General features: G+C 33.1%; 2 protein-coding genes across 2 annotated transcripts; both read left to right on the forward strand.

Moving 5' to 3' along the window:
- Window positions 1-19,306: 19,306 nt before the first annotated feature.
- Window positions 19,307-19,729, forward strand: LOC139494500 (uncharacterized). The gene has a single exon (XM_071282659.1). The coding sequence runs from the start codon at window positions 19,307-19,309 to the stop codon at window positions 19,727-19,729; it is 423 nt and encodes a 140-aa protein (XP_071138760.1).
- Window positions 19,730-25,311: 5,582 nt separating this feature from the next.
- Window positions 25,312-57,109, forward strand: LOC139494501 (GTPase IMAP family member 9-like). The gene is made up of 2 exons (XM_071282660.1): window positions 25,312-25,488; window positions 56,222-57,109. The coding sequence occupies exons 1-2, from the start codon at window positions 25,312-25,314 to the stop codon at window positions 57,107-57,109; spliced, it is 1,065 nt and encodes a 354-aa protein (XP_071138761.1).
- Window positions 57,110-72,089: the final 14,980 nt, after the last annotated feature.

Raw genomic sequence — 72,089 nt, forward strand, 5'->3', positions numbered from 1 at the left:
TTTGCTATGTTTGACTGTTTAAAACGATTTTACGGCAAATTTATTTCGATAAGGCTTCACGAAATATCAAAGTCAAAGATCTGAAAAGTGTGGTATCTGATCATTTAATCGTTATAAAATTTATCTCCATTCACGAAACAAATTAGAAAGAAATTGCACTTTTGCAAGATATACCTTTCTGTAACTGTTGTGCAGTTTTCAATTTTTCATTATGAAATAAATGTCATATTATGCATTTTTGTGTTCTTATCGTTAATTTATAGATATTTCTAAAATGGATAGCTAGACATTTTTACGTAGCTAGTCATACGTTTTGATTAGTCAGGATACCAATACAAACTAGTGCAGCGGCCTAATCTGAAAAGACACTTAGTTTAATGCACCAAAAAAAAAAAAAAAAAAAAACACACCGTGATTTTCTTTAAATGAAAGAATACATGTTAAACTTATATTCTAAACTTGCCATAAGAAAATCGTATGGTCGTAGATATTGTTTTTTAGAGCGTTATGTAGTGTATACAAAAAATTCACTGATTCACTAAAATGTTTATTATCATTACGAATCACAATACTACGGCTACTTTCTAATATGAAAATGTAAGAATATATCACTGACGATAAAAATAGACAATATTTGTTTTTGTAATATTTACCATCAACATTTTAAAAACTATTTTACATCAGTAGTTGTGGTTAACACGATTTTGCACCTGTTTCCGTTAATAACAGGATAATTATAAAACGCTTCATTTGTATTTTTTTTTTCTTCTTATAAATATACACTTCGATATTTATTTTATACAAAACAACTTTCATTTGTAACATTTCTAAGTCGATTTTCAAGAAATTTTTAATTTGAATTAGACACAACAATCTATATAATTCCGGAATTACAGTACGTCCCAATTTTGGGACGTTTATTATCATTGAATCCTCACTCCGTTCAGTTCTATCACTGTACAAGCCAAATATCGATTGAAATTGTTAAATAAAAACACTTTTAGGGTTTAAATTTGTCTCGACACTAGTTTTATATTTGCTTTGTTGTTGATTTCATTGTTGTTTTTTTTGTTATTTTGAATACCAAGAGTGGTAATATATATTGTTTTTTTTTATCATTGTTTGCATTGTGTAAAATAATCGCTTCAAAATTATTCCGGATCAGTTGTGAAAATTTCCGGATAATGTCACAGTTCGATAGTCTTTTAAAACTTACCCCAACAAGTGCCAAGAGAGGGAAATCTTCCTTAGATTGGCAAGAATGCATTATTTGTCAGATTAAAAGCCCAGAAAAAATATACATTTTCACTAACAAGAACAAAGTTAGTTTATTGAAGCTACTAAACTACGGAACGATGAGATATATTTGAAGATTGTAGAAGAGTTGTCTTCTATAAATCATATTTTTCCAAAAATGTTGATGTTAAATATCATAGATCTTGTTGTAATCTTAAACCAATAAGCAGAATCTATCTTGTTATAAACAAGAATTTATGGAAACTGAGGGGAACATAGTTGATGCTTGCATTATGTCACCTTATGCAAGCACATCTAGAATCACAACTCGATCAGAGTAGTATTCCTGTATTTTTTTTGTAAGAACAAAACCTACAAAAAAGATGCTAAATTGCACAAAGTGGAATCAGAAGACAGAATTGAGAATATATACTAGAGGCAGCTAGAAATAATTCGGATCATGAAATTGAGTCAACGGTTTTACATGAAAATTTTACTGAAAATGCCCCGTTTATTATTCGGACTGTATAACTACATATCTACTGTAAACATCCCAAAAATTAAAGCAGAATCTTCTGACCACGATACTGCATTTGTGAAGTTGGTATCAGAAATTAATTCAGACCTGATGGTAAAGCATAAGGCTTTTATGATGTCAACCTTACTTGAGAATTTTGTTTCTTGCTTCCACAGGACTATGCCGACAAATACACAACATACAGGCCAGGGTAAATCAAATATCATGTTTAGCAGCTCTATATCTTTCGTGACGCCATCAAAGCTACAAGTCAGCATAAATCTGAACTCAGAATAGCACAGTTCGATTTGGAAATTGGAAGTTCCAAAAATATACGTACAACAAGTGAAGAACAGATTTTACACACCGTTCTCGGTCATTTCGGTTAAAAAATACGTGATAGAGCTGGTTTGTCCATAGAGAGTGACTTTTTTCACGAGGAAATGAAAAAAGAAGCAATGACACGAAATAACCAACAGGTTAGTGATTTGATAGATCATATCATCAACAAAATGTCAGATCCTTTTGATGTTACCTTACATCCAGTTCCTCTCATGAACATTTCAACTGGGTCGCACGCATCTTAAGAAGTTCAAGATTCTTTATTGAATTCTGTTGACGAGGGCACACAAAGGGTTAAAACCTTTGATTATGGTTCTTTTTAGAATAGACAGTCACGAAGTTTCTATAACCCGACAGCAAGATCTAAACTAAAGTCTTCGAAGATATGACGAAAAAATCTACTATAAAGTGTCGTTCTGGTGACACAGTTAATGTGCATATTAACCCAGAGTTAGTTTTTAGGCGTGCCTTTGCTTTAGCAAATTTTCGAGAGCATGTAACAGTTGACAAAGTTCTTTCCTATCCAATTGGCTCAATCCCAGCATCCATGTTCAATGACGATAGTACAATGCGGAAGACTTGCAAGGCAGATTTAGCTCACATACTGGATACAGGATGTAGTAGTCTGTCGAATCCTGCAAATATTCGATATATCCCGAACTTTGCTACGAGGCGTGAATACAACCCATATAAGAGATGGCATGGCACTGTTGCAATCTGTCAATGCAAACAGGTTTACAACCTTTGGTGAATTGGCTTTAGATTTTGTCCGCAATCAGGTTGCTTGCTTTCAATGTGCTTCAGTGGTTGCTGACATTTTTTTTTATCGTTATGACATTCAAAATTCCATTAAAAGCTCTGAACGGGAACGTCGATCAAAGTCTTTTTTCAATCCAATTGTGTTTTAAGTAATCAAAGGAAGAACATTTCCAGACTGGAACAAAATTCTTAGTTCAAGTGAAAACAACCAGTCACTTATAAGGTTTCTTGGTTAATTCACTTTGCAATATATGAAAGAAAATAGATGGACAAAAACTGTAACTTGCTGGATCATTTTCCAATCCAGAAATAGGCAAAAATAATAAGTCCCAAAGGTATATCAGATGCAGTGAATTGTCAAGTACACAAGAAGAAGCAGATACACGTATTATTCTTCATGCCTTGAATACTGATAAACTGTACATGGAAAACGATGTAAACGGTCGCATTATTGTAAAGTCTCAGTATACGGACATGCTAGTACTTTTTAAACATTATTTCCAACAGATGACTCATATATCTGATTTGTGGTTTCAATAGGATTGATCACTAGCATTATAGATTGTCGGCGTTACATTCCTGTTAATGAGCAGTGTGGTCGTTAAATTCAGCTTTGTGTAAAATCCTACCAGCTGCACATTCTATTACAGGATGTGATACTACATCGTCTTTATTTGGCATAGGCAAACATACATGCTAAAGGCACTAAACGAACCGCCTGTGCATTCCAATGACTTGTCCCAGATATCTTTATTAGATATAGAAGATTCGGTAGCCGTTTCTTTTTCTGAGGAGTGACGATGATGGAAGTTATCTGACATATAACTTTAAATGTTTCTTTTGTATCGTTTGTCTCTTTCTTTACTGTAGCATAACTCAAATTGGACCAAGGAGTACCGACTTGAACGGACTAAAGATACAACATATAAGGACAACGCGTGTTAGATGAAAGGAAACGTCGACAAAGTTGTCGTTTGGAAGGATAATTTCTATAAAAGACTCTTAAATTCGTTCTTTTTCTAGTATGGTTTCAAGTCAGAATGCTTATATTTTAACGTCACAGTGAGAAGTAATTGATTAGTGACGTCATCCTTTAAAAGCAACATTAGAGCAATGTACATTTAAAACAAGGCCTGTATAGAAAAATGCTTATCCTAGATTTCTTTTGTAAGAACTATTGATCCAACTACGATTCATAGTGGAAGAGATGAACTCATCTTAGTTGAAGTATATTCGTCATTTGAGAACCTGAAATGGACCCCAGTTTTTGGTGGGATTCATGTTGTTATTGTACCCCTATTTGTGACTCTCTGTTCACGCATCTTTGTCAATATAACGGAATATGATGCGACTGTGGTATAAGTGAGAGGTAAAGCGCTATAAAACCAGGTTCAATCCACCATTAACAACATGTGTAAATGCCTGTACCAAGTCAGGAATATTACAGTTGTTGTCCATTCGTTTGAAGTGTTTTATCATTCGATTTTGCCATTTGATTATGGACTTAACGTTTTGATTTTTTCCGGGAATTCAGTATTTTTGGGGTTTAACATTTTTTTGAACATATTAGTTGGACATAATTTTTCAACTTTTCAAAGCAGTTCAGTTTCATTTTATAGGCGACATTTCTGTAAATATTAACACTGCAATTTCCCAAAGGAACTCCTTTTATGACTAAAACTGTAATACTTTTACTATGAAAAATATCCTTGATGGAAAGTTCATATGCACTACTATTTTTTCTACTAGTTTTTGGTGGGGTTTGTGTTGCTAATTCTTCAGTTGTCTATGTTGTGTCATGTGTTCTATTGTGTGTCTGTCTATCTTCTCTCATTTTTTGCCTTGCGTTGTCAGTTTATTTTCGATTTATGAGTTTGACTGTCCCTCTGGTATCTTTCGTCCTACTTTTAAGGTTATATAAAGTATCCATTCTTCTGTCTTCAGTCCACATCTTACTGAAAACCTATTTGTCGACGAAAATTCACAATTTCTGGTTCAAATGGTCAGTTTAAAAATGGTGTCACAACAATATCATCTATAACCATATATCGAACATAATTTACCTAATATATGAACTAAAAGTATTGAAGCAACGCTATATTTGCAAAAGTTGTATCTATGAATATACCAGTTTGATGAATGAATTCACTAAAAGTTTTATAGAAATAACTGCTAACTGTACATCTGTGTTTGCATATCATACAGGCATTGTAATTGTTTTCTATATAAATGACCTTCACAAAACAATCATAGTATTACTGTTTACACCACTGCGTTGATGCCACTGCTGGTGGATGTTTCTTCCCCGAGGGTAAAACCAGCCAAGTAGTCAATATTTCAGTGTTGATATGGTGTCAATAATTACAAATTTCCTGTTTACAAAACTTTGAATTTTTCGCAAAACTAAGAATTTTCTTATCCCAGGGATAAATTACCTTAGCCGTTTTTGGCATTACTTTTCGGAAAATTTGGACCCTCAATGCTGTTCAAATTTGAACTTGTTTGGCTTTATAAATATTGTGATATGAGCGTAACTGATGGGTCTTATGAAGACGAAACGCGCGTCTGGCGTATTAAATTATAATCCTGGTACCTTCGATAACTATTTACAAGTTTAATTACTTCTTATATGATCCAGGGTAGGCATTGTGTCTGTTTTTACCCCTGAGGCATCAAATTTTATAATTGTTTCTTCTATTTTTAGCAATATGGAATATTTAGTACATATTTTGGATAGAACACACTATTGTCAGTACAATTGGGGTATTTTTGTACTTTTAGCTTGAATGTTTTTATACCACTGATATCAATAGGAACATTTAGGTGTACAGGCATATTTGTATGGTTATCAACAGGACAAAATCACCCCACCAATAGTATTCAGGAAGGATCTATGAGTGTCAATGACTGCGAAGAGCAAATATAAACCCTTCTTAACAATTAAGATTACAATATGCATATAATAGGATTTTTTTTAGTATTCAAGTAAACTATACATACTGTAAACTGTAAATGCATGATGAATCGTCATTTTTTTTCTTAATCTTCATGAAATATTTATAAAACTTCATATTTGAGTTTGATTTCATTTAAATCTCTGAGATAAACCAGAATTGGTAAAATACTATTTGTAATCTTGTTCACCCTACATGTATATAAGTTGCATTTCTGTAAATATTGACAATGCAATTTCCCATATTAACTACTTTTACAAATGTTCGACTAAAACTGAACCAGTTTTTCTATTAAGCACTTTTACTATGAAGTTTAAAAAAAAAAAAAAAAATCCTCGAATTGAAAATTCAAAGGTCAAAATATAGGGCTGTGTAGAATATTTTCAACGTGTTTATGCCCATAACTTCTGAGAGTTGAAACTTACACTAACATTCTGTAAAACACCTACCTAGACTAGGTTTTTTACAGATTTCAATTTGACCGATATGCATTTATATACACATGGAAAAAAGTATTGCAACACCAAATTGAAATTGAAATTAAAAAAACACTCTTTATTTTTTTGTGATATAATTTGGTAAAATAGAACTAGTTAAACATTATTTAAGTATCACCTGAGTTTAATCAATAAATATCGACTCGATCAGTTTTTATCTGCACATACAGCTACTGTACCCGTAAACAGCAAAACAGATGTTTTTACCCTCATTGTTTTCAACACTTTAAATAACCAAGTTTTTAAAGTCATGTGATTGACACCTTGTAATGGGTCCTTGACAACTCTTAACTGCAGCAAGATGGCAGATTATTAGCGTAAGAGAAGCAGGGATGTCGCTGCTACAACTGCACGTATAGTTGGTCATCATCAGTCCACTATAAGTCGTTTTGAGAATAAAATTCAGGCAATAAACGCTGTTAAAGACCTTCCGAGACAATGAAGACCCCCTATACCATTTGCTAGAGAAAATAAAGCATAATGAAGGTTGTCAGAAGGAAACCCATTGCATACAAGACAATCCTAAAAAGAGAGTGGTGGCCATACAGGAGTCTTTTAACAAGAACTGTTCGAGATCAACTCATCGCTACTGGTTATCGTGCGATAAGACCATTTCGGAGACCTTTGCTAACGAACAGACACACAGTTTTCCGTATCTAATGTAGTGCAGAGCTCGCCAAAGTTGGAAATTAGCATCGTGGAGGAAGATTCAATGTTCAAATGGAATTTGGTTCATCTTCCTTGGCCCGATCGTAGCCCGACTTGAAACCATATCGAGCATATATGGGACACGATTGGGCGGAAAGGGCGCGAAAGGACACCCCAGTTCAAACTCATCATGAAATAAACAATGCCCTTCATCAGAAATGGTTGCTGCTACCTTAGGAACAAATTAGTCGATTTATGGCAGGAATCAGAAGACGTTAAGATGCGGTTATCCGTTTGAATGGAGGCTGCGCACAAAGTATTAATTCTTTGGCATATAACGATCAACCATGAAGTGAACAGTCATCTGAAGATTAATTTTGAAATGTCTGACATTGTAAAGTTCGACTACAGTAAAAGTTGTAAAATGCATTTTTTTGTACAAAAAACACTTCATTTTGTTATTAAAATTGTGGTTATATAAATCATTTTTTTTTCAAACATTTTTTGTTCGTTTCAATGCCAATGTTATCATACACTATGTTTCAATAATATTATACACATATTTTATGATATTTCATCCAAAAAAGAGGCTGATTTTTCAAGTTTTAACAAATCAAGGTGTTGCAATACTTTTTTCCATGTGTATATATTTACTGGTTATATTCCTAAGGTATGTCTGGGATAAAGTACGATGAATCATCTATGAATATTATATATATCCACAAAAGAGGCGTGGTTTTTAGAAACTGCTGTATTAACTAAGTGTTATCAATATTTAATAAATCGTTAATTTGTCATTTACCATGATGTTAAAATTCTTCTCTAAACAAGTCAATCAATGTTTTCTCATTATTGAAGGTCGTACGTTTGCATATGATTGCTTACATTCACATCATTTTAACTTTGGTGGATATTTGCCTTTGACACGTTTACCTAATCTTATAATGCTGTAGAATACTATAATCAGCGTGAACTCGAAACTATACGTAAATAAGAAATTAAAGTAAGAATGAAATATAGTCTGCGCTATCCATAATGGGTGACTTACGAAGCACGAATCAACATAAAATATTGTGTCACGGACAGACGGATTGAGCATTTTTCCAATTTTAAGCTCTTTATAATTTGATTAAAAATTAACTTTAAGAATTATTCAAATATTCGATAAACGATTTAAAGTCAATTCGAAAAATACTCATTATGAATGATGTAAAGTCCAAATGATGTCCCACATAACCTCTGATATTGTCGTCTGTTTACAGTTGAAACTACTTCCTCTGTACATGCTTAAACCGGTGATGCAAGGCAGTCTATTTTAAAATAGCATTGATGAATGCATGTAATGTCCACGACAGCTCCAAACTATGATTGTAGATATTTTGTTCATGTTATTATGACTGTAAGGTCCACTCCTTAATACTGTGGCATATTTTAAAATAGTCTGGTACAGACTAGAATCTCAGAATTGATGTACTATGTACCAAAAAAAACAGCAGTTGGTTAAATCGAAATATCAAAATATAAATGATCAGATGGGTGTGGCATCTATATACATCAAAACCTCGGGCAGACATAAATCTTCCTGTAAATATGTTTAAAAATGTCCGTAGAACTCGGCTGACCACTATTTGAAAAATAGCCGACAAGTATATATTAAAGTAATGCCTAATCAGCGTGCACTTTAACACAGCTGACCCAAACTCAGGCCAAACGTACATGTTGAGTAAAATATATGACTGATAAAAGTGTATTACAAAACTATATGTATAATAGAAAGTATGACAATGGCGTTTCGCGCAAAGACCGCAGTCGACCAATAGCTAGTAAATGATGATAAAATATTATACATATATTCTGTGTCTGAAATATGTTGTTCAAGTTCTTGATTTACTTATGTCGGAAAGCTCACTAATAAAGCTTGATAGTTTAGTTCAAACATATTTATTTATAGTGGATTGGGAAACAAGTTTTGCAACTTATATTAATCCCTTTTCACTTTGCCTTGTAGCGGCATTATCCTGCTTTTTTTCGAATTCTACCAGGGTGTCTTTAACAGGCAAGAGATATGGCTCTCTCTTAACACTGGTCAGCCATTGATCCTCCTCTTCTGACGGACTATCATCGTTTCCTCAAGACCATACTCGCAAAGCTTTGATAGCCATTGATATCATAAATTCATATAGACGCCCGGGATAAATGGTGATCTTATTCATGTTAAAAAGGCCTAAATAATATTTTTTTTTAATGATTTGATGGCTTATGTTAGTTTTATAAAACAAAAATACATTTACGTTTACTTAGTACTTTATAAATATGCAATACATCCGTGTTTTATCCTTCATACAAAAGATGTGCAATAAACCATCATTTAAATTTTTTTTTTAAGTATAGTGTTTCCGTGCTATTACAAATACAACAACTAATGCTTCATTTCTTGATATCAATAATCAAATGTATGCAAGCCTTATCCCTAACGTGTTTTAGTTCGATTCTCTGCCTGTATTTCTGTTTGTTGTTGACTGGTCTTGCATGAAGCCTTTGGTAATAAAAAAAACTCTTCCAAATGTTCAAGTGTTATAATAATGCTTCAAGTAATATTTCGTTTACTATACTTCTATTTTAGACAAACGAAATAATACATGCCGCGGAAATAAGGATCATAATAGTTGGAAAAACAGGTGTAGGCAAAAGTGCAACTGGAAACACAATATTAGGTAAGGATTTTTTTGAATCGGATATTAGTGGAAGTTCAGTGACACAGAAAGGAAGAATGGGAGAGATGGAATGGGATGAAAAGATGATTCATGTTGTTGATACACCAGGTATTTTTGATACCGAGACAACTGAAGAAAAAGTTATATCAGAAATTATAAGGGGGTGTAGCATGATCTCTCCAGGACCTCACGTTTTTCTTTATGTCTTGACAACGAGAAACAGATTTACAAATGAAGAAAAACGCGCGGTTGATGAACTTATCAATCTATTTGAAGATGATGCCTACAAATATATGATAATATGTTTTACGGAAAAGGACGCCTTAGACCGTAAAGGTAAGACCACTGATGAGTATTTACGAGATGTGCCAGAATCATTGCGGAACATCATTCAGAAGTGCGGAAATAGAACTGTCTTTTTTGACAATGTCTGTAAAGAAAAAGAGTGTCAGTGGATCCAATTATACTCTGTGATAACAAAGTTGCTTAAATCAAACGGTGAATCGTACTACTCCAATGTCATTCTTAAAGCAGTTAATATGGCACTAAAGCAGAAAATAAAAGAACAAAACGATCCGGTAAAAGAACAAAGATTGTTCTACGAACTTAAGAGGTTGATTGAAAACGATAACAGTACTCTTAATTATGTTAAAAGAGTCGTGATGGGTTCTACAGCTGGTGGGTTCGTAGCGGGATTGGGAACATTTTTAGCACTCTTGATAGCGGGAAAAGAAATTGCCGTTGTGATTGCTGCATCACATATAGCATCAGTAACAGGATGTATCGTTGGTGGAGCTTTAAGTCTGGTTAAAAACCAGTTCTCCTAGAAATTACTACATTTTTTCACATATCTCTTAATGAAGTTTTAATAACTAGATTTTGATAGAAACACAAAAAGTAATATCAGTGGGTACACATGACATATTACAGAATTTTATCAAATCCTGCAAATTTTTAGATTTTGCAGCGCCATCAACTGGACAACGCATATTTTCCAAATGTTTCTAGGAAAATGTCACATTTCTATATAACTGAATATGCTGGTTATAACTATGTTAAGCTCATATGTAGCATGAACATTATTTGTCATTCGAAACTAGACCATACATGTATGTTATAGTTTGACTATTCCAATACTTTTTTAACATTGTATTATGCCTGTTCAAAGTCATGAATTTGGCAATTGTTTTTCATTAGTTCCTGTGATCGATAGCGTTTGATCTTTTGAGGTTTAAAGGACTTGCCTTATTTAATAGCATACTAGTAATAGTTTTGTTTTTATAATTTTTGATTTGCTTGTCTTTTTTATACTTTGTTAATGCATGTACAAATAAGGTCGTGATGTTGCAGTTATCATTTAATTTTCTGAACCTGTCTTCATTTATATGTATATATATATATATGCTTTCATCTTTAATCGACTGTTAAAAGATTATTCTTTAGTTAACTTTAGTTAACATGTTGTTATTGTTTTAATATTGTATATAGTTGTTTCTTTGTCATTCATTTGCATTAAATAAAAAGAAACATAAAATTATAAACCATCGAACTTTGAATATTCTGAATTATCCACAAGAAAGCATGCGCATAGCTACGTTTACGTCAAAACGCCCGGGCGTACACTTGAATTTGGTAAAACAAAATATTTTTATTTAGATACATGTCTTATTAAAAGAATTGGTTAACAGTACATCTAAGTCTTTCTTCAATCGCTTGTAATTTAGAATAAAAGTGACAAAATTGGTGTCATATCTATATGTTTGTTCATTTTCTGTCAGTCTAAATCTACCGTGATTTCTATACTCGCTTTCCTTTTTTAAAGCAATTCCTTAAGTACTTAGATTCGAAATGTAGTTTGCATTTTTTTTTTCATTATAACTGTGTAGATGTATGTTTAGTAATATATCAATAACTTTGTCAAACAATCGTATGATTTTACGATAACTGGACACAAACTGTTCATGGTCAAAAGAGTATCCAGCGCATCATGACGAAATTATATATGGTGAATTTTCCCGTAATTTATGGATTTTTAAAAGGAATTTCTTGAATTTGTAAAACCGTGGTCAAAGTTATGAAACTTTCTTGGCGGAAAACGCGTATAGCGCAAGAAGAAATTTTCCATTCTGGTATCTATGATGACGAGTTAATTTACATGATAAATTTATAAACCTCCATATTTTGTCATGAAACTTGTGGAGAAATTAAATGAAAGTATTTGATTTGTTTAAATCTGTAATGGACTGATAAATGAATAAACTTTGCGCGGGGAGAAATTTCAGGCGAGAACCAAGGTTCTTTTTACACATTTTAATATTGCACCTGAACAACTCAGAAAATTAATAATTTCGTGTTATTTACGATTCTAAATAAACAATGAATAGATTAAACATAAAAAATAACCATTTTGAAACTAAAGAATGTTCTTATTGATATGAGTTTTCAATGACAGGAATGGTATGCCATTCTCGATAACTTTAAAACTTCCGGTAGTTTAGCACCCGCTCATCTACTACCAGCTGGTTCATTGGCCTGGATCCAATAGGGCATTTAGGCCCTGACAGAGGTTCGGGCGTACACTTGAAAATGACCTAGCTACGCCACTGGAAAGAAATATATATCAACTGAAAAACTTAAAAAGTACGTGTACAATCAAATTAACAAAGCAGAATTGACATACATGTATAGTCTTCAAATTCAAACCATCATAGATTTAAGAAATTATTCTTTCTTGCTATACTCTATGCTCATTATAACATGGACAGGCATTACATTTATCAATATCGTTTGGGGAGCGTTTGCGAAAGAGTTCCAAAAGGTGAAGTGGAAATCATGCCTTTGTTAATTTTACGGACGTCATCAACAGTTTAAAGGAGTTAAGAAAGGTTATCAAAGACGCATATATATCCTGCTATAGAATTATTATTATAAGAAATGTTTGAATGATGTATATAATCGAGTATTACAATTAGAAACTATTTTGACAGCAACATTAAACGAACATTTTAAAATAGGATACGAAACAAACTTTCAGTACTTGCAAAACTTTTTGTGTTCGTTAATACTCATTTTATAATGATATTCATCACCATATAGTGCCATGTGATCCACAGAGGTTCACATTATTGACTATCATATTATTACATGATTAGCTGTTGGTCGGGTACTTATTCATTTTATTCGTTGAGTGTTCTAAGAAGTCCAACTACTGGATCACCATCCTGTCAAGCAATTGGCAAATCAGCATTGACTGTCGTAGGTCGGTAGTTCACCCCGCTCACTCCGGCTTCCTCCAATAATAAAAACTGACTGCCAGGAAATAGCTTAATAGTGCTAAAATTGACGCTAAACGTTGATCAGCCTTAGGTCTCTTCTGATCGTTTCATTTTGCCTACTGCATGTTTCCATTCCCGTCAAATATCGTTCAATATCGGTTTGTATTAAATGATTATATCTTATCTGAAAGGACTATATTTAATGGGAGTTTTAACAACTAATTAGATGTATTAGGTTCATTCTTATATACATTATATGCTCATTTCAGTCGACAGTTGTGACTTTAAACTCAGTAACATTTCCGCACATATTGTCTTATGAAACGTCCCAGTATTGATTTTTTTACTGTTAGTCATTAATTAATCCTCTATTCTGTGATGTAAAAGTAAATATGAGAGAAGAACTGGAAAGGTGAAGCAATGATAATGGTGGTACATCTGCTCATGAATAGCATGTATATCGTGTAAGTATTCCTATGGGCACGAAATATGCTCTTCAATACCAAAGGGGAAGGTCCGGTAAGGCTTAATTTCGGCCTAAAATGTTGACATGTTTTAAACACTTAAGTATCTTCTTCATTCGATTCAAATTGTTATTGTAAACGATTTTGAAAACGATAAAATTCAAAAATAAAAATATTTATCAAATATGCCATTTAACGTCACTTTTCAAATGATTTTTGTCTAAAATTGAAGTGGACGCATTCGTGTTCACTCTCAGCATTAATATATTGAGTGTGTTTTCATAAAATACAACATATATTTAAATATAAAGATTGAACACAAGTGCTGCCACTTCAGTTTTAAACAAAAAATTACCAAACATGTTTAAATTGCAAAGATATCAGTATTTTGCATGCCCATTGTATTATCAAAAACAGTCTGTAACAGAAGCATCCTACTTTTTAAAAAAATAACTAAAAGTGAACATTTTAACTATTTTGTAAAAACGCTATAATGTGCAGCAATAAAGGTCTCTTACCTACTTCTTGTTTCCCCTTTTCTTATAATTATCATGATTAATGGTTAAAATCTGTAAAGATATATCTTAATTACATTCAAAAACAAAGAAGAAAAAAAGATAATGTTTAATGTAACGATGTTATTTGGAAATTTTGTGATGACATTATTTTATAATGTTTATCCATCATAACATTTTTTAAATAGCAAGACTCATCACCTTGTCACAATAGTGAGTATATATATTTGTGAATAATAAAATCATGTATAAAAACGCACATGAAAATACACTATACCTAAGAACATCGGGAAAGAGGTTATCTTTCAATCATCTGTTGATATCAGGTATCAAGATTTATTGTCTGGCAACACGATTACTAATGAGTCTAATATTTTTTTAGTTGCGATCAACAGTAACTGATATAACTTCTGGGGGAAAGTAAGAATGAGTACCAAGGCAAGAAAAATATGTATTTAAATCTGACACCAGCAACAGAGACAGCTAATTATGGTCAATTCAGCTGCATACAAGTGAAAACGTTTTTTTTTTCTCTCAAACGTCTGTTTATAGGAGTTAAGACATTTTAGCAGTTCATTTATTTTTATGTTTCCTATACATTAATTAAAGACTGACGTACTGAACATCGGATGGCCGCAAGTGTGTGAGGATGGTCAAAAGCACTTGTCACAGCAAAAAAACACAGCTATATACCTGAAACTATGGTTAATGTACAGATATTTTTTTTCTGAGACAAGTTCGTGAGTAAATGATGAATAAATGACAGGAAAATCATGTTCGTCGTAATAACTCTTTAGTTATTGTAGTGATATACTACACTGGTTTGATGTTATATATTGTATTAATATAACAGTTACATGTACATTGAAGGTCACTTCTAACCTCTCATTAAATCTGCCAGAATCTGTCGGGAGAACGGTTCTAGAACAGTTTACAGAACTGTCAGCATACCACCTTTAAGACAGTTCTAGCTAGAACAGTTCTAACCTAGAACTGATTTGGTCATTTCTACCTAGAACTGATTTAGACAGTCCTACCTAGAACTGATTTGGACAGTTCTACCTAGAACTGATCCTGACAGTTCTACCCTAGAACATTTTTAGACAGTTCTACATAGAACTGACCAAACATTTTGTCAGTTCTACTTCTAGAACAGTTCTACGGTTAGAGTTGGTATATAAATTCTACGGCTTTTGAGGTTAAAAGGACTTGCCTAATTTAATATGACTTGTGGAATACTAGTAGTAGTTTTGTTTTTATAATTTTTGATTTGCTTGTCTTTATTATTCTTTGTTAATACATTAAATTTTTCAATATCGTTATAACGAGCGTTCGCGAAAGAGTTCCAAATGGTGAAGTTGAAATCATCCCTTTGTAAATTTTACGGACGCTGTCACGAATTCGTTGACTGTTATGGAATAACCGTTTCACAGATGATATATGATCCTTACGTCGTAACTATTATCCCCTTCCCGTTTCATGAATGTGACCTACCGAATTAGACTATTTACCGGGTTTGTAATAATTTGAACAACACGACGGGTGCCACATGTGCAGGATCTGCTTACTATACCGGAGCAGCTGATACTTCTAGTTCTACTTCTAGAACAGTTCTATGGTTAGAATTGATTTATAAATTATATGGCTAGAATTGATTTACTAACTATGATTCTACGGCTAGAACGGATTTATAAATTTTACGGCTAGAATTGATTTAAGAACTCTTCGTATTAAATATATTCAGCCTTCGGCAAAATAGCGATTTATAGAGAGTTTTGCTATTTTGCCGGTCTTATTTCAGATTTTTAATCGATAAATGTGTGTGCCCGTTCCAAGTCAGGAGCCTGTAATTCACTGATTTTCTTTTGTTGAAGTGTTACATAAATTAAGTTTTTCGTTCATTTTTTGTACTTAAATATTTCGTTAGTTTATCATTTGAATTATTTTACTTTTGTCATTCCGGGAGTCGGGATAACTCGTATAGCAAAATTATTTGACCTCATAAAGCAAACGTAATAACTTGTTTCCCAATCCACTATAATGAATAAATATGTTTTTAAATTATACTTAAAATGACCATATTTGCTCTTCATCATGTAAATCTATAAACATGTAGCTGCACACTGCAGTAATACAGTTATTTTTTTTAGGAAAGGATGGATTGTACAAATGACGTATTTATATATGTATTGGAAAACAATGACTTCAAATTTTTTTTTGCATCAATTTATATTCCCAGCATGTCTTCATTTTATTCAAAATATTGAATCGTAAACAAATACATGTACTTGTAGTTTTCATACCTCAGATTGACTCGTGTAATAAAATCTTTTGAACGCATCAACCCAAAACGGACCATATTTACTATTTTTGTTATGTAAATCTATATAGCTGCACAGTAATTCAGTTATAAGTTTAGGTCAAGAGGGACTGTAGTATTTAGATAACCGCAATATTGGATACTATGACCACAATTTTTTTTCGCATCAATTGAGAATGCCAGCATGTCCTCATTTTAATCAAAGTATTGTTCGTAAACACATATCAGTAGTTTTCATACCTCAGACTGACTCGTGTTATAAAATTTTTTGTACGCAATAACCAAAACTGACCATATTTGCTTCTTTTTTTTTCTTTTTTTTTTCAAAGTAAATCTGTTTAGCTGCACAGTAATTCAGTTATAGTTTTAGGTCAAGAGGGACTGTCGTATACAAATATCAGTTATATTGGAAATAAATGACCACAAATTTTTTTCGCATCAATTGAGAGTGCCAACATTTCCTCTTTTTATTCAAAATATTGAATCGTAAACAAATATCCGTAGTTTTCATACCTCAGGCTGCCTCGTGTGATAAAATCTTTTACCCACATCAACCCAAACTGACCATATTTGCTTTTTTTTAAATGTAAATCTATATAGCTGCACAGTAATTCAGTTATAATTTTCAGTCAAGAGGGACTGTAATATAAAGTTACAGCAATATTGGAAAACAATGCCCACAAATTTTTGTTCGCATCAATTGAGAGTGCCAGCGTTTCCTTATTTTATTAAAAATATTGAATCGTAAACAAATATTAGTAGTTTTGATACCTCAGACTGACTCCTGTAAATCTTTTGAACGCATCAACCCAAACTGACCATATTTGCTGTTTTTATGTAAATCTATATAGCTGCATCAATTGAGAGTGCCAGCAATTCCTCTTTTCATTCAAAATATTGCATCAGAAACGAATTTCAGCAGTTTTCATACCTCAGACTGACCATGCCGACTGGTATAACAAAATTATTTGTCCGTATCAACCAAAACTGACCATATTATGTAAATATTAATAGTCGCAAAGTAAATAACTTATATTTCATATCAGGATGGATTGTATAATTCAAATGATAGCAATATTTGAAAACAATGACAACAAAATTATGCTTGCATCAGTTTATAGTGCCAGCATGTCCTCTTTTTATTCAAATTCTTTAATCATAAATTAATTTCAGTAGTTTTGATATCTCAGACTGACTCATATTACAATGTTATTTGTCCACATTAACAAAAACTTACCACATTTGACAGCATCAACCAAAACTGACCCTATGTTTACAGCATCAACCAAAAATTACCATAGTAAATCACTTACATTGTAAAGTAACATATCACGATGGATTGTATTATTCAATTGACAGCAATATTGAAACACACTGACTACAACTAAAATATCAACATCAATTTAGAGTACCAGCATGTCCTCTTTATATTCAAAATATTGAATCGTAAACAAATTTCAGTAGTTTCGACATATCAGACTGAGTCATATTAGTACAATGTATACTGTTAATATATTTCTGTATCTGTATCTGTATTTCCCACTTCTGTAATACGTGTGGGCACGTCACAGATTCCTTTCGGCTATTGTGTGACGGGTTGGTCTGTGCATAAATTAGTCGCGCTTGTTGATGAGTATTGATTTAAACTCTTTGGTTGTAGTGACGCACACTACAGAGTCCTCTAGAAGATTCCAATCTACTGCAGTGCGCACACATATGGAGTTTTTTTTAAATGGTCGGTCTTACTATTAGAAACTGCATGTATGACCGCACGTTTGTTGTTATGGACTTGTTGGTCTATAATGTTCTTAGTTACAAAATTGTTATATGTTGTACCTCTTATATGTCGTTTGGGTTTTTTGAAGAAGCAAAGAAGAATGATTGATTTTGTTTGTAGCCTAATGTCCAGGGGCAAATGTTTCCTTCATATTCTGATTGAGTATATTTTTCTGACGTCCCAGACTCCCAGATATCATTATAATTGTTATGGATGAGTCTGTCTAAAATGTCGAGATTGTGCAAATGTACATAGTTTTTTTTACTTCAGTTACAAAACACGTATTTCATTAATATCCCATAATTCATCCACTGTACAATTTTCGTTTGAACATGTTATGACAGAATCTTAAATCATGAATGTAATCCAAGGCAAACAAGGTAAATTACGATTAAAATTCCATGAATTAAATGCAGAGTTATATTTTAGGAAGAGACTGTTACAATCGGGAAACGAAGCAATGTATATAGCTATTCTATTGCTAACACAATGTGACTATCCTGTAACGAATCCAGGTCCCCGGGCTCCAAAATACCCATGTGGACTCTGTCAAAAATCAGTCAAAACTATAGACCAAGCTGTCATGTGTGATACGTGTGACACATGGTTCCACATTAACTGCGAAAACATAAGCGAAGACATCTATAACCGCTTAATTAATTCAAATTGCTCCAGGTATTGTACAAATTGTGGACTACCCCGTTTTGCCACCAGCTTATTTGAATCAATGTTAATACCTGAAAATTTAAATTCATAAAACACATTAGATGAATGTAACGAGTCATTGAACTATAGTAATCCAGGTTCACCTCAAATGACATCTTCACCAAAATCAATCATTACTAAGAAAACAACAAAACACAAAAAAGACCACTACCATCTGACACAGAAAAAAAAATAGAATTGATAATAACTGTCAATCATTGAGAAGGAGAAAACGACATCTTCCTGACAGCTGTAGGAAAAATACAACCACATATAATAATAGGTATTTAATCATGGCTTGCCCCATCAATTAAAAATGGAGACATATTCCCTGATGGATTCAAAATGAATGTATACAGAAAGGATAGACAATCCGGTAAAAACGGCGGAGTCTTTGTAGCCATCACATTCTTGAGTGAAGAAGCAGTAGAACTTCAGAGTAATGCTGAAACAAAGATTACATTGCACTCGGGTAATAAAATCTTTGTAAGATATACCATCCACACACAACAGACATAAACTCAACATCGTTGCACCAGATGATAAACCAAATCCAAAGACATTTTTCTCTTTTTTGAAATGCATGAGGAAAGAAACAGCTGGAGTCCCACCATTGCAACATGAAGGACAAACACCAAACGACACAGTTGACAAAGCAAACATATTAAACTACCAATTACAATCAGTGTTTACTGAAGACAACAAAACTGAAATACCAAATATGGGAAATAAAAAATTCAACAGAATGAATGACATCAACATCACAATAAATGGAGTAGAAAAGCTGCTGAAAGAACTCAACCCTAACAATGCAAGTGGGTCAGACCATCTCACCCCAAAAATACTGAAAGAACTCCATCACGAATTAGCTGCAACAGTCACTTTCTTGTTCAATGAATCAATGTTTCTAGGAAAAACACCAACAGACTGGAAACCCGCATTTGTTTGTCCAATCTACAAGAAAGGGCCACGCCATGAAACAGCAAACGACAGGCCTGTCTCATAAACCTGCATCCTTTGCAAGTTAATGGAGCATATCGTAGTATCCAATGTCTAGAAACTAATAAAATACTATCCGAATTTTAACACGGCTTAAGAAGTAAGAGATCGTGTGAGACACAACTCATAGGCCTGATACATGATCTCACATGTACGATGGACTTAAAGACACAAACAGATATGATAGTCATGGACTTTGCAAAAGGCATTTGATACATGTAAAGTCAGCCATCCACGCCTGCTATACAAGCTCAGACACTATGGGATAAGAGGTAAAAATCACAAATGGATCTCAGCATTTTTAGACAACAGAACACAGGCAGTTGTACTGGAAAATAAGTATTCAGACAAAGTTGGAGTAACATCTGGAGTACCCCAAGACAGTGTACTTGGACCGGTCATTTTCCTTATCTTCATCAATGACATCACTGATGATATACAGTAAATAATCCGTCTGTTTGCTGATGATTGCACCATCTATCGGCCAATTAGAACAAACAAAGAGCAAGCCATCCTTCAAAAAGATCTGACTACCCTGACGGAATGGGAACAGAAATGGAAAATGTATTTTATGTCAGCAAATGCAACGTAATGCACCTAACAAGATCTAAAAACCTAATAAACCAAATAACATGCATGGTAAACAACTAGAAGCAGTCACAGACACGAACTACTTGGGACTCACCATCAATGATGACTTTAGCTGGAACCTACACATACACAACGTTGTAGCCAGTGCAAACCAAGCACAAGGAATGCTTAGCAGAAACATCAAAAAGCTCCACAACAAACAAAAACCAATTCTGTCAACGCACTTATAAGACCAAGAGTGGAATATAGAGCAGCCATATGGACTTCCTATACGCATGAAAATATTTACAAAAAGAGCGGGTACAAAGAAGAGCAGCTCGCTATATTTTCAACGACTACAGTAACGAATCGAGTGTCACAAGCATGATAAGCAAGCTTAACTAGATACATTTACCTCTCTACCAACGAAGAGTGAACATCAGATTATGCCTATTTTACAAAATTGTAAATGGACTAGTAGCAATACCAACAGATACTTACCTCATCCTACTTAATAGAACATCAAGACACTACAATACCATGGCATACACCATCTTCAGCCCAAGACAGACTCACTACAAATTCTCATTTTTTCCAAAACAGTGATAGTCCGAATTACAGGAATTGACAGTGAAAGCTCCCACTATCGAAGCTTTCAAGACACTGGTTACCTAGATGATGGAATGTGTTTATCCTGCACCAACTGTACAGCATGCACCATATTTTTTAATCTTTGATCTTTTATATTAAATAGACATTACCCAGCAGAAGTTTAATTTTTAATTATACGTCAGTTACATCAGACGTGAATATAGATAGTAATACTCCCTCAACTTGAAACTGTGAATCGTCGAAGTTTAGATATGTTTCCTATGGCCATGTTATTACAGGGGACCTCAATATCGTCCAGGACAGAGAGGTTAAAAACTTTTTGAAAAATAGACCAAAATATCGTCCTCCATCTAAAATAGATTGGAAAGAGTGTCGTCAAGTCACCAAAGATGCTCTTTCTTCATTTTGTAAAAAATGGTGTAAACGGGAAAAATCGGATAAGAAATATCTTGATTCTTATTTAAATAAATGTATGAATGTGGTAGATAAGAGAATATCACATTTTGAAAATAATTTAGAAGTAAAAAATAGAGTACATAATACACCTATTTCCAGAATAAGAAATAAACTTCAAATACTTTCAATTTGAAAGCGGTTTGTGTTTGTACCGGCCGACAAAGCAGCCAACATTGTGGTGGTGGTATGCCGTAAATACTACACGGACGTTCTTAAGAATGAAATTTTAAATTCATCTACATTCAAATCCATCCGCTCCACAGAGAGTCATATAGTAAACAAGCATATCACAACCACATCAAAGCTTAGGGCTTCCTCTGAACATTTGAAGGTCCCTACTATGTATTGGCTGCACAAAAACCCATTTAAATATCGTTTCATCTCGGCCTCTAGTAAGTGTTCTACAACTAATCTTTCAGTGCTCTTAACAAGTTCGTTAACTACTATTAAAGAGCTTATCATAAACTATTGTAATAAAATATATGAACATAGTGGTATAAATCATTTTTGGAGTGTAAAAAATTCTTTGGATGTTTTAGATAAATTACGTGCTTTTGATGGTCCTTTTGATTCTGTTAATAGTTTCTTTACACTGCACTTCCACACTATCTTATTAAACAAAAGTTTTCCTATTTAATTAAATGGCCGTTTGGTAAAGCTGAATGTAGATATATTTGCTGCAACTCACTCAAAACCTTCTTTTCAAATGAAAAAGGTAAATATGCTAGATATACTTACTGGAGGTGTGATGAAATGATTGAAGCTGCTAATTTTCTCCTTGATAATATTATGTACGTCTCGGCAACAAAGTTTATCGACAGGTTGTAAGTATCCCCATGGGAACTAATTGTGCCCCTTTAATAGCAGACTTGTTTTTGTAATGTTACGAATCACAGTTTATGACTAAACTCCGTAAAGACCCATCGAAATTGCATTTAATTGATTAATTCAACAACACTTACCGTTATCTTGATGATATTTTTTCGTTAAATAATCAAGAATTTTTTAAATATACTGCTGAAAATTTACCCCAAAGGAACTTACTTTAAAAAAAATCACATTTATTCGGTAATAACTGTCCTTTCCTAGATTTTGATATTTCGGTTTTAAACAGGAAACTCCACACTAAAATTTACGACAAAAGAGACGATTTTTCGTTCCCTATTGTTAATTTTCCATTTTTTAATGGTGATGTTCCTTTGGCACCATCTTACGGTGTTTATATTTCACAACTTGTTCGCTATGCCCGTGTCTGTTGTGACGTTTTTAATTTTAACGAACGCAACCTATGTATTACTGGTAAATTATTAAACCAGGGATATCGTTCCCATAAATTACTTAAAACCTTTACTAAATTTTTCCATAGATATAAAGATTTGGTTTGAAGTTTGGTTGTACCTGTAGAAAACTTATTTCAAACGGGATAGCACATCCTCATTTTTACGGAAATGTTGTTAACTGTGCCAAGAAATTTAGAAATGATCCATGTAAACTTGTCGCTCCTTTAAATAAACTTATTCGAAAAGGTTACCTATTCAACACTGTAGTAAGATCATTGAATATTGTTTTTATTGGTATACATATTGATTTTGTTATCAGTAAATTAAAAGCTAACTAAATATTACTTGTATGTTATATACATAAACAAATATTCATGGATCTACAATATGTCGATACCTGTAACTTTGCATTGCACAAGGTCGTGTTTTTCTCTGGCTGTTTATGACGTCTTTACACTTAATCCATTGGATGTTGGGTGTGTACGGATTGATAGTTTAGTCTACCCGGCCACGTCTACTTGTATTTTTGTCCATCTGATGAGTTAAGCCTTTTTCAACTGATTTTTATAGTTCGTTCGTATGTTGTACTGTTACACCACTGTCCCAGGTTAGGGGAGGGTTGGGATCCCGCTAACATGTTTAACCCCGCCACATCATTTATGTATGTGCCTGTCCCAAGTCAGGAGCCTGTAACTCAGTGGTTGTCGTTTGCTTATGTGTTACATATTTGTTTTTCGTTCATTTTTTTTACATAAATAAGGCCGTTAGATTTCTCGTTTGAATTGTTTAACATTGTCTTATCGGGGCCTATTATAGCTGACTATGCGGTATGGGCTTTGCTCATTGTTAAAGGCCGTACGGTGACCAATAATTGTTAATGTCTGTGTCATTTTGGTCTTTTGTGGATAATTGTCTCATTGGTAATCATACCACATCTTTTTTTTTATATTACCAACAACTACGTAACGCACCAGTATTGAGTACTCATTATTGAGTTTAACTACTATATCTAAGAAGAAGAAGAAGAACGTAAACCACGTTGTTTAAGTGCAATCATATACAAATATTTCTCCGATGAGTTGGATAACCTCTCTATCCGCTTTGATATTTGTACATGTAACGTTTGATCAGTAGAAATATAGAACATCTGCTAATATACAGTAAAGTAATTGAAACTGATTTTTTTTCTAAATTCTAAGATGCCCTTTCTGTAGTGACGTCATTTATTTGGAACTGTTCTATAGTCCTGACTGATTTAGTCAGTTCTGCTGACAGTTCTACGGTTAGAATTGATTTGGACAGTTCTACCCTAGAACCACAGGCACTTGTCTCAGAAATAAATTTCATATATACCTTAATATAACACAAGGTACTTAACTAAATTTTTTGAAAAATGACACCCAGTCCCGAATTCCCGTTATTTTTCGATTTCTCGGTTGTCAAACCTACTTAAACTTAATATGCCGTAAATCTTAATTGATTTATCTACACAATGGTATATGACACGACTATCATTGTTGTCGGTCATCGGGATTTTTTTTTTTTTTTGCATACGTCTTTTAAAGCTTTGGCAACACCCAGTTCGCATGCAATTTTATACAGGTTTCTCATTGTGTCAATCGTCTGGCTAAAAATAAATGTGGGAAATTTTGTTCAATTTATAACTCTACATTAGTGTCGTTTTGTACACGTGTGTTTCATAACAAAATGAATGTCAAACAGCTTATAGCATTGAATGAGGTAAAAAATGGTCATAACCTTTTGCTTCTGGGGCAAAGTGGAACGGGGAAGAGCCATTTGGTCTGTACTATAGAACAAGAACTAAAAAAAGGGGAAAGACGCGCAGTCACAGGAACAACGGGAGTGACTTCCTTGAATATAGGTGGGACTACTGTCCATTCTTGGTCCGGGATAGCAGATGGTCATTTTTCTAATGACAAACTATTATAAAAATTGACTATTAATGAACATTTTCAAAAATACAAATTGAACATCAGGCAAACAGATGTTTTGATTCTAGATGACATATCAATGCTTTCTGCTAAAATGTTTAATCAGATTGAATTTATATGTAGAAAAATCAGAGATAGTGATTTTTATTTTGGAGGCATACAAATAATTGGGTCAGGAGATTTTTTTTCAGCTCCCTTCAGTTCCAGATTTACTTAACCAAGACCCTGGAGAATTTTGTTTCAAGTCTGATGTTTTTAAAAATGTATTTAGACACAAAATAGTGCTCGATAAAGTAATGCGTCAAGATGAACCTAATTTTGTGAAGGCCATACATGATATTTCAAGAGGAGAGCTACCAACTAATTACGCATAACTTGTTAAAACGTCTCCAAAGGCCACTTCCTCCTGGCAATGACCCGATCAGACTCTTTGCAAGAAATTTTGACAGAGAAGTGTATAATGCGTCACGTCACGCCTTCTTGGTCTAGAAGGAGATTTAAAATCATTTCATTCTCTTGATGAAGGAGACCCAACTAAATTAAGGAAAATGTCTGTTGGTCAATCTTAACATTTAAAAATAAACTATCCAGTAATGTTGGTAAAAAATTTAAGTAAAAATCTTGTCAATGGGTTACAAAGAACTGTGTAGGAAATAAATACTGACAATACCACTGTCACTGTTAACTTTAATGGTTTGATAACAAACATAAAAAGAGAAATGTTCACAGTGTATAGTTCTATTGAAAACAAAGTTGTAGCTAGTAGACTACAAATACCATTAGTCTTGTCATATGGTGCGACTATTCATAAGGCACAAAGGCTAACTTTGGATAGAGTTGAGGTTGATTCTTCAAATATTGTTAAAGCAGAACAACTGAGTGTGGCAGTTGGTAGGGTAAGAAAAAAGAGAGGACTGAGATTGATTGATTTTCATACTAGAAATGTAATTAAACCTGGCTAAAATATGTCTTGGTTAAATATAACCTTAGAAAAGGTGTTAAATATTACATGCATATTCAGGAAAAAATGAAATGAATGGTTTTCCATGAAATATTTTATTAAAGGGAACATGACAGGCTCTTTTAACTAGTTGACTGTTTTAAAACCCGGTTCAAATATTTCATGCAAATTCAAGACAAGAGATTGGTTATAACACATAGGTTATAATTCCAAATAACAGTTAATATAATGAGGCTATACTGGAATTTGTAGCAGTGGAAATTGCATCAGATATCATTATGCCCCACAAAGCAAGAACATCATGCAACCAAATGTCAAGGATATAATTCACAGGCACTTGTCTCAGAATAAAAATTCATATATACGTTATATTAAGGTATATATGAATTTTTTTTTCTGAGACAAGTGCCTGTGATAGAATTATAGAACATTGTATCAGTGGGACCACAACCATAGTTATATGTCAACTTGATTTGAAGGCAGCTGCTGGAGAGTGACATCAATTTCAATCATACCATATCTCCTTATTTTGTGGGATAAGAATGTATATAGAATATAACCATATTCATTTACACGGTCTTGCAAGTTTAGGATTTTAAAAATGTCAATTTACCATTCAAATAAGGATTGGCATATGTTTTTGTTTTGTTTTCCCTACTCAAAATGATATCAAAATGTTAATAGAAATGTACATACCATGAACAAACAGCATTATTAGCTAAATACATCTTTTCATTCAGTTCCATACTTCAAAATTTCCCGCTTTTTAAACCTTTTGAAGTTATCTTAATATCTTATGTAAAGTCCAGAGAGAGTCTGAATGATGTCAATAAAATGGGAAAATCTGAGTTCTAAACTTACAAACTCCTGACACATTCGACAGACCTCAAAACACTTATTTGGGTTTGTTTCACATAATCTGTAAAGAATTTACAATAAAGATAATAATTTATAGTCAGAGGGAAGCTAACAGTTTTTATTTTAATATTTTTTTATAATAATTCAATCACTGCGGGCTTGGTGTTGCCAAAGCTTGAGACGTATGCAAAAAAAATCCCGATGACCGCCTTCTGAGGCCTGCTACTAATGATCCCGACAACAATGATAGTCGTGTCATATATCATTGTGTAGATAGATCCATTTAGATTCACTGCATATTAAGTTTAAGTAGGTTTGACAACCGAGAAATCGAAAAATAACGGGAATTCGGAACTGGGTGTCATTTTTCAAAAAATTTAGTTAAGTACCTTGTGTTATAGTAAGGTATATATGACATTTTTTTTCTGAGACAAGTGCCTGTGCCTAGAACAGATCCTGACAGTTTAAGACAGTTCTACCCTAGAACTGATTCTGACAGTTTTACCTAGAACTGATTTAGTCAGTCAGTTCTACCTAGAACTGATTCTGACAGTTCTATTTATAACAGTTCTATGTAGAACTGTTCTAGGACAGTTTAGAACAGTTCTATGACAGATTATTCTGACAGTTCTGAGAGATTAGAAGTGATCTCCACTGTATAATAAGTTTCCATCCATTTGTATATCATTCTATTCTACTATTCTAATAATAGTGCAGTACAAGTGCATGGTGGACACTTTTCTGTAAAAAATCGATTTTTCTAATAGATTGGAATAAGAAGGCTTCATATTTTACCGCAAACACAATAACGGAGTTACCGACCCTTGCCGGGGTTGTTGCAAAACGTTCTTGATATATTCTTCCGCATGCTGTAACACAATTTTTCGATATGTGAGCAAATATATCATCAATGATTGTTTACTTATGTATGTCAGTCGGGGCACTTAGCGAACTCCATAATATTATGGAATTGGCTAAATTTGACTGCTTTATGAAAATCCATAATATTATGAGATTAAATAATATTTCCAGTTATATTATGCGTATCCATAATTTTGAATATTATTGAATTTCATAATTATGCATGAAAAAATTAAATTTGATGTGACCGAAAAACAATGTTTTGGGTACTGCTAACAAGTTCCGTAATTTATTAATCTTAAAATGCTATTTTTATGATCATCTATTGATTATATTCATCCGACAATCGTCGCCTTTCTCGCGTCATATTTAAAATGCTTTCGTCTTCAATGTCTTTTATCTAGGACAGTATTTTGTACAAGGGAGACAAATCGTGTCGTCTTATAAGCCATATTTTTCTTAAATGTATTATCGTTCCTTAAACAATGAATAAATCGTGTTTTAGAAAATAAATGTAGAAAATAAGTGTGTCAGTTGACCTCGTTTTCAATACATTAGTTTTATCAAGGGGAAATGTTACAAAAAAATAGTACACATCCTTCAGACGTCTTTATAAATTATAAATGACTATGTACAGAATAGGTATAGAAACACATTACTTTCACGTGTTTATATGTCTTGATTTGACGAAATTTAATTAATGGTCAGATCCACAAAAACTCATTACATGCAATTGTTATTGTTTCAAATTCAGTTTATGTTGCAGACCGTTTTAATGTTGCTTATGTGTATTTGTGTATATTGGGTAAGGTGGGTACATTAATTCGAATACACATGCATACAACGTATTTTTTCTGTCACCATCAAATTTGAAATGTTTCTTTTCAAATCCTTTAAAATTAAAATTGTGTCTGTAAATGAAAAGTCTCTTGTGTTGTCTTACATGTAAATAAAAATTACATCTTAGAATAAAAATCGAGACATCAAGACAGAATTTAAAAAAAAATCATAATCTATAAACATAGGCAGGTAGAAATTAGATATTCATTTTGATGTATTACCAATACATATTTATTTCGACGTCGGTCAATATTTGATGATAGATACACCTGAGTATTTAAAACAGCACTATGACATGTATGATTGTTATTTTCCTACATAACACGTTGCATATCAAAATTCAGTTATTGTCCATTTGACTTCTATATATCTGCAGAAAAAAATTCTTAAAAAATTAAGATAACATATTGGTTCTTGAGAACCACAAAATTAATTTATATACAAGTATAAAAACAGCAGAAGAAATAAATTGTAAATATTAAACTATTTCAAAGCGAAGCAAGGTCATGTAATACAATATTATTTAGTTCAGCAGTATGATTAATTGGTAAGAAACAGATGACATAATTTACGTTTGATATGAAAATTTATACACATTGCAGAATGAACTCATAATATTAATGCCTAGTTGAAATTATATCACAACATACTAATGGGAGTGCAACCTGTCAAAATAATCTTTTGGAAATAAATATATAAGTACTGTATGAAATGTGGATGATGACTTATGCATGACGACATTTATAATAGACTTTTATTTTTGTTTGTTAATATATAATATTAAAATCGAAAAAAAAAAATTCTATTTCTATTTATCCAAATTTATTCGTTGACTTCTTTGCACATTATACTAGTCAAAACACGAAGTTTGTTAGTCAAAATATAATATAGAATAATATAAATAAATATATTAAATATTTATAATATAGAGATTTGAACACTCCAAACAAATATCAATCACTACGTGTTAATCGCAATTCATTGAATGGTAAATCAGTTGATTCAAACAATAAATTTTAATATAAAAGCTACGAGAAATGTTGTATAAAGGTTTAAAAATTGTTCTATTATCTCGGCTAATATTCTAAAACTATAACACCTGCATTCTATAATTTCCGAATTAAGTAGTATTTTTTTATTGAGAGTAATGACTTATTGCTCCGGATTCACAATAATATGTCCGAGTAGGACGTCATGTCTAATTACATAAAATTGAGATCGAAATAGGGAATATATGTAAAAGAGACAACACTCCAGCCAGAGAGCAGACAACAGACTGACACTTTGTGAACTAGCAAGACTTGAATCCTGGTCAACATTTAAGACTAGTAAAAAGCCGGGTTGATATGGTATTATCGTGATTTGTCGTAAGGAAGCTGTTTTTCTCCAATTTAAGTTTAGACGAGTAAATTCATATAAAATATATGACGTCCCATTGAATTGCTTTAAACTAATACAATAATATATTACATATATGAATGTTACTTCCTATTAAGTTTACAAAAATGTCGCGCTTACAAAATACTAAAACAATATAACCACTCTCTGTGAAAGATGGGCGACAGATTCCAGAGGGACAGTCAAACTTATAGATCGAAAATAAACTGACAAGGCTATGGGTAAAAAAGAAAAGACAAACATTCAAATAATAGAACCCAATACACAACACAGAAAGGTAAAAACTGAGCAACACAGAAAGGTAAAAACTGAGCAACACGAACCCCAACGAAAACTGTGGATGATATCAGGTGCTCCGGAAGGGTATGCTGATCCTGATCCACATGTGGCACCCGTCGTGTTGCTCATGTTATTACAAACCCGGTAAATACTTTAATTCGGTATGTCATATACGTGAAAAGGGAAGGGGATTTTAGTTATGAAATAAGGAACATATCCGATATCATCTGTAAAACGGTTAATCCATAACTATCATTTATCATCTACAAAATACCACATTTAATAAACATACTCTATCGACACCATTCAAACTCTCGTCATCTTTGAAAAACTAAAGCTAATGATTGAAGAGTTTTGAAGAAGGCTTATTTTCTTTGGTAAAGTGCTAGTTACATTACACCATAACGAACATTATGGTACACCATAATTTAAGATATATTATAAAAATCAATAAGATAGCATAATGTGTGGATTAATATTATGAAATCAAATAATTTTGGAAATGCTTATAATGCATCAAGATATTAAAAAATCGATCATATCGTGATAACGATTTTATTGGAATATGTTTTTGTTTCGGTAGACATGTCCAACATTTGGTGCTTTCATAAGATAAACACTGGCAATGTTTTGAATTTGACATAGGTAACAATTTATTTTAAAATAAACCATTTATCCGCTATTTCATTTACTTTAAAAAAAAAATCATAACTAAAAAACAGGCAAAGGATACCCAGAGGACATAAAAACCCACAAGTCGAAAATAAACTGACTAAGCCATGGCTAAAAAAGAAAACAAAAAAAACACTCTGAAAGCAGTAAACATTACAGAAGAATAAAAAAACGTAGACAATTTCATCTAACCTTTACAACATACCCAATTTAATAACCATACTCTATCGATGTACTCTTCGATTCTATTATATAAGTGCATTAATTTTAAAGCAATGTAGTGATTCGTTCATTCAAATAAAGCAGTCAATATAAAAGTTTCGACACCATTCAAACTCTGGTTCATGGACATTTTTATAAAACTTAAGCTTATGATCGAAGAGATTTGCAGAAGGCTTATTCTCTTTGGTAAAGTGCTACCCAAAGTATTTTTTCGTGAAAGCAGCATACCATCCGTATATACATTAGACATCCGTTCTGTCCGGACATCTTTTTTATTTCATCCGTTAGGCGTCCGTTCGTGCTATCCGGTAAAGTGTGACCGAAGCACGAACGGACGTCTAACGAATGAAAATAAAAGTTGTCCGTTGACAGAATTGTTATCCGTTGGGAGTCCGTTGATGTACTGACCGAATACAGCGGACGTGTAACAGATGCCTTACTGACACATACCGGATATGCAAAGTACGAGAAACGGAAACGTACCGGACAGAACGGATGTCGAACGTACATCCAACGGAAGAGTACCGCATAAAACGCACACCTAACGGAAGCGTACCGGATAAAACGGATGAACAATATATACGGAAAAATAAAAGGCAACAATAATAATACATGTACATCGCATAAATATTCAAAATGTTTAGGTGTAACTGTTTTTGGTTTATTCTTCAAAATACCGCATAAGGTCAGCGTCTGAAATAAGAGCTGCTTGATTGTGAAGAATCGCCCTTACTTTAAGGTTGATTATGAATAATAAGAATTCATGAACCTTAAGAAATCTGACATACCAATAATTGGCATTTCTGACGAAAATTTCAATTGGCATATATCCGTTTCAGATCCGTTGATCATCCGTTTTATCCGTTATACGTCCGGTAGAAGTCCGATCTCATTCGTTCAACATCCGTTTTATCCGTTATAAGTCCGGTAGAAGTCCGTTGGTGAGTTTATCATCCAGACCACCAACAGATGTATAACGGACACGTAACGTATACAAAATGGAAACGAAACGGACGAGTACCGTACAAAATGGACGCCTAACGGACGTTCAACGGACGTTCAACGGACATTTTATCCGTTGGACGTCCGTTCAACGTTTTGAATATGCTAAAAATTTTCGACCGGACAGAACGGACGTCGACGGATAAAACATACGCTTAACGGACATGCAACGGATATGGACGGACGTCTTACGAATAAGAACGGATTTCTAACGGACATGAACGGATGGAAAAAAGGTTTTCCGTTAGGCGTGCGTTCGAGATATCCGGTAAGATGTGACCGAGGCTTTTCTTGCATCCTTATTTGCAACACACTATAAAACACGATTTTACATTTCTAGCGATAGACTTTACATCTACAGCGCTTGAATTTACATCTTCAGTGCTACACTTTATACGGATTTGGCTATACTTTTTGGACCTTTTGTATTATAGCTCTTCATCTTTTTTTTATAAGCTTTGGATTTCAAATATTTTGGCCACGAGCATCACTGAAGAGACATGTATTGTCGAATTGCGCATCTGGTGCAAGAAAATTGATACCGTTAATTTTATTACTACCACTGGGTCGATGCCTCTGGTGATGGACTATTAGTCCCCGAGGGTATCACTAGCCCAATAGCCAGTACTTCGGTACTGGCATGAAAATACGGATTTTTTATGTGTTATTAAAATTTGCTATTACAAAATGATAGAAATCGTTATAAATTAAGGAATGTATCTCCCTCATGCAAAGTTCTGATTGCTTTCACAGATTTGGCTATAATTTTTGGACCTTTTGGGTTATAGCTCTTCATCTTTTTTATAAGCTTTGGATTTCAAATATTTTGGCCACGAGCATCACTGAAGAGACATGTATTGTCGAAATGCGCATCTGGTGCAAGAAAATTGATACCGTTAATTTTATTATATCTTCAGCGCTAGACTTTACATTTTCAGCGCTGGACTTTACATTTCCAGCGCTTGACTTTACATCTCAAGCGCTAGACTTTATATCTCCAGCGCTTGACTTTACATCTAGATCTCCAGCGCTTAACTTTACATCTCCAGCGCTTGATTTTACATCTTCAGCGCCAGACTTTACATCTCCAGCGCTTGATTTTACATCTCCAGCGCTTAACTTTACATCTGAGCGCTAGACTTTGCATATCTCTAGCGCTAGATATTACACATCTCCAGCGCTAGACTTTACATCCCCAACGCTAGACTTTACATCTACAGCGCTTGACTTTACATATCCAGCTCTAGACTTTAGATCTCCAGCGCTGGACTTTACATCTCCAGCGCTGGAGTCTACATTTCCAGCGCTTGACTTTACATCTCCTGCGCTATACTTTATATCTCCAGCGCTTGACTTTACATCTAGATCTCCAGCGCTTAACTTTACATCTCAAGCGCTATACTTTATATCTTCAGCGCTAGACTTTACATCTCCAACGCTTGGTTTTACATCTGCAGCGCTTGACTTTACATCTCCAGCGCTATACTTTGCATATCTCCAGCGCTAGATTTTACACATCTCCAGTGCTAGACTTTACATCCCCAGCGCTAGACTTTACATCTTCAGCGCTTGACTTTACATATTCAGCGCTAAACTTTAGATCTCCAGCGCTGGACTTTACATCTCCAGCGCTAGACATTACATCTTCAGCGCTGAACTTTACATATCCAGCGCTAGACTTTACATCTCTATCGCTAGACTCTATATCTCCAGCGCTAGACTTTACACATCATCAGCGCAGGACTTTAAAAGACACTTTATAATCTGTGTGAGACCAACAGGGCTTCGTACTTTAGAGCCTCTAGTTATTTATTATAAAGAAATCGCATGTATAGGCGCACCTGTATTCTGGTTGATATTCGCATGTATTACGGAGAATATATCTCCCAATTGAAACTATATTCCGCGCTTGTATGACAGTTATGAATATTTTTATATTTTTCTCATAGTATTTGTTATATGATATATTTTATAACAATTGCATTAGGATTTTTTGTAATTTCACATTTAAATTTGCAAAAGTATCATCTCCTCTAAAGCAGTGACATCGAATGTTTTCTTATAACTATTTTTTTTTATCCAATATTTACAACATTTATTATAATTTCACAACATTGTTTTCGCTGTAATAAAAGCGAACTGTTTACGTCTGCAACATTAGACAGAAAATTTCACACTAAGTTAACCTGATTCCCAGAGTTGATAAAAACAATGTAATTAAATATCCACCAGCTGCATTTGCAGACGACTATTATTTGAACTCTTAATGACTAGACTGACCTACTGAAGGTGTCATAACATTTAGGAATCCCGTAAAGATTAACGTTAGAAATTGTAACTTTGTTTCAACATAATTCATATTGTACTGAAAAATAACGATTAGATTAATTTAACTTGCAAAATTATAAGTAAAACTATAAAAACGAGTTCTACTCTACTTAAATTCAATCATACTCCTTAAAACTATTTAAAACGATTAACTATTGTTTTTCAATAATTTAAAACTATTTAAGTTAAGATATCTAATCGGGTTCTACTAAAAAGCGTCGGGAGCGCCCGGATGAAGAAAAAGCGCCCGTGGAAAAAAAATTAGCGCCCGGGGAAAATTTATAGAGATGAATGTTTCAATTTTAACAATAATATATGAATACTATTTCGAAAAGCTAATAATGGATCACAGTTTATGCTGAAGATTTATAAATCGTTAAACACCGACAGATACGTTTCTCAAATTTCCCAGATAAATATTAATTTTATAAAATTAAAAGAGTTGCACATTATTTAAGAACGGTAAAAGTAATTGAACAAGTGTTCACCATGCAGTTGCGAATATTAGACCTCGGGAACTGAATTTTTTTAAACTAACTAAATATACGTTTTGATCGAGGACAATATCGTTCATGATTCTTTTATATACTTATATTTACCAACTTATATACAATTTTTAAATCTAAAATGTAAATGTGCAACAACACTATCTAAACACTTTAGATTTAGCATCGTTAATATCCCCATTTATGCGGGTGAAACACGCAATGTTTTTTTTCATTCAGGAAATCACTTATTCTCCCGGGCCTTTTTTCTTCCTCGGGCGCTTTTTCTTTTCTCGGGCGCTCTCGGGCGTTCCCAAGCGCTTTTTAGTAGGACAGATCTTATCGTATTATTTATTTATCGTAGGACATGTAGAAAAAAATCCGTCCTTTCGGATAAGTAGTTTTATACATATCACCCCAAGGTTATCCTAGTAACGTGTCGAGTAACGAGTAGCAGCATGAAAACAAATAAATGGTGGTGTACTGTCAAACTGTCAAATCCAATGTATCTGTGTTTTCCCCCCAAAATGTTTTTATACGGAGCACTCAGGGGAGGACAAGATAACTTCTTTAACACCGAAAAATATATTAGAAAAAAAATGAATAAATGATATGTTTTAGAAATTGTAATCACAATGACTGACATGCTTGAAATCCTAAATTGGATGCGCAGTTGCTTATTATTTTCTTTTCTTCAATTTTACCCCACCCCCCTTTTTTTTAAGAAATGAATATATTTCATAGATTAGACTACATCCATTTTTTTTGGGTAAAATATGGTTCTTTAACTCCCAACATTGGTAGAGCCTTCAAACACCAAACCCTGGATCAGTGCATTTAGTCTGTTATGATTATGGCAGAAGACATGCAGAGAAATGACTAATGACCAGTGCATTATAGGATTTACATTTTTCCTTTTGGTCAATCATCTTGCAGGGTCCAAACGAGTTCACCTGTATGTGTGCCATTTGTTTTCTTAATTTCTTTATCAGCTATTGACTTGGTATCTTCTTATCAAATAATGTGTGTGAAATTTAAATCTCATTTAGATATACATGTTAGTTTCTTACCCATTTTACTTAAAAAAATAAGCCATTTGCCAATGTAATAAAAAGAATAACGAATCAAAGAATTCAAATAGGCTGCGCGCATTAGCAAATTCATGTGTTGTTCGGTCACTCGTTGAATATTTTTCTTTTTGGATTCTTCGATAATTTATTCTATAAATCTCATTTTAATTTCAATTGTACGTACACGTACTTATGTATTATGTTTGTTAACTGGAAAATATTTCTCGGTCTTAAAATCAATTATACGTCGTATACTTTTCTATGTTAAACTTATATAGTTAGGCACTTTTGTTGTATGTTTATATCATTCGGTTTTTTTAGACATTTATTTCTTCCATTAGTTCACTGTTGTAGCCTAAACATATATTCAAAAGGCTAAGTCTAAGAAATCAAGTTGAACCCCATCATGAGTTGAAACATCAATATATATAGTCTTAGGTCTCTACTTTTTATATTTTGTTGTAAGAGATGTATAAATACTCTGTCACGTCCGGTCTATGTTTTAGTTAGTTTTTTTTCTGTTTGTATCGATCTGATGAGACAAGCCATTTTCAACTGGCTTCTATAGTTTGTTCATATGTTAGAACGTTGAGCGCTCACAAACATGTTTAAACCCGCCACATTATGTATGCGCCTGTCTTTTGTATAGAACCTGCAATTTAGTGGTTGTAATGGTTCATGTCATTAATTTTTGTTTTTCCCAATTGATTTGTGAATTATGCCGTTATTTTTCTCAATTTATTTGTTTCACTTTTTATTTATGTCTTGGCCTTTCATAATCGACTTTAAGGTATCGGCTTTTGTCATTGTTGAAAGTCGTACCGTTACATCTTATTGCTAACATCTACTAAATATGAACTTTGGTGGAAAGTTGTCTCATTGGCAATCATACAACATCGCCTTATATTTATAATCTTAGGAAAGGTATAGGAAATAGTAAGGAAATTGGAAATATATATGCACGCCATTTAATAAAATTCATGCTAGTGCTTTATTACAGAAAATAACATGCAAAACATTAAACGTTTGAAGTTGTAAATTGTGTTAAAGCTTGCGGAAGAATATCTCAAAAACGTTTTACGACACTCCCGATAAGGACCGGTAACTCTGTATTTTTTTGCGGGAAAATATGAATGGCTTCTCATATCTAATCTTTCAGAAAAATCGATTTCTTACAAAAGAGTGTCCACCATGCACTTACACTGCACTATTAAAAGCATAGTAGAATATATTGGTATACAAATGGATGAAATATAAAAAAAGAAGATGTGCATGGTATGATTGCCAATGAGACAACTATCAACAAAAGACCAAAATGACACAAACATTAACAACTATAGGTCACCGTAAGGCCTTCAACAATGAGCAAAGCCCATACCGCGTAGTCAGCTATAAAAGGCCCCGATAAGACAATGTAAAACAATTCAAACGAGAAAACTAACGGCCTTATTTATGTTTAAAAAATGAACGAAAAACAAATTTGTAACACTTGAAAAAATTTCTTACAAAAGAGTGTCCACCATGCACTTACACTGCACTATTAAAAGCATAGTAGAATATATTGCTATACAAATGGATGAAATATAAAAAAAAGAAGATGTGCATGGTATGATTGCCAATGAGACAACTATCCACAAAAGACCAAAATGACACAAACATTAACAACTATAGGTCACCGTAAGGCCTTCAACAATGAGCAAAGCCCATACCGCGTAGTCAGCTATAAAAGGCCCCGATAAGACAATGTAAAACAATTCAAACGAGAAAACTAACGGCCTTATTTATGTTTAAAAAATGAACGAAAAACAAATTTGTAACACTTGAACAAACGACAATCACTGAATTACAGGCTCCTGACTTGGGACAATAATGTGGAAATTATATATACAGCCCTTGGATGGTGTTAACTTTCCAAAAAATTGTATAGTGTACTGGTGTAATGGTGTAATGGTGTAAGGTGTATGGTGCTGTGGTGTATGGTGCTGTGGTGTATGGTGTAAGGGGAATGGTGTAATGGTGTTTGAGAAATGGTGTGATTGTGTAACTAGCGATCGGGAATGGTGTGAATGATGGTGTACGACATCTCATTGGTTGAAACGAATTTCTTTTTATTTTATTTTTTCGAGTTGTAAACATACTCAATAATAATAATCTTAATATTTGAAATTTAATTGCATTATGGGTAATTTCGGATCGTGTAGATAGAATGGGGAATGGTGCATGGTGTAATGTGTAAGGTGTATGGTGCAAAGGTGTAACGTGTATGGTGTAATGGTACAAGATGTATGGTGTAATGCTGTAAGGTGTATGGTGTAATGGTGTATGGTGTTAGTGGGAAGTTTACACCATCCAAGGACTCTACATGTAACTGTTATATTAAATTAATAATAAAATAACAACAAACCAGTACATACTCTGTGACGTTTATTATAATATGACGCAGGCATTACCTGTGAATGGGGACGAAGTTTGTTTAAATTATTTTTTTTGTATTTTAAATATTTGTTCAAAAAAAAAAAAAAAGGAAATACCGTAACGTTTCCGATTTTGGTTCTGTTGTTCGGGATTTTAGTTGTGACGTTATTTAAATTATGACGTCATATGCAATGTAAGCAAAGAAACGCTATCATCAGGTAACGTTTTTTCATATCAAGGAATTATTAAAAATGAAATTGGTATTGCGCGTTCCTTCCTATTTTTATACTAGACTGATAAATATATATTTTACTCAAAGTTTCATACAAACGAGACCGGAAAAAGGAAGTACATTGTACATTTCTGCGCCGGTCCGGGATTTCAAAACACGACAAAAAAAAATTTGAACGATTTTGAGTTCATTAGTATGCAATGAAAAATTCGGGAAATTTTCCCGAATTTTTTTTTTTATTGGATTTTCTACTGTTATTTGGGACTTCGTCCCCATATTAGTATAATAGTCCCAAGTAAACTGATTTGTATCTCAACAATATCATAGTTATTACGGTGCGGTTGAATTTCCTGTCATTTATTCATCATCCACGCAAGAACTTGTCTCAGAAAAAAAATACTCTGTACATTAAACTCAGTTTCAGGTATAGCAAATGTACAGAGGTGTGATCTTTTTCTGTGACATCTGCTTTTTACCATCCACAAGAACTTGAGTCATCCGATGTTTAGTACTTCAGTACTTTGATTAAGTTGGAAGTTTTCAGTTCAAAATCGATTCATGAATTTTTTTGGTGAAAATAAGATTTTTGAAATATCAATTATTGCAACAACAGAAATCGCGTTTTTGTCTTCAATAGTTTTAATAAGAACATAACACTTTGTAAATATAGGACCAATTGGCCTATTATTTTCCTTATTACAGTGTATTCAATTTAAGGTGGTATGGGAGTCTAAAATAAAAATGATAGAATTTGTTCATACTTTGCCAAAATGTAGTATCTATTGATATATGTTGAAAAATGTTATAAAAATGATAGGTCACCGCGCATTTTCTCAAGCTACAGGGTGTGACAAAAAGACAAATTTTGTATGGATTATACAGGAAAAAAACACAATTTTGTGATTAGAAACTAAACAAAATGATAGAATTGTTAAATACTTAAGGAAAAGATAGTTTTCAGACAATGCTTTGAGAATATCAAAAGAAAAGATAGGGTCACCGTACGTTTTTTCCGGCTAAAATACAAAATAGGAAAATTCCATGTAGAATCCTTCAGAAAATGCACTGTTTTAGAATTACCTCCCCTTAAAATGCCAATTTAATTTATTTTTAAAAACAACCAAAAATAATCATCATTTGCAAAAATATCAATATTTATAAGTAATATTCTTATAAATTGGTTCTTTTAAATAAAAATTCACATTAAATATCTACATTCCTGCATCAAATTTTGCTAACTTGATAAAAAATCTGGACCTTTGGTTCTCTGTTTTTTACAATCCAAGATGGAGGAAGACACCCATACCACCTTAATGATATACATTGCCTTGTATTGTTTCTTGTGTTCGTCCGGAACCATTCATGAACTATTTGCCACTGGAGTCCAATCAAATTGTTTCCTTTGTTGACTAGTATATATAAATCGATTGAAGCTTGTTTATATCAAGTGACTAATTACATGTAATATTTTTTTTATAAACTGTAGTATCAAAGCTCCTCTATGCACACAAGACGTAATTTATTATTAATTATGGACTTCTTCCAGTAGTTATTTTATACATGTATCTATGTTAATCTTTGGTACACCATTCTTACATGTCAGTCCTCTCCCACCATAACATCACTCGATTTTGGTTAATAAGTTGAAAAGTTAAATTTCGTTTATTGTAAGTGTAATGTATCAAGAAAACAAAGACGGGTTCAAACAGAAAGGTTTTGAAATCAAAGATAACTGTGCACCTTAAGATCAGCATGGGTTTATTAGTCGTCAATACGTGTACTTAAAGTCCAGTCTAAAAATAAGCATACTAGGTACTTTGATTCAAGGACGAAACCACGATGTCTAGTCTTACTAAAAAATATAATCAATATTCAAACTCTACTTATGAAGATTAGAACAGATTATACCCATGTCATATCTTTTACCAATTCAATTCAAATATTTATTGTCATATAAACTCTGAACAATAAGTTTGTGACAAATAATATAAACATACACAAAATACATTTAACAAACAAAACCATGAAAACAAAAAAAGAAAAAAAGCAAAACAATCTATCTATAGTATATGATATATAAATATATATTTTATAAATAAATCAAGAGTCCCCTGTCCTCAGTTCTAATGCCTGTTTAAAATAGGACCCTAAGCTTTCTACTTCTTTTGAGGTTGATGGACAAAGAAGATATGTATTTTTTTCATTTTCTTGCCAGGACATAAAATCTGGAATATGTTTAATTACATTTCCTATAAAGTTCTCTCTTAGTTTAGCAATTTTTTTGCAGTATAAAATAAAATGGGCTTCATCCTCCATTGTATTACAGGATGTGCATAGTCTTTTTTCTCTAGGTATTTTTTTAAATGTCTGCCTTTTTCTATAATCATTAAATTATGATCGCTAAATCTCATTTTTGTTATGTTACTTCTCTTTTCAAAAGAATTACAGTTTAAGTAGTTTTCCATTTCTAAATTTTGCTTTAAACTTTTATATAAATACAATTTACTTTTTTTATTTATTTTTTCAAATTTTTGTTCAAATATATTTGTGTAGAAATTTAAGAATTGATGTTTTAAGGGTTTTTTTTAACAACTTTACCACTTAATCATAAAAGAATCGCGTCTTGTCATTGCCAGTGGCGATCTATGATTGGGCGTGTGCAAGATGTTCACCCCCTCCTTTCATCGAAATAGACAGAAAATAGTATGGTTCTCACAGTTATATGTATCTAAAGGATAAAGTAGTCCTTCACCTAGCTCCTCTCGCCAGTATGAATTGCCTTTTGGGGATTTACACTCCCTTTTCACATTTCATGTATTCTCCCTGATTGTACTAACTATTGTACAGAAATGAGTTAAATCAGTCTAGAAAATACTTAAGGTGGTATGGGAGTCTAAATAAAAATGATAGAATTTGTTCGTTACTTTGCCAAAACGTAGTATCTATTGATACATGTCGAAAAATATAATAAAAATGATAAGTCAACGCGCATTTTCTCAAACTACAGGACGGGACAAAATGACACATTTTGTATGGATTATACAGGAAAAAACACCATTTTGTGATTAGAAACTAAACAAAATGATAGCATTATTAAATACTTCAGGAACATATAGATTTCAGACACTGCTTTGAGAATATCAAAAGAAAAGATAGGGTCACCGTACTTTTTTCCGTCTAAAATACAAAATAGGAAAATTCCATGAATCCTTCAGAAAATGCACTGTTTTAGAGATACCTCCCCCTAAAATGCCAATTAAAAAAACCTAAAAACAAGCCAAAATAGTTAACATTTGCAATAATATTAATATTTATAAGTTCTATTCTTATAAATTGGCTCTTATAAATGAAAATTCACATTAAATATCTGCATTCCTGCATCAAATTTTGCTATCTTGATGGAAAATCTAGATCTTTGATTCTCTGTTTTTTACAATCCAAGATGGAGGAAGACACTAATACCACCTTAAGACTAGATCATCTTTTATTTAAATTTTCTCAACTTGTAATTTTTTTAAGAAAAATATGTATTAGGTTTTCAATCAAATTAGTATTATCACAACTGCATGTGACCATGATGACTTTGTGTACTTTTGAAAATATTACAATTACTGTTACACAGTAGCATATCAGATTCCTAACCATATATATAATTATCTATAGATGAAGGCTATTCATTGGGGAACCGTCGTGTAATGCATTAAATTTTTGCTCGCGTAATTAACATAATTTAAAGAAAGATGTGATATTGTAATCAATGAGTCAATTTTTCACAACAGACCAAGTGACACAAAAATTACCAACTTAAGGTCACCGTACGACCTTCACTAATAAAAAAAAATACCAAACTGCAAAATCAGTTACAAAGACTCGAAATGATAGGTAAAACAATACAAACAAGTTAACAAACAGCCTGACTTATGGTTTAATTGGTGAACGACAAAAAAATAATTATACTTCATATGAAAATTTTGATGGCTGATACGAGGGTGTTAATTTACTCTATCACATGGCCGAGAGAGTGACATTTTTTTTTTAATGTTACCTTTTCGTCTAGAAAATCGATAGTTTAAAGGACAATGGGTTGACTATACATCAAGTAAATAAAAACACGGCTAAAGTTCCGCTACGTTTTGACTCAGATTTTATCATTTGACTGTCAATCCCCCCCACCCACCCCAAAAAAAAAACAAGACCGTTCCTGTTTGTATATGGTTTAACACTAGTTATTTTTAAGACACTTTATAGCTTGTTGTCCGGTGTTAGCTAAGGCTCCGTGTTGAAGGTCGTACCTTGACCTATAATGGTTTACTTTTATAAATTGATACTTGGATAGAGAGTTGTCTCATTGGCACTAGCACATGCCACATCTTCCTATATATATGTATACTACATAAATAGAAAAACTGATTACCAAAAACAAGATGAATAAAAAATATCAAACAAGAATTACAAATACATCATTTAGTGAAATATTCCATGTTGAACACCTAATAAAATTATTATTTAGCGAAACAATATTGGGAGGAACATATATAAATTTGCATATAGGAAAACACATCAACTTAACATTGAATACAATGTTTCTTTGAGGATTTTATATTAAATGGTCTTCAAGTGAAATATGCCAATTTTCACCATTGAAGTGTTCTGTTAGGGAAACATAGAAATATTACACTAAGAACACATTTACATTGTACAAGTTACAGTTTGGTAAATAATTATCTAGGGAACCCACACACCTTTTAAAAGACACATATTTATGGTAAACACATACATGTATCACTTAAAAATGAAGCGAACCCGTTATTTCCTGAGAGACGGACAGAGATAAAGGAACATGGGAAGGGAAGCGGGGGTTAGCGGGCGGGCAGTTGGGGTCAAGGGATTAGGAACTGGATGAAGAGAAGAGGTAAAAGATGTGATATTCTGGTGAAAATGATTTGACGGATTTTCGTATAGGGGTTAAGAAAATTGAAAGTAGGAATCATCCCTCTTTTCTGTAACGCCAAAAGTATTTTTTATAAATAATTTAACTACCGAAAATAGCAGATTTTATTTAAACATGTACATACATGTATGTTATAAACATAAACATGTTTACCCCCGCCACATTTTTGCGCCTGTCCAAAGTCAGCTGCCTCTGGCCTTTGTTAGTCTTGTATTATTTTTAATTTTAGTTTCTTGTGTACAATTTGGAGTTTAGTATGGTGTTCATTATCACTGAACTAGTATATATTTATTTAATAGGGACCAGGACCAGGACCAGGTGCGGGAATTTCTCGCAACGTTGAAGACATGTTGGTGACCTTCTGCTGTTGTCTTTTCTATGGTCGGGTAGTTGCCTCTTTGACAAATTCCCCATTTCCTTTCTCAATTTTATGACTTCCTCAAGTTTTATAAACAAAATGGAAAACAATTTTCATGCAAGTAACTTTTGTAGATTTGTAAATTAAAATTTTACTACAGTTTGGGGATTCCGGAGTGGAGGTGGGTGAGGTTCTAGGGGTTGAACCCCCCTTTTTTTTCTTAACTATTATTGCATTTGAATTGGGACATATGTTGGACCCCCCTTTTTTTAAATGGCTGGATCCGCCTCTCAAGTATACGTTATGTTAGGTTTCATTGCAAATTTATTGTGTAGCATTTTAAAACAACATATTTTATACAACCTTGAAAATATATATCAAAGTTCACCAATATTTACCGCAGATAGAAAAAGGCGCGTTGTTGAAACAATCAAATGTGATTATCAAACAAGATAGGAATGTTAAAGTTAGGCTTGTTGCTAATTAGAATAAACAGGCTGGGAGTTCCGATAATAAATCTCAGACAAACGCTCCAACTAAACTGTCAACAATTGAGATTTCCTGTCGAAATAATTATCCGCTATATAAAGAAGAAATGCATGTGTTGGACGTTATAAAATGCGAGTTTCATTTTAGTATTATAATACTAGTGTAGCCAGGTGTAGGGTGAGGCTGTATAAAGAACTAGCTTTATACATTTTTTTTCTAAAACATTATTATATTACTACATATTACTTTTAACTGATTCGATGTAATTGATTGTTATTTTCTTTACGTCCAGTCACAAATATTTCGAACATGTTCAAGACAAGAACAGATAAATCATAAGTACAACATGTAGGTCCTTTATGCAACTGTATGGAGTTTAAACATCACGATTTTAATTGTTGTGAAATAATTCTGACTCTGACCATTTAGATATTGACAAATATAATGCCTATCAATATTAGAATAGTATAAAGCATGACATTATTCTCATTGGAAACTTTAGAACTTAAAATTGGGAATGAAAATTGGGAATGTGTCAAAGAGACAGTAACCCGTCCAAAGAGCAGAAAACAGCACAGGGCCACCAATTGTTCGACACAGTGAGGAAATCCCACAAGTGAGGTTTTGCTTGCATCTAAACAGTATGTTTGTATCCAAGTTCAGCAAATATGAAATTTAATAAAAAAAACAAATCTCCGAAACATATAAAGGAACCAAAATAAGTAGTAAAAAAAACCCATACTAAACTAACATAGGCCAGAGAATCCCGACTTAGAATAGCCGCACAAATGCGGCATGTATATATATAATGGCAGTCAGCAGGGTTAAAGAACATCAGTTGTTCGACCTGTTAGTCAAATGCGTTTTGTTTAAATATACTTTTTCACTATTTTGGTCTTTTGGAAAATGTTGTTTGTGCTGTTTTTAGACCCTTCTACAACGAAATTTGGTTTACATGCACGAGTATAATAATTGCGGTTTTTATCCAACGCAATCATAGGTTTGAACGTAGTTTTCAATTTAGACTCGTATAAATATATATAATTATATATATAAAACTCGTCTTAACATCAACCCAACAATGTTAGATCTGTAAACTTGCTTTCGTAAATTTTTTGTTCTTCCCTCGCCGGGACACCCAATCGCCTGCACTGTTGCCGTCCTGCTAGACCTCAATTTATATATAACTTGTTTAGTGAAATCTTACCCCCCCCCCCCCCCCCCCCATGTATACATCTATCCTATGTGGAATCAACAAACACACAGCAATATGCAAAGTAAAAAGAAGTCCGGAACCGATCTTAGAATAGGTAACACAAGAATATTTTAAGACACGTTCGAAAGGCGGCTATTGTGATTGTGTCAGCTCGACAGGGACACATTCAAATGTCTGAATGTTGCAAAACTGCACGAAAAACGTATCGCATGTAACACACCCACGAAGAGGCTGCCCAACGGAAATAAACCCTAGTACTGAAATGTTGCAAAACTACAAAAAGACAAAGAGTACACAAAACAACATTAAATACTGAGTAACAAAACACCTACAAAACAAACAACAGAAAAGTAAACAGATGAATGCATCTCTCACAAAAAATTAATTGTTTAGCTCTACCATGATTTATTCTGAAAGTTATAGATTTTTTTGGGGGGAAAAAGATCGTGGATTAAGACTTGTGCCTGATCAAACATATAAATTTAAAATCAGTATTTGCTGCTTGACAGGTGTAAAAGAAAATCTTGTCTGCCAGGAGTCAGAATAATGTATTCGAGTAGAAACTGTGCAATTTCGAACTTTATTCGATCGTCACTGATGAGCCTTTTGTAGACGAAACGCGCGTCTGGCTCAAATACAAAATTTAAATTCTTGTATCTACGATGAGTTTATTAGGCTTACTGTGAGTACTCTCATATTTGTACTTAGTGTCTATTTGGTTTTGTTTGGGATGTACAAGTACCCGGACACGTCCACGTGTAATTTCATGTAGTATTTGTATCTTAAATCATCTGTCGAGTTAAGACTTTCAACTGATTTTTATAGATCGTTCTTATGTTGTACTATTACACCACTGTTTCATGTAAGGGAGTGGGTTGCGATCACGCAAACATGTTTGACCCCGCCACATCCAGTATGTATGTGTCTCTCCCAAATCTGGAGCCTGTAATTCAGTGGCTGTCGTTTGTTTCTGTTACATATTTGTTTTTCGTTCATTTTTTGGTACATAAATTAGGCCGTTATTTTTCTCGTTTAAATTGTTTTATATTATCATTTTGGGGTCTTTTATAGCTGACTTTGCGGTATGTTGACCTATAGTTATTAATTTCTGTGCCATTTTTGGTCGTTTGTGAAGAGTTGATGCATTGGCAATCATACCATTTCTTCTTTTTTCTATATTTGCCTTGTGAACTAGCACGCTTAATAAACTGACCCAGTGCGTCATTGTAGTACAAAGTTTTGAAAATTTTCAAACCTCATATATCAATTGCCGTCATAAGACGGCATGCTGGACTCAGTCGTATCTTGGACTGTTCGCATTCGGGATGCAATCTGGACTCAATCGGCAAAACAACAGCAATCATGGTAAATCTTTCTAGATCATGCCCGTTCCACATGACACTGTCCAGAAAATAGTTATCAAAGACACAAGGATTATAGTTTTTTAAGGCAGACGCGCGTTTCGTCTACATAAGACTGATCAGTGACGTTAAGTTCCAAAATAGTTATTAAGCCAAACAAGTACAAAGAAGAAGAGCACTGAGGACCAACAATTCCAAAAAGTTGTGCCAAATACGGCTAAGGTGATCAATTCCTGGGATAATGAAATTCTTAGTCACAGATCAATGTTACGATTTTGATCATCGCGATATTAGAGAATTTGTCACGACATAATAACGATTGTAATTCGACTAGACAAAATTGATTGAGACTTCCCGAATGTTAAGGGACGCACCTTACTGTCGGGGTGCTTGTCCAAACTCTCCGATCCGTAGGAGTCCGAGTGTTACGAACGTATACTACAGCGTTCAGGCAATAACAGGACATTCCATATCATTGAGGATAGTAATCCGACTTTTTAACTTTTCGAGTCTAAGCGCAGTCTGATCTCAAACGGGAGCAATAATCGTCCTGTGTAAACCCCGCTTTAAAGATCATAGAACGATTCTAACACGCTCATGCCGTCCTAATCACGCACGTCTTACGACCTTACTACGTTCATATTACCACCATGTTACTCATGCTCGTGCTCATTCTCATTGTCAAATAAAACATGTAAAAGCTCTCCAGGTTTTATTCGTCTGTATATAATTTGGACCTAATGTCGCTAGTCTCCAACAGCTCAGCCATGCTTGACACATTTGTATCATCTCACTATTAATTGTTCAATAAAATATCTTCATTTGATCTTGATAGATCAGCAATATACGTTGTGATAGGTTAATCCGACATCTCATCTGGATCAGGATTCGTATCAGAGGCCCCACTGACTCTACCTCTATCCATAGCATGCACAAATACAAAACATTGTAGATTTTGGTGGCCTGTCTGTGTTGTTATCGAGAATTTTACGTATAAATGAAAATAAGGAGGAATGGAACAGTATTTATATTGACTCCGACAACATGATATTGACGTTATTATATTACGGAGAGCGTAGTAAAATCGCCATATGAACATGGTAAGATCGTAGAATTATTGTGATAAAATCGTTCTTTAATCGCAGAAGAAACGTGCTAAGATCGTTTTTTAATCGGATAAAGTGTGATATAATCGTAGTAAGAACGTGATGAGCGTAGCAAGATCGTGATTATCGTAGTGAGGTCGCAGAACAAGCGTGGTGAAAACGGGGTATATTCTTGGCGGAATCGTTGTAGAAAAGTAATGAGGTCGTAGTAGCATCGTGAACTCATCCAAAATTTACATTTTCATGCCGCCCATACCGCGACCTCAACACGATCTGAATACTTTTTAGATCGTGCTGAGCGTGGTGCGATCGTGGTCTAGTGTGACTTGTTCATAAAATAACAGCGGGCAAGCTGAAGAGATGCCGTGCATTTACATTGATACATGTATACATTGTATATTTAGTATTGACCATTTACTGAAATAACTATCTATTCTGTCTTTTTGGAACATTACCATTGAACTTTCATTGTAATTCTTTTGCACTATTGAGGAAGTTATATAATATAAAACATCGTAAAGCTTAACTTATAGCTGTTTTGATTTTAGCCAGTGGCTTTATCTCCGAAATCTAAAAATAACAGGAAAGACGAAAACACCTGTTATATTTACCTGAATGTGTGATCTTGGATTGGGTTTTAAATAAAAAGACACTTTTCTATTATTACTGTTACTATTACAAAATAGAAAAGAAATGAATTTCATCTTCAAATTGGTTGCAGTTAATCTTTCTTCTATATATATTGGCATTCTACATTTCTAAGATATCTTCCTTTTTCTATTAATAAATTATGATCTCTTATTCTAGTTTTGTTATTAGTTTTCTAAATTAAAATTTTGAGTAAGTTAAATATTTTTCATTTGTATTATTTAGTCTTACAAGATTGTAAATAGTGAGTTTGCTGTTATCCTTCATATCTTATCATTTACTCTGAGACTCTTTTCATAAAAATCCTTCAATTTTAATTGTATTTGTTCTCTAATAGTTTTATTTATCTTATGAGAGGAATATTTCTTGAAAGTGTCTAAATCCATACCAGTTTCTTCTGATACATTTTTTACATATTCGCACAGAGTCTAAGCTTTGAGACAAAAAAAAAATATTCCTTTACAAGAGGATAAATGGCATGAGAATATAAACGTATACCATACAATATAGATTGAAATTTAATATGTAGTTCCAGGGGAAGTCTCTCAAGACCAGCTCTTAGATATAGGAAGATGTGGTGTGCAGTGCCAATGAGACAACTCTCCATCCAAATAACAATTTAAAAAAAAAGTAAACCATTATAGGTCAATGTACGGCCTTCAACACGGAGCCTTGGCTCACACCGATCAACAAGCTATAAAGGGCTCAAAATTACTAGTGTAAAACCATTCAAACGGGAAAACCAACGGTATAAATTTGATGAAACTATGCTTAAGCCACGTGTATATTTACAAAATTGTAAGTGTGACTTTTTAAAAGGTGGTTTGACATGAAGTGAATCAAATTATCAAAGGGTATCAAATAGTTGCAGGGGCGGATCCAGCCATTTTAAAAAAGGGGGAGGGGGTCCTAACCCAGGACAAAGGGGGGGGGGTCCAATTACATGTTCCCATTCAAATGCATTGTTCGTCCAACAAACCCCCGGACCCCCTCCCCCCTCTGGATCCGCACCTGAGTTGCCACTGACACATTGAGTCTTTTTAGTTCCATGCTCTCTTAATCAACTCAAGATCCAGAAAACTAGTAAATGGTACATATAAGACTGTACTTTGACCTTCAATGGTTTATCTTTAAAAATTATGACTTTAATGGAGAGTTGTCTCATTGGCAATCATATGTTATCTCCTTATATCTATAAAGGTCATGATACGACTTTCAACTATGAGTAAAATTCGTGCAGCATAGTCTGCTATATGAAAGGCCCCGAAATTACAAATGATAAAACAATTCAAACGAGATGCATTATGATTAGTTTGTTTTTTTTTTCAATCCAAGAAAATATGTATAACTGTGTATATAAAATGTACAAATTGCCAATATCTCCTTTTAAGCTCACCAGGCCAAAAGTGACAAAGTGCGATTATTTATTAAACTTTTCTCATCAATTGTCGTCCTTCGTCCGTCGTTGTCGTCTGATAGCTTTTACAAAGATATTCCACTCTGAATCTGCTGGGCCAAATAAAACCAATTTCGGCCTAAATCATTATTAGGGTATGTAGATAAAAAATTCATTCCGATGCATATGACCACGCTTGTGCACCGAGATGGCAGTCATCGCTAAAAACAGAACATCGGGGTAAAATGCAGTTTTTGGCGTATAAATCTCTGAAACTAAAGCATTTATAGCAAATCTTATGTTCGTTCAGTCAAAAGTTATCTGCCAATGCAGTAGACAACCCGTTGTTGTGTTGTTTCCCCTTGAACTGATAGTTGAAAGAAAATTTTGCAGTTTTTGGCTATCATCCTGAATATTACCATGCATGAAGAAAAACTGTTGACAGCAAACTTTTTCAGCAAAACAAGGTCTACAAAAAGTAGTTATTGCCTTTTACAGTTAATTTCCCACAATTTGTCTTACATTTCGGTAATCCTTTGCCAAAAAATTCTCCTCTGAAACTACTTGTCCAAATTAAAACAAACTTTGCATAAACAATCCCTAGGGTATCTAGTTCAAAAAAATGTACCCATTGACCAAACATCAACCAAGATGGCAGAATGGCTAAATAGTAAATAAGCGGGGATGCAGTGTTTGATTTATATCTCTGAAACTTAAGCATTTAGTCCTAAATAAGATATAAATGAGAGAAACTGAACAGACTTAAATGACCGCCAATATAAGATAAAAAAAAAACATATCTGTTTTTGTCATTTAATAATACTTTTCTCGTCTACAATGTTGAAGTGTGTCTTTGTCTAATATGATATAGACCAAGATGAGCAACACAGGCTATTTTGAGCCTCCTGTTATTATTAAACTGGCGTTTTTTTGTGTTGTTTTAACTCGCACAATATTCCGGGACAGTAGTGAAAATAGAGGTAATTCGAATCTTTCATTACAGTGCAGACAATGAATGAATAAATAAAATTGAAAGACTTTGTCTAGCTGCAATATTCCTTTTTTCCTCTTTCAGTATGCAATGCTAAAAACTCGACATGAAATATTAGTTAGGACTTCGATATGGGGAAAATATCACTCACCTCAAGTTCAAGAAAAACAATTTTCACTGTGTAAGTGATTCTTGATGTTGAAAGATTTCAGAAATCATGAACTAAACTTTATCTTATAAAAAATATGTTGTATGATTGCCAATGAGACAACTCTCCACAAGAGACCAAATGACATAGAAACTAACAATTATAGGTCACCGTACGGTCTTCAACAATGAGCAAAACCCATACCACATAGTCAGCTATAATAGGTTCCGAAATGACAAATATAAAACAATGCAAACCTAAATTACGTACAAAAATGAACGAAAAACAAATATGTAATACATCAACAAACGACAACCACTGAATTACATGATCCCTACTTGGGACAGCTTGTTTGTAGTTCTTTTGTGTGATGAATGCAATAATATTGAAGGTCGACATGTTACTCATTTTTTTCCTGCAGGAAATATTAATCCTCTACCGTATTATTAGAATGAAATTAAGCAAAAACTCCTAGAAAAGTTTAATAAATTAATTGAACATATGAACAATACTGCTTATGTTAAAAGAAAGATTACAATACATGTATTGCAATATAATTAAATGTGTCATGTCATGTTCAAACCGACCCGTCAGTTTCGTGCTGGCATAGACATCTTTCGTATGAGTGATATTTTTCGAGGCAATTAATAAGAACTATTAATCGGATCCAGGGGGAGGGGGTCCGAGTGTTTGAACCCTCCTCTTTTTGGCCGATCAATGCATTTGAATGGGAACATATAGTTGGACCCCCCCCCCCCTTTTGTCCTGAGTTGGGACCCCCCCCCCCCTTAAAGCTTTTAATATGGCTAGATCCGCCCCTGTATTATATGTCAGAGGAAAGACTGTGGTGCTCGCGGAGTCATATTAAGTTTTGTTGACTATTTAAATCTACATGTACATTAGCACGTAAACAAAATACAGCGCTGCTTCCAAGTTTAGTTGAATATGCCATAACATTAGTCATATAATTCAAACAAACGCGAGAAGAAAAGAGTTCTAGTATTTCACAAGCTTTTAGCATTGATTATAAATTTAATTTAAATTCCAGCAACCTTTCACGTTGAAGTCCGTGAAAGTTAGAACATACGAAAAAAAAAAATCAAACGAATTTAACATTCAAACAAACTCATAAATTTGTTGCGAGTGTTTTTCTATTATATAGACTTTTTCAAATGATTAATTTAGTTTTATTTTATTTTGTGTCGTCGATTAGTTTGTTTTCCTTCAGAAGCATATTAACAATTAAAGTTAAAACAAAAATAATAATTTATAACTAATATCTACGCTTGTGTATTATGATGCGTTGTCTGTTTTCAAAGTTGGCGATTATAAATCTCTAAACTTTTATCACAATATAGTATATATTAAAGTGGCAAGTGCAATTTGAGGGATCAGCGTACCAATGTGACCTCTAGCTTAAGAGAAATGTCTAATCGTTGAACTATCATTAGTTATAATGAGGTTTCCTGATGCACTTGAGCCATTAAAAATCAAATACCTTGTTACTGTAGCTTACAGTACACATATGTATTAGTATCGTATTTCACTTCATTGATAAAACACAATATTTTGTAGCTTAGACGATTTATAATTACACAGTTTATATATCTCTGCAGATTATAATGTATTTATAGCACACATATGGAAACAGATACGCATACGTCAATGTGATTGCATCAACAATTTGTCAATAGTTGTATTTATGTCCTGCAATTATACTATCTAATATTTTTCGATAATTAAAATACGAATCGAATATTTCCGCTTAGCTCTCATTTAAAATTCTCCCAAACAGAGGTATGCCATGAACAAGATCAGTTTTCAAAATCTTACACTTTAAGCTAATCTAAGTCATTCCCTCTCCATTTATACCGTCAGAGCATATATTTTCATCAGCAGGACTGTTAGTTACAAATAAAGTTGAGAATTAGCCTCATCCCAGGCACAGTTGTCAAGATACTACTTTTAGATCAGACAAATTCAATGCACCTGATGTCGATCCTCAGAAAATTATTAAAGTCATCAGTGATCATCAGTTAGTTCAAACATCACCCCTTTGTTGATTATTTTAAAAATGTGTTTTTTACGGTCCCTTAATACTGTTGTTTGAGTAATAATTTTTCTATAGATATCACTTTATTACTGGATTAGATAATTGTCAGTTTACATAATAAAATAAGAACATGTATGTCATGTATTAAATAAGCTTTTAATTATGATTTATATGGTATATAATTCATATTATCTAGTCCATTGTTATAATGTTGAGGGTTTTACGTTTATAAGTCCTTAAATTCTTTATTGAAAAGCACTTTACGCCCATATGAGCCCTCAGTATGAGCCAATGGCTTAAAACATTATACATAATATACAGTTTACATATATATAAAACAATGAAAAGACAACGACCCACAATACATAAAATGGATATAATTTTGTGTTTCCATTTTGTAAATGTTTTACCGAGCGAGTACTCTTCACCGAGGTAACTTCCCTTCATGTTATTATATATTTTTTTCCATTGTAGTTAAGAAAACAATAAATAGATTTCATTTGTCTCCCTTGTTTTTTTTTAGAGAATCAGTTTCAAAATATAGTTATCTCCCATCTTAAATTTAGCCTGTTAGTCAAAGGGAGACAACTTTAATTTTCCACAAAAATTACGGAATTCCATAATATTATGGAGTTCGCTAAGTGCCCCGACTGTATGTATATATCTAATGACACAACATTTTCATATTATTAATTTATGTTCTAAACAAAAATATTTATATCAATACATGTATTCTTTGAAGAGAGGCATTTATACAAAGAGTCTGAGATACGGTTTTGTAGCTGATGTATTATCTATCAAGATTTTTTTGATCTGAAAGTGCAATTGTCATTTAAGTTTATAGGAGTTTTAGTGTTTAACATGCTTAATGTACTATGTAATTGTTTTTTTTTCTAATTTTAAGTTTTTGAAACTAGTGGAAGATTAAAAACAAGATAACCAGTAGTTTACAAGAAATTATTTTTTGAAAGACAGATGTTGAGAGAAAAAAGTCAGGCTGAAGTGCTACCTTATTCCGGCCGTTGGTTTTTTAATTGAATTGTTTCTCTTTAATTTTGTCATATCTAGGTTTTTAATTTTTAACTATATAGTATGGGCTCAAACGTAGAAACCTTTTTATGATAAATAATAAGGTAAATATTTATAACCACTAATTCCGGACAGGGTCCGAGAGAACATAAAAGAAAGTTGTACTTATCTAAAACAAAACTGTTCCTACAAATAGCTGTATCTTTGTCAATATGTTAAACAATTGGTTAGTTTTAGTATCAAATTAAAACTAAGGGACTTTAAATCTCTATATACCTCTTGTTGACATTTATTTTGAATAATAAAAAAGTATATACAATTATAATAGGGGTCTCATGTGCCCTGTCATTCAGATCAAAAGTATCGGTTTTTGTACTATCAAACTTTCGGGAACCAGTACGCTCTTATATGTAATCAAAGGTATATGGATTTTTTAATTCAAGTTAGGATACAGTAGTTTTGCTATGTAATGTCTGCCACTTTTTTCGAACTTAAGACAAAGAAGCAATCCTGAATTCAACATGGAAAGCAATAGGGCTATTGATTAGTGGTTTTATACATATTACAGAAAGGCGTGTGAAATTCAAATTTTACAATTAAAAAAGAGAAATCATACCCAGTACAATTAAATTTGGCCTCATTTCTTGTTAGTTATCGTGGTACAATTATTGTTTTAGTTACATTTACATTTTGTATCATCATATCAAATTACAGCCCTAAAATTGCAACGATAGGATAGTTTAGCCGTTTCTGGTCATTCAGGCTTCACCCAGTTTTTACCCAGAAGTATAAATGTGTGAATAAACTAACACTGACACCAATACAACATGTATTATATGACTGGTTGATAGTATATATATAGTTTTTGGTCAATATCTAGTGAGTGTTCATGTTTTGTTTGGTTTCGTAGCGTCTCCTAAAGGTAATAAGTGTATACGTATAAAGGGATTTCAAAATCGTTTTTGAAATCCAGTTTATCGCCGTTTTAACAAGTTGTCTGCCATGGAGATACATTCATTGCTCTTTGTTGACCAATGAATTTTTACAAAAAAAAGAATGGTTTTTTACCAATTTATCAATAATATTTTATTGTTGGACTTCTATATGTATATTCATGGCGGAATATCAGGTAAAAATAAGACATACAGATATGAACATTGTTATTTATTATAATTTAATAAGTAGATTTAAAAAAAAAATAAGGACTGGTATAAATTGGAAAAGTCTCATATCTGTAATTATAAGTATACATATTGAGTTTTCTATGTATAACGCATATGTTACTTCCAGTCCAATTTGAGCTAGAAATTAGTAAAAAATAGAAAAAATAGCCAGCAATGCTTGAAAATTATAGTTTACTCGAATTTAAATTGGTCTTTAAAGTGTGTTTTATAGTACTGTTTCATTTTGTTGGACACTATATTTATAGTAAGTGTTCATTATTCATCACGGGGATTCGATCACATTGAATTCACATTCATGTGTTTTCGTAACTGGTACAAATGTTGTCAATTACAAACGCCAAGAAATGTTATTAATGGACATTGAAGTCGAAGAAAAACTGACACTGCGATAGCCAAAAACCCTAAAACGCAAAAAGACGCATGATATGAAATGACATAAAAGTCAGACAATTTGTGTCAAGTACCGATAAATATAACAAAGAAATCAAAAGACTGTTTCACGTTAAGAACTAAAAATCGAGGATGAAATATTATTTTTCCAAAGGAGAAGGCTGTTCCTTTTTCACATTTGGCGTCTATTGAGTTGGTCATGCAAGTACAAATAAACGAATTAATCTCGTTCGATGATGTGCATATCATACACGTACTTCACGTTATACAGAGGTAGTCAACGCAATCGACATATTAGGAATAGTCAAGCTGTAAACTCGTAATGACAAGTTTTTTGTGTACCGTTATTATACATATTTATCAACTGAAACCCGCCGATTTTTCTTTCCAAAGATTTGATTAGTGTTTTGATTCTTACTTCATTGTCGTGTCATTTGAAGTCAAAATGCGCATTTGGGTGTACTACATTCATAATAGTATCTATGAGGAGTTGTGCCACATATCCTGATTGTAAAATTTAAATGAAATTACAAATAAAACGTTCACTAATGGTCGACAATAGATTTAAAGTTCTTTATTGACCAATTTAAACACTTTTGGCAAAATGTTATTAGTAGCCTATTGATTTGTAGTAAAGATTTTTAGTACGAGAAATAATATTGTGAAATTTATCATATATTTTGTAGGAGGAAATAAGAATCGTCCTGATTGGAAGGACGGGATCAGGAAAAAGTTCAACAGGAAACACCATTATGCAGAAGGAATATTTTGAATCAGATGTTTCATCATCATCTATTACACAAACATGCACAGAGGGGACAATAGATCGAAATTACAAAACAGTAAAAGTAGTTGATACACCGGGCTTTTTCGATACAAGTTTGTCAAATGAAAGGGTAAAGCTCGAAATATTAAAATGTTTTGCTACCATAGCACCTGGTCCACATGCTATACTCTATGTTATGAGAATGCAAAGATGCACAGAGGAAGAAATAGAGTCTGTTAATCATTTCCTCCATGTATTTGGAGGGAACCCATATAAGTACACAACGATTGTGTTTACTGGCAGCGATGCGTTAAAATCCACCAACACAACAACTGCTGATTATTTAAAGATAATGCCTGATTCATTCCATAGTTTGTTGCAGAAATGTGGCATGCGTGTTGTCTTTCTTAATAATGTGTCAGAAAAAAAGAAAGAAATCGAAGATCAGCGGGAGGATTTATTTGGAGTCATCAACAAAATGATGGCGGAAAATTCACACTCGTTTTATTCAAATGAAATTCTCGAGGAGCTGAAAGGGGATATTTTAGAATCGATTCTTAATAGAATAGAAAATAAACCAGACAGAAATATTTTAAGAAAGTTTGCTTGTATAACAGGCTATTGCATGGTGGTTATGAGTGTGTACCTGGGCATTCATCAACGTGACGATCAAAGTATCTTAGCTCCTGTATTGTTTGGAGTAGGTAGTGTATTAGCAAATACAAATACAGAAACAATAGCCGAAACTAAGGCTTCAAAAGCGGTTAAAAGATTGAAAAGCCAGACATCTGCATGTTGTTTACAATGAATGTTAAGAATTGTTTATCTTCAGTCCTACCGATTCTGTATTCAATTCGTAGATCAACATGCAGTTTTCATGGTCAATTGGGTAAAAAAAGTACAACAAATTTTTGAATAAATAAATATATATCGCTGTATGCCCTAATGTTTAAAAATCACAGACAATACAAACAAAAATCAAACAAAAATCAACAAGACTATAGAAAGTTGAACTCAATGTTGTTGTTTTTTTATGTCTGTATATATATGAGAATTTTCGATGTTGAAGACCACACGGTTGTCTCATTGGCAATCATACCACTTCTCCATATTTATTTAAGAAATGTCTGTAATATTTTTTTCCATATATAAGAAATAACATAAAAAATCTGGTTCACATTGAATAACCCGTGTAGCGAGTTAAATATTTTCAACTTATTGAGCACAGAAGTATTAAAATGTGTCACATGTTGGTTGTATCAAATGTACCAGATTCTATGATAGCAATTGAACGGAAAAGACTACAAAAGTACACCCAACCAGAATGGGGATATACATTTATAGCATATCAATATATTTATCTCCGCTTTTGCAACCTAATATGTACCTACAGTTCTGAATAACTGTTAATTTAATTAATATGTTTGTTTAAGATATCAATAAAAAGATTTCACCGAACCGAACATAATTATGATTGTTCGAAGGTTAGGCATTTGTATTATCCACGTATGGGATGATTTGTAACCAATTATAAAAATGAAAAACAGGATTTTTATCATTTTAAAGAGTCGAAAGGCTAAGATTTTAATTTAAAAGGTACATGTAGAACCTTATTTAACGAAACGGTTGCATAGCTATTTATTTGCAGGCTTCGGTATATCTTTATCCAGCTTTTACAGTTTTGACGTTCAGCGTTTTGGATGATGTTAAACTCAGGAAAAACGCTTTGCATACATGACTTAATAGCAAGTGACACTTACTCTGTCGCCACACTTCGTCTTGCTTCTTTTGGTTGAGGATTATCGCGACTTTTACCACTGTCTGCTATATTTTGTTGTGATAATGAAGCAGGATCACAAAAAGAGGTAGGAATCCTGCTTCATTATCACAACAACATATATTCTGTCATAAAAATGTGACTAATTTACTACGCTACTATGCTATTTACATTTGTACGTAATAAAGAGGGAATATGATCAGTTTTGGTTGACTCGGACAAATAACTAATAATAAAAACCAATAAATTATTAAAAGATACATATTACATGTGCTCTTATCGATCATACAACAATATAAACACGCATTATGACATGCACACGAAATACACCAACGACATGTACAAGTAGTCAAATAAAAAATAGTAAAAAGTATAGCTTTTCATTAAGCGTACATGTAGTGTATGTACGTAACTACTACACTGATTTTGTTTTTATATTTCAAATACGGAATTTTCGTTTAAAAGTACACGCTATAGTAAAATGAAAAAAAATATAACCGGTTTTCGTTTTTAAGATACGAGCTGTTGAAATTAACAGCGAAGATGCCAAAAATACATAGCAAACATGGGGAAATACTTAAGAATTGGAAGATATTTTACAAGGACAAGGTCTTCAATTTTGTTGGTCTACAGATTTAAAATAAAAAAATAAACGAATCAAAAATGAACGACGAATCCCTTTTTGCAAAGAACCACGGCTCCTGAAAACTTTGAACTAAAATATAGAGTACAACTGAACGTGTTAGATCCATATGAATTATCAAGTTCGTTAAACTTATAATTTGATAGTATTTGTAGTGAAGTTATGAAAATTAGATGTTACTGATTTTTAGTTTGAAACAAATCTGTCTTGAAATGACAATCAAAATGTGAGAGTCTTAATTAAATTACACGTGTTTCATTATTTGTTGGCCCTATATATACTGAATTAAGTCATTATCCTGACTGAACACGAAAACTGTAATTATATAACGTCTTTTCACTAGATCTACTTGATGTTGGATGTGTACCGATTGCTTCTGTAGTCTTTGATGCATAATTTTTATTATATTTAATTGGCTATGAACTTGATGAAGTGAGTTCTCTCAGGTATGTACTTAGTGTTTTTTTGTTGTTTGGAGGCACACGTACCCGGATTGTATGCGTTTCCATTGGTATTAATCTGATGAACTAAGCCTTTGTCAACTTATTTTTATTGTTCGTTCTTATATTGCACTGTTACATCACTTTTCCAGGTTGGGGGAAGGTTGGGATCCAGCTAACATGTTTAAACCCGTCACGTTCTGTAATACGTATGTTCCTGTCTCAAGCTGACTATGCGGTTTTGGCTTCATTTATTGAAGGTTGTACGGGGGTCTATAGCTGTTAATATCTGTTATATTGTCTCTTGTGGAGAGTTGTCTCATTTGCAATTATACCATATCTCCTTTTTATAATTACTTCAAAATTGCATTCACTAATTCAGAAAGATACACAAAGGCAAAACAAAAATAAACCGATGTTGTTATCCATTTGAAATCAGAATTTGATGAAGCAAAACTCACATGTTCTATTGTTATCATACATATGGATTTTCAGCTTCAACCATGTTTCTTAATTTAGAATGTACTTTCCCAAAAAAGTGTGAACGGAATAGAAGACACCGGTTTTCTTTCTTTAATTGCAAGGATAAAGGTCGAAAACAGAGTGTTGAATGATATAGTGTAATGTTATGGACTGACTATGATGTTTTTTTCTTTCTTGTTGTTGTTTGTGTTTCTCAACTTGTAGATGATACACTAGTGTTTGATTGTCGCCTTGGTATCTTCAAAGGGGCTTGTGTAGTGGGTCAGACGAGTTTGTATTGTTAATGTCTGTCGCTATACGAGGTTCTACTGTTAGTGACACTAGAACACACCCGCGAACTCGCGGGCATACATAGCTTGGTTGAAAGTGTGTAAACTTTTGTACTGAAAATTTTTGTAAAAGACTTCATGTCTGGAGAATTTCATAAAAGGTATAAAAATGCATAGGTACTTGGAAACAGTTTAAGCCCTTGTCCTTGCTTACCAAAGTCCGTTATTAAACTTCCCCCCCCCAACCCCCCCCTCCCCACCCCACCCCGTTAAATTTCATTATTTTCGCGTTAGTGTCTTCTCCTATGCGCTCGCTGCTTTATTATATAGAGAGCTTCTATCACGCAATAATTATTGTCCTGTCCCCGAGTACTCTTATGAAATTCATGTGCAAATTCAACACTGGAAGTCCTGCGAAATCGCGGGGATTTTAAGCTTGGTTGAAAGTATTTTAGGATGATTTTTTGTAAAAAAAAGTATGTCTGGGGAATTTAAGGAATGAGATCAAAAGTCATATAGGTACATGGAGATAGGACAATATTTTAAGCCCTCTCTCGTTTTTTCAAAGTCCGTTATTATTTTGTTTCTGTGTTCTGTTCTGTTCTGTTCTGTTCAGGTATATCGGAGCACTCCCACTTTACAGTGTGTTCTTTAAACTATGAACATACGTATCTCTATATTTATAGTGTATTTAATCTTCTATATACTATTAATTCTAAGTTTCTTCTCCATGGCAATCACTGCTATATTATATAGGGAGTCTCTATATATTATAGAAGAATATTAATCATAGTATACATGCAGATAAACGCGAAAATAATTGTTCTGTCCCCGTCCAAGTACTTGTGAAAATTATGTGTAAGTTTAAACCGATATATAATATAGTGGTTCTTACGATCTAAAAACCTCGATATGGACAAATCTCTGATTGGCTAATTTATTTTTCATTTTTGTAATCTATCACACGATTGGTTCTCAATGTAAAACCGGAAATCCTGTCCGACTTAAAAGTCGATTTGATGGCGGAAACAATATCCGGATGCCTTTTTTTTTTTTTTAACCTAAAATAACCCAAACTGAATAGTCATAAGAACGGATGACAAATGCGACTATGCACGGTACCTATAGGACATAGAGGCTTGGTGGTTAATTAATTGTGGGATGAAGAGAAGCGACACCCAAAATGAGGTCTTCTCGTTTAATAGTATAGATTCGCTATCATATGATAGCCATTGACAATTACACATTGTCTGACCCAATAAACAAACCCCTTGTTTTATCTTCTGACTAATTGTATGAATTTAAATCATGTCCTAAAATTTTATATTGCATAAAACGACATCTTCAACTTGCTAGCGTGTTGTCGAAACCTATAATTGTACACTATGAAGTGTATTTCAATCAAAACTGCGGTTTTAAAAACAATTGTATCGTAAATTCTGGTAAGGTTTTAATTGATTGGTACGAATTCTTCGTTTATTTATTTATTTGATTATTATTCTATTGTAAGGCTTTTTACTTTTTTTTACTTTATACTTTTTTTTTATTATATGTAATGCCTCGGTCAAAAAACGAAAACACAGACTGGTGAGGTTCGTAATGGGAGTACGTACTCATGAAAATTACAGGTAAAAATCTAGCCAATTGACGTTAACTCTATTTTTTTATGCATGACGATAAAATGTACACTTTCTTTTGGACGTCGAAATATTAGACTAATTTGGACGAATCACATTAAATGTTTTTCCAAAAAAACTGTAACGATAATTGTTTGTGACCTCTGACGAATCACGAGAAGGATATTTTGAAGAATCATGGTACAATTTTAACCAATTTGACGCCAATAGTAGTCACAAATGACCATTTGACGACTGACGGTAAAGGGCATTACTACTCTCAGTTAGGGAATTACTACCCTCAGTTACGGTCCTTTCTGTTTCCCTTCATTTGCCACTTACAAAAAATCTAATCACCGGATTTTCTTTTGTGAATTTACGTTACTTTAAAAATTATTTTTTGTCTCTCTTCGAAGGTTCATTTATTGAAAATGTGTAACTATAAATGGATTAAAAGATTAAATAAATAACAATAGGTGTACATCTGCTTTTAGCAACAAAATTAACGTTCTTATTACAATCTTTTAAGTTCTTGCATATTGCATGTGATTTTAAAACGCTGCAATGAAACAGACATTGAGTCAAAGTTATCTTTTTAAGGTGTTGTGTTCCCCTTAAATAAATGCCTAAGATTGTCTTTATAGGGCAAAACCGTTTGTGGATTACGAAATTAATCATTTAATGGATGATATACATAATTCAATTTTTAACTGTGCACAAATATCATGAATATTGAACTTAGATAAAGGCTCATGAAGTTCCGTGTAAGGAATAGCAACAACAAGTTACGGGTATATGGGTTACTAATACTCGGGGCTATGCCTTGACTGTCATCAGTCAATCTAAAAATTCGATAAATATTCTATGCAGAGAATAAATTTAACTATGCAATGGGTTGTGTGGTAGAAATAAGAATAACAGGTTTTAAGTCATTTAGACAAAACAGGTAAAATACTTTAACCTTGAAATCTTTATTTTTTAAATGGCAAGGATGGAAAAAACCATCATGGATTGGAAAGACCTTTGCTATCGTCAAATACTTCTAGATAAATTTTGTTGTTGTTTTTTTTTTGTTTTTTTTTGTGTAGGTATAAAATGCGTTCCTGTCGTGTTGACGCTAACCCCGTATTTATTGTATGCATATGTATTACATAGTATTAATATTATAATATCTTTGATTAAATAAACATTCTGAAGAAAATTCCAACTCCACAAAAAGAATTATAGATATATAGTCTTTAACAATGAAATGTATTAATTTTGAAATATATAGCGACGATAACATTGTACTGACACATGTGTTGGTCTGTTCTGTTGAGTTTTGTTAGATTTTTAACATATCAATTAGTAACATGTGTAAAGACCATTTATATTGGCTGTTGTGGTAAAACCTGAAATGATACACAAAGAGAATCACAAATGTCAATGCTACCAAGTATGTACCTAGTTATCACGAATATTTCTTAATTTATGCTATGCCTACCCAATTCATTTTAAGTCACTTCTTGTAACGGAATATCCTTTCGAATGACAACAATAAATTATATACTTAACAACCTTAGATAACATAGATAAACAAATAATTGATAAAATTTGGACTAATGATAAAAGATTAAAATGAAGTCAATTCTTTTATTTTTGTATCTTTAATTTTTAAAAACTAGTCTGGGTAGTTATGCCTACGCAATTAATTTGTGATGTTTATCTGTGACGGAACAGACTGTCAAAGGATTATCATTAAAGTGACATAACCTCAACAACATTGAAATAATCCGAGTGACAATGTTTGTTTACACTTGCATAATTGAAATGTTCGATTCTCGTTTATTGATCAAGAAGAGACAAATGAAGTCAAAAAACAAAACATAATCAGTTTTTTAATGTAAGATGGAGACTGCTAAATGGTGTAGACAACTATCGGTGTTACAGATCATTAGTCATTTTTGTTACGTTAAACTAGGTATCCAGATTAAATAAAAACATGTGTCCGGAAAATAACATCATTGTACTCTCGAGAGTTGTATAATTATTGTTGAAATTCTCTCCCACAACATTAGGCATTTTGAAACAAACATTTAACTCTATTTCACTTACATTACTTAAAATAAGATCAAAATCAACACTTTTTAGTAAATAATATTACTCACATTGTCATTTATTTATTTTCAGCTACAACACGATCGTTAACGACAAATGCATCATGTTTGAGGTCATCCAAAATCTGTGTTAGACATTTGTACACGATCGCAGCATTGTTTGCGGTAGAGACAACAGAACCAGCGACTGGAACAAACATGTCAGCTATATTTCCAATCGCATCTGTAGACAATAACTTTAATCTTCTATTAATAATGTTTGAAAAAACTACATCAGGCATTAAAAGTTCTCTGCACAATAGTTCGTTACCTTCAGCTTTCGTAATTCTGCATTCTTCTCTTCTGTCTGAAAATCCAAATACCTTGATATAATGTGTTATTTCATCTACAAGAATGTGCATGATAACTGGAAAACAAACACTTGGTATTTGGAATGCTTTCGTCGGTGTCGCTGCAATCGTAACACAAACAATTCGTTTTTTTAGAGATTGAAATTCTTCTTCAAGTACTAATTTGGACATTGGATGTAAGGCATTCAAAAATGCTTCGGACTTAGTTTGTGGTACATTTTGAACCAAATTGTGAATCAATTCATCAATTTCACGGATGCTTATATTCAAACATGTCAGAACGCCCACATTAAGATTCATATCGTTTGAATACTCAATATCTTTGTACATATGTGGACACAGAATTTCTCGAAGCCTTATAGAATCTATTTCTTCTTCTTTTTTGACTGATAGTTCTGGTTTAACCGAATCTATTTCTTCTTCTTTTTGAACTGATAGTTCTATTTTAACCGAATCTATTTCTTCGTCTCTTTTACCCAAAAGTACTGATGTGATCGAATCTATTTCTTCGTCTCTTTTAACTGATAGTTCTGGTTTAATCGAATCAATTTCTTCGTCTCTTTTATCCACAAGTACTGGTGTAATCGAATCTATTTCTTCGTCTTTTTCAACTAATAGTTCTGAATTAACAAAAAATATTTCTTTTTCTTTTTTAACTAAAATTTCTTGTTTGACCAAATCTATTGTTTCGTGATTAACAAATGGTTCTGGTCTAACCAAGTCTTGTTGGTCTCTTTTAACTGATAGTGCCCTCCCTAAAATTGCATCTTGTTCCTGTTTTCTTGGTGTAGACTTTGTTCTGATTACGGAAAATGATTTCTCGATTTTAGCCAGTTCGTTTAATATCGATATGTCTTCTGTGTATGTATCACCGTTTAAGAAAATGAAGAAGTCGTCGTAACAACTAATTTGCATTTCTTTTGAACCAGATAGATCTGTTTCGATGAATACGATCCCTTCATTTTTTGGATGGTAATACGGGGTAGTGATTTTATTGTCCATAGCAAAACCTGAATTACCCATCTTTAAGCAACGAATATGATTAATAAATTCAATTTGTCCTGAATTAAGTTCGCCTACAACTCCTAATATAACGAGTTCCTCCTTCCATCTATTTAAAACATCCCGAATGTACTTATTGATGCCTTCCTGTCCTTCTTTTTCAAAAATAACTTGCAATTTTCTAATGATTCTTGCTGGCAATGGTAGGATGAGGTCATATACAAAAATTGCATCTTGGTGTAAGTTTTCCAAAATATTATTGAGAAATGAATTTACTACGGTCGCAGTAGCTGCAGCTGAAACAACAGATCCAACAATTGGGAGAATCATATCAGAAATAGTAAGTGTTGTAATCAAAAGACCATATTTCTGAATAAACAGCTTTGTCACTATCTCGCGTATTCTTTTCGCAGCTCCACATCCATAAAATTCTCGGCATCTTAGCTGTTTCTGGTCACGATAACACACTTTTCTTATTTGAGTGCTTGTTAGTCCAAATACTTGTATGTAGTGTTTTATTTCCTTAACAAGTATGCCGATATTTGCACACACATCAATTACTGGAATAGGTGAAGCCGCAATTAAAGCCGTTCCTTTTGATGCTTTATTGACTCGACTTTTAAGCGACTTATATTTTTCTTCGATAACCTCTTGTGATAATGTATTTAAGGAATACACTACTGCTTCAAATTTTATGGTGGATACGTTTTCTTTGATATGCTGGAATGGTGTATCTATTTCCCCAATATCCCTTTTTACACATGAAATAAAAAATATTTTACAATGTTTTTTTCAAACTCATTTCTTTGTCAATCGATGATAATGTCACGTTCCTAAGTTTGTTAATGACAGTTTTTTTCGTCCATTCCCTTTTCTATGTCTTTGTCTACTATTGAACGGACGAAACAAAATGGTTTTCTTATTCTTATCAACTCTTCTGCAATCCATCAATCGACCTCCGCTAAAACTGAGTCAAAGAAAAACAAAGAAACAATCGTACTCTTGAAGTCTCATTTGATTAACGTAGTTTTTTTTGGGGAGGAAATTCCAGCGTACCAACACCTGGTAGATCCCAATATACAATGTGTTTGTTGTCTGGGTGGAAGTAAGCTGTTGGCGATCGTGTAGTATTACCACGTCCGACTTTCGCGTATCCTTCTTCGCCCTCCTTAACATCTCTTACCAGATTGACGAATCTTGATTTTCCCGTAACTGACTGGCCAATGATTCCGAATTTGACTGGTTCGTTTTTCCACCTGTCTATATTATTCTCAATATATCTTACTACCCTAGATTGACCTTCAGTAGTGGCTAACTGTCGCAGTATCGTATCATCACTTTTATCACTATGACTTGTATCCTGTGACACTTGCGACTTTAAAACTCCAATTTTCTCTGAAATGATATACATGTGTTGGCTGTAAGATAGGTTTTATAAAACATTTGCTTGTTATAAGTCGAAATCATATATGAAATATATCGATATGGGAAACTTAAACTTTTCATGAAAATATCAAATATTCATAGTTGATTCCTTAAGCGTTGAGTCGTTGTATATTAGAACAGAGCAAACACGTTGCAAAGTAGTTGTTTACCAGGGGAAAATACACAGAATAAATGCAGCTCATAAACTTTCTTGTGAGGTATGTTTTTCTAACTTCAAATTTACAAATCGCATATAACAAAAGACGAACTTTAATTAATAAAAATCATTAGATTGAATAGATTGATTATAATGGCTTAGTTTCATCACAATATTCATGATACTATATAATGCTTAAAACAGATTTACATTTTCTATCGTTTACAGTCATGATTTACAAAAAAACTTTTTTAACCATTTTTAACCTTTTAAGCAAACATTAACTAAATTAAAATCGAATTGTTCAGAGAACAATTGAATGACTTTCCACAACAAAAAGTAAGTATTTTGATATAAAAATAGTAAAAATTTGGTTTAAAATGTCATAAACAGTTTCCAAAAAATATATGGTTGTATACAATATTCCAAAAAAGGAGACTGTTTGTAACTTTTGAAAACTGTTACTAATGGTATTATTAAACTGTTTAATTGAAACTGATTCCAAAAATATATGTTTCTATATACTTGAACATTCAAACAGGACAAACAATTAGCTACTTTCGGTTTACACAGGATCACCTCCTGTTCCTTGTTCAAGGTCATATTGCTTGCAACTTAGAGCGAAAAGTCGTGGTTTCACGTTTAGTCTTTAGTGATAAGTTGTTGTATTCAAACAACAAGGTATATGGATTTCGAGTACTTTTTCATGAAAAGGTGCAAAAAATGCTACTTTCGGTTTTCTCAAGACCACTTCCGGTTGTCATTTTCAAGGTCATATGTCACCCAACCTTTTATTAAAGTTCATATGACTTTATAATGAACCGAGTTGAAGAAATAATCAATTAACCTTTTAATAAGTCATTTCAGGGGTACTGACTCCTAAAAGATGTCTTTTGATAGTATCAAACCCAATGTAACATATCTTTATTACCATACAGCAATCATTTTGCACTTGTTGTTTTATACATGTCATTTTAAATGTTGGAGAAAAAGCAAAAAACGAGGAAAAGTCACAATTAAGAACTTGACCTTGACCTTGATTTTGACCTCATTTTCTAAGTTAGAAAAACATTCAAGGGTTACACGGTTAACGGTCAATAAGTTTATAAGATATACGTACTTTTTTCCCCTAAAGGTAGATTACTCACATAAAATTTCATCGAATCGCTTCGATTCATATTAGACCAAAAAATTTAAGGATGTAACGAACAATTTGTAAAAGAAATTTTGTCGATATTTTTTGTGTTACGAAGAAGATGCACACGTATGATAAACAGAGAATAGGCTGATAACTCTTACAAAGTGTTTGGCTTAGCAGGTTAAAATTCAAAAGCGCATAAAGTATTCGATACAATATGAGAAATATCGAAGCGACATATTGCAAAACACACATTTATCGCCGCAAAAGGATCTTCTTTCCCTTTAATTCCCAAAATTGCATGATTTTTTTTATCTTACAGAAACACACGAGTTATTTTGTAAATAAACCACTCGTCATTGTTTGAAACCTTCAGTAATAAAAATTAAGTTAGCCTTTTTGAATGTTTTACTGATAATATGAAAATTGTAACAGAAAAGTTACAAAACACTTGATAAATAAAGGCAACAGTAGTATACCGCTGTTCAAAACTCATAATTCCATGGACAAAAAACAAAATCGGGGTAACAAACTAAAACCGAGGGAAACGCATTAAATATAAGAGGAGAACAACGACACAACACCGAAACGCAACACACACAGAAACGGACCAAGCAATAGACAAAACACCACGAGAATAACAAATATAACATCAAAACCAAATACATGAATTTGGGATAGACAAGTACCGTGCCACGTCTTATCTAAAAAATAAGAGAAAACACAAACGACTCAACGTTAAAATGCAACACACACACAGAAACAAACAATATTATAACAATGGCCATCTTCCTGACTTGGTACAGGACACTTTTAAAGGGGAATAAAAGTGGTGGGTTGAACCTGGTTTTATGGCATGCCAAACCTCGCACTTTAATGGCAAAGTTAAATATAACATTGAAATGACAACATAATATTACAGGACTACAATACAAATAAAAAGGAGACCATATTAGACAAAGAAAAGCATGATTAATAGATAACAAAAAGCATCAGGTTTAAAATTCAATACGCCAAAAACGCGTCTAGTCCACACAAGACTCAATAGTGACGCCCAGATATAAAAGATCGAAAGTGAAAAAAGTACAAAGTTGTACAGCACTGAAGATCAAAAGTTGAAAAGGTTTTGCCAAATACGGCATTGTTTGTATGCCCGGGATAAGAACATTCTTATTATATAGAACAATTCATGCTATTGCAAACAGTAAATTTTATCAAATGAATATGAAAGAGATATACATAATGAAACTAAAGTATTAACTAATTACAGATAAAATTGCATTATCTGCAGAATTATTGATAACTTTCCTCACTATATATTCACAAGGACATATTAACTTACATATTGTCAATGCTATTCTGGTCTGAGTTTTTATTCATACATATACTGGGCCTGGCATGGCTGGTGCTGTTCCAAGTTGTCTTCTTTTTCTGTTTCTTGGGAAGAATTTGTTTAACCTGTTCAGTCACTATAAAGTGTTACAATTCTTATTTAGACGCAACATATCAATAGTGACCAAAAAAGTACCGCTTCACATGAGAGAAGCTAGATGAAAAATTAAATGTACACATTTTCACTATTTTTAAGGTAGTCTCTTCTCATATACCAACGAGGGCAGTAGATCTACAATTCATTCTGATTTGTCTGTTTGTAAATATTGCAAATGTATAAAGCCTATAAGCAAGTTACACAACTTCATAGGATATCCTCATGAGGAGCAAACTCAAGCTGTATCGAGCGTTACTACATATATATCCTACAATGATCTGATTTACAAAATAACTCATGATAATTTTACTATTAAATCTTTATACCATCGAGCTTGCATCGCTAAATATTTGCTACAAAATTTGAAATCAGAAAGTAAAGAGCTATTTAATTCTGAACATAACACAGCTTTTACTAACATTTCGACGATTAAAGATGACGTGCCTGTACACAAGGAAGTATTCTGGTTCACAACTTTAATTACTTGATCAGTTAACCGGGCTTAATTTCTGCCCGAGGATCGCCGCCGCGAAAACTACACAACATATTATCAGCTTCAACAAGAACTTAAAATATATGGTCAATTTATAGTCACATGTATACAGCATCAACAAGGCCAAGGTACATTCAATATTGTATACAGTAGCTCTATAATTTTGTCTTATGCCGTAATGACGGAAAAGTACTCGTTTAAAATGACTGTGATATACAGTGATCTGAGCAGTGACTGCGAAACTGGTTGCAAGCACTTAAATTTATGCAGCTACTAGTATTTTACGGAAGCAGATATAGGGTAAAGTTGTAATCCAATCAGATGAATATCCATTATCTAAAAACATTTCACTGGATTATTCAATTGAAATTATGCCACCTGCTTCAAAAACATTTCTGTATTGTCTTTTGGATGATGGCGCATCTGCGGCAGTTAATAAAGCGTACGATATTCCTATTGACAAAGTTCTTAGATGTATGGCTTTAGTAGAATGTATATTATCTATTAATATTTTTTTTACTCTTTTTCATTTAGGTTTATTATTACAAATGCACCGTATTTATGGACACACCTTTGATAACTACTATTAACAAGTGTGTCTGCTCAGGAGATTAGAAAAATTAAAAAAGGGGCATACATTCTACATGACATTATTTTTTTTCTGGGGGTCAAAATTTTATCCAAGATTGATTGATTGATTGATTGTTGGTTGCTTTACGCCGCATTAGCACAAAAAGGCTATATCGCGGTGATTTTATTCAAGACAATGTCGACCTAACTACAGAAACAATAACAGTTCTCCGTATGACTTTGGTTTGCTAAAAGGCAACATCGGTCCGGTATGATGTCATCCAACTTTCTACAAGATTTGATCTGTTCACGCATTGGTATAGGTATAGGGGGAGGGTTGAGATTTCCAAAAACATGTTTAACCCCGCCGCAATTTTGCACCTGTTCCAAATCAGGAGCCTCTGGCCTTTCTTAGTTTTGTATGATTTTTTATTTTAATTTCTTGAGGGTATTTCGAAGTTTAGTATGACGTCCATTATCATTTCAAACTAGTACATTTTTGTTTAAGGGCCAAAATGAAGAACGCCTCCGGGTTTGGGAGTTTCTTGTTGCATTGATGACCCATTGGTGGTCTTCGGCCGTTGCCTGCTTTTTGAATGGGTTGGTGTCTCTTTGACAAATCCATCATGTCCATTCCCAATTTTTAATTCAATCTGTATATAGTAGATCTTGTGTCCGCTTTGAGCAAAACCTCTGCTGTACTGATATATGCCCATGTCAAGGAAGTTCTATCTTTGTATGGATATGTTGACCGATAAGAATGATGAGATTACAAGTTAAAATGAAGCTATAATATTCCGATATCGCAATATTTCGACACCTAAATGGTCCAACATCCCATTGGTCCGACGTTTCGATCATTTAGGTAATACGCTAACGTGATTTTAACATAAGATAGCCAAATAAAAAGTTCAATATAAGGATAACCTTGCCCTCCATTTGAAGCGGTGAAACAAGATATAAAAAAGTAATACTTAGTGCTAAAGCAGCCGAACGTCATCACTAGCGTAATTTAAAAAAAGTACAAACTACTTTTTCAAGTGTTGTTTGATTAATTAGATATCTCAAGATACACGACGGCCGACTTAAGTAAAATCAAACACAGTTTGACGTACAATGAGTGATCATATTTTCCTTGTGATGTTTTATATTAAAATTTTGTTGATATATATATACTAGTAGCACTTTACTCATTTTAGTAATGTTAGTTAGTACTTTTATCATATCTGATTTAGTGATGTGAATGAAATTCGGTATGATCCAACCTCAACATATTGCACTACAATAATAAAAAAAAAATCTGCCCTATGGTTGTCTGATCTTGAAGCGGTTGGCAGGCTTTCAAATTAGCAGGAGACCATACTCTTCCTCAATTTTAATGCACAGCTCATCGTGGGACTTTTCTAAACAATTAAAAATACGTCATATGTTATATTTCCCCCTTGCCTCAAATATTTTGTTTCGGATTATTTATATCGCAGATATATGTTTGTATATTCGTGCAATCAAATGATATGGAGGTATTATAAGATTTAGATAACACAAGGGCGACTACAGATACATTTGTGTGACTTTATGGTTGATTTTCGAAGACTCCGAGAGAAAACGTTACGTAACATGCGTTACCGTCAAAATCAACCAAAATTAATTAATACTATGATAGAAATATATTTTCCCAACAGTAATACTGCATTCCTGTAAAATTGTTTCGTTTTTGCATTTGTTTTGACTCGATTTTTCTAATGGAAGTATCCGTGAATTTAAATTGCACCCATGACCTTTGACCTCGATTTTAAAAAAAATGCACCATAATTTCTTTTGACGACCGGGATATTTAGAA

The sequence above is a fragment of the Mytilus edulis genome, chromosome 11, assembly GCF_963676685.1.
Source record: "Mytilus edulis chromosome 11, xbMytEdul2.2, whole genome shotgun sequence".
NCBI lineage: Eukaryota > Metazoa > Mollusca > Bivalvia > Mytilida > Mytilidae > Mytilus > Mytilus edulis.

Excerpts from the sequence above, each read along its gene's own strand:
- LOC139494500 (XM_071282659.1), top strand. The coding sequence starts at position 19,307 with ATGAGGAAAGAAACAGCTGGAGTCCCACCATTGCAACATGAAGGACAA.
- LOC139494501 (XM_071282660.1), top strand. The coding sequence starts at position 25,312 with ATGTTCACAGTGTATAGTTCTATTGAAAACAAAGTTGTAGCTAGTAGA. Across the intron at positions 25,489-56,221 it reads TGAGTGTGGCAGTTGGTAGG|GAGGAAATAAGAATCGTCCT; the intron begins GTAAGAAAAAAG and ends TATATTTTGTAG.